This window comes from Bubalus kerabau, chromosome 1 (assembly GCF_029407905.1).
Source record: "Bubalus kerabau isolate K-KA32 ecotype Philippines breed swamp buffalo chromosome 1, PCC_UOA_SB_1v2, whole genome shotgun sequence".
In the NCBI taxonomy this organism is placed as follows: Eukaryota; Metazoa; Chordata; class Mammalia; order Artiodactyla; family Bovidae; genus Bubalus; species Bubalus kerabau.
This window is the reverse complement of record NC_073624.1, coordinates 182,040,991-182,113,079: the sequence shown is the minus strand read 5'-3', so window position 1 is coordinate 182,113,079 and position 72,089 is coordinate 182,040,991. Positions and strand designations below refer to the sequence as shown.

General features: G+C 39.5%; 6 protein-coding genes and 1 pseudogene across 6 annotated transcripts; all 7 read left to right on the top strand.

The window, feature by feature from the left end:
* Positions 1 to 10,684: 10,684 nt before the first annotated feature.
* LOC129622999 (olfactory receptor 7G2-like) lies at positions 10,685 to 11,610 on the top strand (annotated as a pseudogene).
* An 11,773-nt stretch (positions 11,611 to 23,383) lies between these two features.
* Positions 23,384 to 24,322, top strand: LOC129642013 (olfactory receptor 7G1-like). The gene has a single exon (XM_055566577.1). It carries the CDS (start codon positions 23,384 to 23,386, stop codon positions 24,320 to 24,322), a length of 939 nt encoding a protein of 312 aa, XP_055422552.1.
* An 8,834-nt stretch (positions 24,323 to 33,156) lies between these two features.
* LOC129622952 (olfactory receptor 7G1-like) lies at positions 33,157 to 34,757 on the top strand. Its single transcript, XM_055539910.1, has 2 exons — positions 33,157 to 34,068; positions 34,620 to 34,757. The coding sequence occupies exons 1-2, from the start codon at positions 33,157 to 33,159 to the stop codon at positions 34,755 to 34,757; spliced, it is 1,050 nt and encodes a 349-aa protein (XP_055395885.1).
* Positions 34,758 to 39,261: 4,504 nt separating this feature from the next.
* On the top strand, positions 39,262 to 40,200 carry LOC129642012 (olfactory receptor 7G2-like). The gene has a single exon (XM_055566576.1). The coding sequence runs from the start codon at positions 39,262 to 39,264 to the stop codon at positions 40,198 to 40,200; it is 939 nt and encodes a 312-aa protein (XP_055422551.1).
* Positions 40,201 to 46,496: 6,296 nt separating this feature from the next.
* LOC129642010 (olfactory receptor 7G1-like) lies at positions 46,497 to 47,435 on the top strand. The gene has a single exon (XM_055566575.1). It carries the CDS (start codon positions 46,497 to 46,499, stop codon positions 47,433 to 47,435), a length of 939 nt encoding a protein of 312 aa, XP_055422550.1.
* Positions 47,436 to 57,170: 9,735 nt separating this feature from the next.
* LOC129642009 (olfactory receptor 7G1-like) lies at positions 57,171 to 58,109 on the top strand. Its single transcript, XM_055566574.1, has one exon. It carries the CDS (start codon positions 57,171 to 57,173, stop codon positions 58,107 to 58,109), a length of 939 nt encoding a protein of 312 aa, XP_055422549.1.
* An 8,569-nt stretch (positions 58,110 to 66,678) lies between these two features.
* LOC129642008 (olfactory receptor 7G1-like) lies at positions 66,679 to 67,632 on the top strand. The gene has a single exon (XM_055566573.1). The coding sequence runs from the start codon at positions 66,679 to 66,681 to the stop codon at positions 67,630 to 67,632; it is 954 nt and encodes a 317-aa protein (XP_055422548.1).
* The last annotated feature ends 4,457 nt before the right edge of the window (positions 67,633 to 72,089 follow it).

Sequence of the window (72,089 nt, the reverse complement as noted above, 5' to 3'; positions counted from 1 at the left end):
TAAGGAAGAAAAGGCTCTGAGGAACGGAAAATAGATAAGTCTCAGTTGTTTTCCTATAGGCAGTCAAAATCCACTAACAAAAAAAACAAAAAAGTAAAATGTTTCTCTGGCTTCCCTGGTGGCTCACTGGGAAAGAATCTGCTGCAACACTGGAGACATTTGATCCCTGAGTCGGGAAGATCCCCTGGAGGATGAAATGGCAACCCATTCCAGTATTCTTGCCTGGAGAATTCCATGGACCATGGAGCCTGGTGGCTACAATCCATAGGGTTGGAAAAGTCAGACAAGACTGAGCAACTAAACAACAAAATGTTCTCTCAGGATCTAGGGAAAGCTAAACCTCAGATCACCGGTTATTTTAGTTAAGTAACTGGTACTTAGCCTTAAGGATAATATTAATGATAAAACTACCTAAAATTTACTTTGCTTTAACCGTAATGCCTCCATCACACATCTAGGTACATGTTAGAATACATTTTCTTTCATTCTGTGTCAGCACTGTTTTATCAACTGGATATCAACTTAGATGGCAGCATTGAGGATCAGAGATGTTAAGGACTTGCTCAGTGTCATTCAGATAATAGACAAGATTCAAACTCAGATTGTGGGTCTCTTAGGTCCACGCACTGAACTTGTTTACTGTTTCCCCACACTTCAGAGAGTTTAAGCAGAGGATCAGAAGTCTCTTCCAAGCTTTCTAAAGTACACATTTCTTGTTTCCTGCCTCAGAATACAAACCAACACCTTGACGTCATACTCCCTTAGAGATCAAGAAGGTATACATTACAAGAATAAAAGAGCAAGTGGACAGGGAAGCAAAATCCAAGAACAGGGATGAGAGAGAGAACTGCCTTGAACTGCATGAGCTCATTCTTCCTGGAATCCCCACCTCCACCTTCCTTCCGGTAGTTGTTAAGCAAGTACCACCACTGCCTTCCACTGTGTCTGCCATGAACGCCTAAAGGGAAGAGCCCAGTGAGCAGGACGTCTCTGCCTGGGATGAAAAGGAAGAGAGTTTGCTTTTTGTTCTTTTTGTTTACAGTGGCTAGGGAAAGCATCTTAAAGATGTCTCAAATCCTAAAACATTTTAAAAAATTGATTTCTCATCAAATCCAACCCTCTTAAGAACAACTGATAAAATTTAGGACCAAAGTCAGGTATCAAACTCTAAGCTGGTCTTCTTATGCCAGCTTAGGAGTTTTTCAAGTCTGTATTTCTTTATAGAGAGTTTGCATTTCTCCTACATTTAGTCCTGGAATGCAAGCTGTATTAGCAGAGGAGGATATTTTCTAGGTGCCTTATGTATAAAGTTTCACTGTCCTCATTCAAATCTGACTTTACCCCCTTTTCCACTCCATGGCCTGATAAAAATTCCATAAAAATATTGTGTTCCTATCCTCAACTGTAAAGTGATGCTCATGCATGTTGTAGGAGAGGTAATGCAGATAAAAGGAAACAAGCAATAGAAAAATTTAGCTTGGCTCCTGGCAGTTGGAATCCAAAGTAAAGGTTTGTGATACTATGGTTCCTTATATCATTTTCTTCACTATCATCTGCATGATCATCTGGAGTGCTTAAGCACAGTTTGCTGCTGCTGCTGCTGCTGCTAAGTGGCTTCATTCATGTCCGACTCTGTGCAACCCATAGACAGCAGCCCACCATGCTTCCCATCCCTAGGATTCTCCAGGCAATAACACTGAAGTGGGTTGCCATTTCCTTCTCCAATGCATGAAAGTGAAAAGTGAAAGTGAAGTTGCTCTGTCTTCACTTAAGCACAGTTTAGAGGGACCTATTTATTTGTCACTTAGAAAAGATGGGAATGGAAGGACAGTAAGTGTGGGATGAAATAGAATTTTAAATAAACAATATTGTAGAGCGATTGTCCTTCAATTAAAAAAATAGACATTAAAAAAAAGAATTTTAAATAAGAGTTCTATGATCCCCAACACTCACAACAAATCAACTTCATAAGCCTTTAACCTTATCTATGTATTTTGGTTCCCTCCCACTGGCCATCTCAACTGTCCCACTGCCTTGATGGTGATCAAATATGGCTCCCCCATCCTTCCTGCATTCAGTGTCTCCCACTGCACTTGGCACTCTCTGGGCTGTGCTATGTCTCTGCTGGACCAGGACTGAGGATTACATATTGGCTGCCCCTCTCCTACCTGCTGTTGGATGAGGGCTGAAGCTGTGTTCTCAGGCCTGGCAGCAAGGCAGACTCAGGAATGGAACTCCTGGGGGCAGACCACAACTCTGGGAAGCTGAAATACACAGGTATGGGACTCACTGGAATAGAGCTGGCTATTTGAAGGGCTGGGAAGCACAGGCTAATTATTTACAGTGGAGCAGCCTCGAGGTCTCCATGCACATAGCAGATAATTAGACAAATTGGTCCATGGTCTCTCAAACTCTAAGGATTTGCTAATTTAATGGAAGATGAAAATTTCAAAAGTAGGTATTAGTAAGGATCTAGGTCCTTCCTCTTTTCACAAGGAGACTGACCTCTCTCCTTGTCTCTGATGTCCAAGCTGTTTATCTAAAATTTCAACATTTCCCTTTATTTCAGATTCTTTTTCATTATAGATTTTTATAAGACATTGAATATAGCTCCTATGCTATACAGTAGGTTCTTGTTTATTTTACATACAATAGTGTGTATATGTTAATCCCAAACTTCCAATGTATCTCCCCTCTTCCTTACCCGTTTAGTAACCATCACTTTGTTTTCTGTGTCTGTGAGTCTGTTTCAGTTTAGTAAGTAAATTCATTTGCATAATTTTTTTTTTAAGCTTTTAATGCTTTATTTCTTTTTTTTTTTTTTTGCATAATTTTTTTTAGATGCTGCATATAAGTGATGTCATATGATACTTGTCTTTCTCTAAGTAGCATACTTCACTTAACACAATAACCTCTAGGTTCATCCATGTTACTGTGAATGGCATTATCGCATCCTTTTCTTCGACTGAGTAATATTCCATTGTACATATGTACACGTGTTCTTTATCCATTCATCTATTGATCAATATTTAGATTGTTTCCATGTTTTGGCTAATGTAAATAGTGCTGCAATGAATATTGAAGTGGATGTATCTTTGGAACTATGATTTTCTCTGAATATAGGCCCAGAAGTAGAATAGCTGAATCACACATTAGCTCTATTTTTAGATTTTCTAAAAGAAACTTTTGGAGTATAATTGATTTATAATATTGTGTTCATTTCTGCTGTATAGCAAAGTGAATCAGTTATACATATGCATATATCCACTTTTGAAAAGATTTTTACCTATTTCCAAAGCAGGAATAGAGAAGCAAGTGGACACAGAGGGGGAGGGGAGGGAGGGTCAAACTGGGAGGTTGGGATTGACATATATACACTATCACGTGTAAAATAGATAGCAAGTGGGAACCTGCTATAAAGCACAGGAAGCTCAGCTCGGTGTGATGACCTAGATGGGTGGGATGGGGGTGTTTGGGAGGGAGATCCAAGAGGGAGGTGATATATGTGTATATATGTGGCTGATTTACTTCATTGCACCGCAGAAACACAACATTGTAAAGCAATTACACCTCAATAAACATAAAATTGATTCCAAAATTTTATGGATATTTTCTTATACCATATGAAAAACAACTTTTAAACATATTTATTTTGGGCTGTGCTGGATCTTCATTGCTGTGTGGGCTTTTCTCCTGCTGCAGCAAGCAGGAGCTACTCTCTAGTTGTGGTGCACAGGCTTCCATTTCTGTGGCTTCTCTCACTGCAGAGCACAGGCTCAGTGCGCCTCCACTTCAGTAGAAGTTGCAGCCCTCAGGCTCAGTAGTTGCGGTATGTGGGCTCTAGGGTCTGCTATGGAGAAGGCAATGGCACCCCACTCCAGTACTCTTGCCTGGAGAATCCCATGGACGGAGGAGCCTGGTGGGCTGCAGTCCATGGGGTCGCTAAGAGTCGGATATGACTGAGCGACTTCACTTTCACTTTTCACTTTCATGCATTGGAGGAGGAAATGACAACCCACTCCAGTGTTCTTGCCTGGAGAATCCCAGGGACGGGGGAGCCTGGTGGGCTGCCGTCTATGGGGTCACACAGAGTCAGACACGACTGAAGCGACTTAGCAGCAGCAGCAGCAGCAGGGTCTGCTAGCTTCAATAATTGTGGCACACAGGCTTAATAATTGTGGTTCATGGCCCCTAGAGCACGCGGGCTTCAATAGTTGCAGTTCACAGGCTCTAGCTCATGGGCTCAGTAGTTGTGGCTCATGGTCTTTGTTGTTCTGAAGCACATGGAATCTTCCCAGAGCAGGGATCGAACCTGTGTCCCTTGCATTGGCATGTGGATTCTCATCCACTGTGCCACTAGGGAAGTCCTCTACTTCTGTTTTGTAAATAAGTTCACTTGTACCCTTTTTTGTTTTTAGATTCCACCTATAAGAGTTATCGCGTGATATTTGTCTTTCTGTGTCTGACTTACTTCACTCAGTATGACAAACTCTAGATCTATCCATGTTATTGCAAATGGCTTTATATTGTTCTTTTTTATGGCTGAGTAACATTCCAATGTATATACGTTCCACATCTTTATCCATTCCTCTGTTGATGGACAGTTAGGTTACTTCCATGTCCTGTAAGTTGTGTTTCCCTGGTAGCTCAGTCGGTAAAGAATCTGCCTGCAGTTCAGGAGACCTGGGTTTGATCCCTGGGTTGGGAAGGTCCCCTGGAGAAGGAAATGGCAACCCACTCCAGAATTCTTATCTGGAAAATTCTATGGACAGAGGAGCCTGGTGGGCTACAGTCCATGGGGTCGCAAGAGGCAGACACAACTTAGCAACTAAACCACCACCACCATATCCTGGCTATTGTAAATAGTGCTGCAATGAATATTGGGGTGTTTATATCTTTTTGAATTATGGTTTATCAGGGAATATGCCCAGAAGTGAGATTGCTGGGTCATATGGTAGTTCTATTTTTTTGTGTTTAAAGGACTCTTTATACTCTTCTTCATAGTGGCTGTATCAATTTACATTCCCACAAATAGTGCATGAGGGTTCCTTTATCTCCACACCCTCTATGGCATTTATTGTTCATAGATTTTGTTGATGATGGCCATTCTGACCTGTGTGAAGTGATAACTCATTGTAGTTTTGACTTGCTTCCTCTAATAATTAGTGATGATAAGCATCTTTTCATGTGTGTTTCAATCATTGAGCTGTTGTTATATTTTGGAAATTAATCCCTTGTCTGTTGCTTCATTTGCAAATATTTTCTCCCATTCTGAGAGTTGTCTTATTGTTTTGTTTATGACTTCCTTTGATATGAAAAATCTTTTGAATTTAATTATATCCCACTTATTTACTTTTTTTATTTGCATTACTCTAGGAGGTGGATGAAAAAATATCTTGCTGCAATTTCTGTCAAAGGACATTCTGCCTATATTTTCCCCTAAAGAATTTTATTCCTGCCTTACATTTAGGTCTTCAATCCGTTTTAGTTTATTCTTGTGTATGATGTTAGAAAGTATCCTAATTTCATTCTTTTGCATGTAGCTGTCCAGTTTTCCCAGAACCACTCATTGAAGATACTCTCCTCCATTGTATATTCTTGCCTCTTTTGTCATAGATTAGGTGACCACAGAGGGTGCGGGTTTATCTCTGGGCTTTCTATCTTGTTCCCTTGCTTTATAGTTCAATTTTTGTGCCAGTAACATACTGTCTTGATTACTGTAGCTTTATAGTATAGTCTGAAGTCAGAGATCCCAATTCTTCCAGCTCCATTTTTCTTGCAGATTGCTTTAGCTATTTGGGGTCATTTGTGTTTCCATAAAAATTGCAAAATTATTTGTTCTATTTCTATGAAAATACCATTGATAATTTTATAAGAATTGCATTGAAACTATAGATTGCTTTGAGTAGTATAGTCATTTTCACAATATGGATTCAAGCCACACAACACAGCCAAAAAGAAAGAGCAAAAAAAGATGTGGGGAGGGGACACAAACAGACAAACAACACCTAAGATTAACAGCAGACAAAAACAAATAAGCAGCAGCAAAAGAGTTTTAAAAAAGAAAAAGAAAACAAATGGGCAAGCAAAGCCCAAGACAAATGGTAAAAGCAAAACTAAATAAACAAAAACAAAACCAGATGACCCAGCAATGCCACTACAATGCATATACCCTGCTGCTGCTGCTACTAAATCGCTTCAGTCCTGTCCGACTCTGTGAGACTCCATGGACTGCAGCCTGCCAAGCTCCTCTGTCCGTGGGATTTTCCAGGCAAGAGTACTGGAGTGGGTTGCCATTTCCTTCTCCAGCATATACCCTTAGGAAACCAGAATTGAAAAAGACACATATACCCCAGTGTTCACTGCAACACTATTTACAACAGCTAGGACATGGAAGTAACCTAGAAGTCCATCAGCAGGTGAATGAATAAGGAAGTTGTGGTACATATACACAATTGAATATTACTCAGCTATAAAAAAAGAATGCATTTGAGTCAGTTCTAACAAGGTGGGTGAACCTAGGGCCTATTTTACAGAGTGAAGTAAGTCATAAAGAGAAAGACAAATATTATATATTAACACATATATATGGACTCTAGAAGGATGGTACCAAAGATCTTACATGCAAGGCAGCAAAGGAGATACAGACATAAAGAACAAACTTTTGGACTCAGTGGGAGAAAGAGAGAGTAGGATGATTTAAGAGAATAGCATTGAAACATATAAATTGCCATACGTAAAATGGTCAGTGGGAGTTTGGTGTATGATGCAGGGCATCCCAAGCTAGTGCTCTGTGACAACCTGGAGGGATGGGGTGGGGAGGGAGGTGGGAGAGAGCTTCAGGATGGAAGGGACACATGTATGCCTATGGCCAATTCATATTGATGTATGGCAAAAACCATCTCAATATTGTAAAGTAATTATTCTTCTGTTAAAATAAATAAATTTATTTTAAAAACAAGCAAAGAATATATTGATTAATTAATAAAATTAAATAATAAAAGCAAAGAAAATGAAAAAAAAGAGAACACCAAAAGAACCCCAAACGAAAACAAGGGAAAAAACAACAAAGAAAAGAAAAATAGAAAAAATTAAAAATATTTTTTAATTTTTTGCATTAAACAAATAAAAATAAAACAATAAGAGAAACAACAGAACAAAGCAAAATAAGAATATTTTCCTGGCATCTCAGCTGTCAGTGTCTTTGCCCACACCAGGAGCCACAGCTAACCTCTGTCTCCCCTGGAGACTTTCCAACACCTCTAAGTAGGTCTCTGGACCCACTGTGGGCACTGTGGGGCAGCTCAGACTCTGACCTGGGCCAGGTCCCACATGTACTTGCCCCCAGAGTCCACAGCTGCTACCGCTACACAAGTCTCAGTTGCGAGAACACTCACAGTCTATTCAGACTTTTCATAGATGATCATAGGAATCTAATCTGCAATTGCAAGGAAAGATTTTAGTTCCTCTTCCCTAGTTGCCACACCCCTGGGGCTCAGCTGTGGTTTTAGCCCCACTTCTGTGTATTTTCTCCTGAGGCTGCCCTGGAGCTCAAATCTGCCTATGAGGACAGGGCATGGTGGTGGCAGCCAGGGTTGTGGGATCCCCAGCTACAAGTGCGTGGGGAAGCCGGCAGCCACGGGCATGAAAGACCCAGCCCTAGTGGGAGCTTTACTAGCACCTGGTGGCCGGCACGATAGAGTCCCCCAGCCCTGGTCAGAAAACATACCTTTTAATTCAATTTTTAAAAGATCAAGCCTCAGGAAAATTAATCTATAATTTTTTCAAATTTAGACAGAGTAGAGAAATTAACAAGAAAAATCCATGAAATTCCACTTTAAAAATCAGAATACGAAATGTTTCTTGGGGGAGCAGCAGATCACTATTAAAATAGAATATTATTGCAGAATAATATTATCCTTATTAAGTCATAAAAATATTATTCTTATTAAAATAGAATAATGTGTTGGTATTATTATTTTTTCCCAACTAAATGGAGATACAATTGACCAATAATGGGCTTCCCTGGTGGCTCAGATGGTAAAGAATCTCCCTGCAATGCAGAAGACCTGGGTTCAATCCCCGGGTTGGGAAGATGCCCCGGAGAAGGAAATTGCAACCCACCCCACTATTCTTGATTCTTGTCTGGAGAATCCCATGGACAGAGGAGCCTGGTGGGCTATAGTCCATGGGGTCGCAAAAAGTCGTACACCACGAACACTTGCACCTATACTTTGACCAGTGACACTGTATAAGTTTAAGGTTCAGAATGTGATGATGTGATACAGTAAGAAACTTTCAGTTATAAAATACAGTACTGTTAACTAAAGTCATAATGCCGTACATTAGATCCCTGGAACTTACCATCTTATAACTGAAAGCTTGTATGCTTTGACCAGCATCTCTCTATTTCTCCAACCCTGTAGCCTCTGCTAGCCACCATTCTACTCTCTGTTTCTGTGAATTAAGTTTTTTAGATTTGTAATTTTTATTATAACTAGTGTTACCGCTCCAAAAATATGTTGTTTTTGAAAGCTTTCAAAATAAAAAACAACATATTTTTGGAGCAGTAACACTAGTTATAATAAAAATTGCTGAAAATTAATGTATATTATGTTCATACAGTGATTCCCTTGGGAAGGAAAATAAGATTGTGCCAACACATGATGTGAGTTATTCACATATATCTGCATTATTTCTTGCAATTAAAACACCTTGAATGAGGACCATTAAGTGGGTGAATTTGATACTATTGACTGGGTGGATACCAAGCCCTTCATATCCATATTTTTTTTTTTTGCTCTACAGGTTTATTTTTATTATAGATTATAACTTGTAACAATTCAATATATATATAAATATAAAATTTTCAAATGCCATAGTTTGTCATTCAAATTCTTTTTCTTATAGGTTTCCATTACTTGTATTGATTTATATATGCATTGGTCATTCATTTATCATTAATACATTTAATGATCATATATTTCATCATGTGTTCATGGCAAATGAATATGTATATCATGGACATTTCCTTCATTCCTTATCTACATGGTAAATGTTCCCAACTGGAGTTTCATCTCATAAACACTTCCCTGAAATTTGCAGCTGTCATGCTAGGGATATTCTCTCTTTCTATTGTTGTCTTTCTTTGACTTGCTCCATCCCACTGCTTCCTTCTGAGGAATGAAACTTGCCAGGTGCCATTGTTTATGACAGAAAAAGAAAACCATAATAGGAAATGTCAGTATGAGAGTCCCATGTGCTGAATAATATGTTAGCTGCTCTTTTTCTGTTCATTTCTATTCTATTCATTGCAATATCCAGATACAGGTTTCTGATAGTTTTCATTGTACAACAAGAACCTGGAAGCTTCTCATACAGTTGAATTACTTTGAGCATTCTCAAAAAAAGTACTGGTCTTGGATTAAATTCAAAGTGCTTGAGTCTAAGTAATACACTAAATAATAAAGGCTGTCTTGGCCACTTCTGTCTCCCCCAGGTAAGGGAAGACCGCTGCTTTACAGAAACAGTCCTGTTTGGATGCCTGATTATTTTGTATCATATTTTGTCTTATCTTCTAATCCTGTCTCTTCAAATGACCAAAAACTGTTGCTACTGTATATTCTCTTAGGTTCAAAATATACATAGAATTACTTCTTTTATTCATGCACTGTTTTTATTATTATTATTATTAATTTTATTTTATTTTTTAACTTTACAATATTGTATTGGTTTTGCCATATATCAACATGAATCCACCACGGGTATACACGTGTTCCCCATCCTGAACCCTCCTCCCTCCTCCCTCCCCATACCATCCCTCTGAGTCGTCCCAGTGCACCAGCCCCAAGGATCCAGTATCGTTCATCGAACCTGGACTGGTGACTCATTTCATATATGATATTATTCATGTTTCAATGCCATTCTCCCAAATCATCCCACCCTCTCCCTCTCCCACGGAGTCCATAAGACTGTTCTATACATCAGTGTCTCTTTTGCTGTCTCGTACACAGGGTTATTGTTACCATCTTTCTAAATTCCATATATATGTGTTAGCATACTGTATTGGTATTTTTCTTTCTGGCTTACTTCACTCTGTATAATAGGCTCCAGTTTCATCCACCTCATTAGAACTGATTCAAATGTATTCTTTTTAATGGCTGAGTAATACTCCATTGTGTATATGTACCACAGCTTTCTTATCCATTCATCTGCTGATGGACATCTAGGTTGCTTCCATGTCCTGGCTATTATAAACAGTGCTGCGATGAACACTGGGGTACACGTGTCTCTTTCCCTTCTGGTTTCCTCAGTGTGTATGCCCAGCAGTGGGATTGCTGGATCATAAGGCAGCTCTGTTTCCAGTTTTTTAAGGAATCTCCACACTGTTCTCCATAGTGGCTGTACTAGTTTGCATTCCCACCAACAGTGTAAGAGGGTTCCCTTTTCTCCACACCCTCTCCAGCACTGTTTTAAAAATTATGACATCGATCAAATTCATCTGGAGAGTCTGTTAAAACTTAGATTTCTGGATGTTACCGCCAATGTTTCTCAGCAGTACATCTGGATGACACCTACAGTTAGCATTTCTAACAAGTTCCCAATTGATGCTGGTGCTTCTCATCTGGAGACCATTCATTTTCATTTCTTTTCATGCCATTTTCCCTTCAGATTCATCAACAACATGGAGCCCAGAAATCAAACAGATATTTCAGAATTTTTTCTCCTGGGACTAACAGATAATCCAGAACTACAGCCCCTCCTCTTCTGTCTGTTCCTGTCCCTGTACCTGATCACTATCTTGAGAAACCTGCTCATCATCCTGGCTGTCATCTCTGACTCCCACCTCCCCCCCACCATGTACTTCTTTCTTTCCAACTTCTGCTTTATTGATGTCTGTATAAGCACTACCACAATCCCAGAGATGCTGGTCAACATCCAAGCACAGATACAGCACATCACTCATACAGGCTGCCTCACCCAGATTGGTTTTGCTCAGGTTTTTGGTGGTATGGAGAATGTTCTCCTTGCAGCAATGGCCTATGATCACTATGTGGCCATTTGTTACCCCTTGAGGTACACAGTTATCATGAACCCCCAACTCTATGTTCTGCTGATTCTACGTTCACTGTTCATTAGCACTATGGTTGACTTACTCCATTGTCTGATGTTATTGAGACTGTCCTTCTGCAAGGACCTCTCCTGTGAATTTGCTCAGGTCATCAAGCTGGCTTGTTCTGATACCCTCATCAATAACGTCCTGACATATTCTGTAGCTAGCCTGTTTGGTGGTATTCCTCTTTTAGGGATCATTTTCTCTTACATTTAAATTGTCTCCTCTGTTTTGAGAATGCCTTCAGCAGGAGCAAAGCTTAAAGCTTTTTCCACCTGTGGGGCTTACCTCTTAGTTGCATTCTTATTCTATGGGACAGTTTTGGAGTTTACGTTAGTTCTGTGGTTATGGACTCATCTAGGAAGACAGAAGCAGTGGGTTCAGTTATGTACATTGTGGTTCCTCAAATGATGAATCCTTTTATCTACAGCCTGAGAAATAGTGACATGAAGTGAGCCTTAAGAAAACTCATCGGTGATGTACCTTATTTTTTATGATTGTGCCATATATACTTTGGACTTGTGTTTCTGTGTTGAAGCAGAGGGATAGAAATCTTGGGTGAGCCATAGCACCTGATTCCTTCATCACCAAATTCTTCTGAAATAGCCAGACAACAGAATGGCCAGATTAATTTTAATTTAGGATTGAAACTTTCTGTCTTGCTTATTATATTTGACACATGATTTAAATTCTTTAAATTTAATTTTTTTTTGCTCAGGTTCTATAGAAGCAGAGCCCGAGACAAGGGTTCTAGTTTTAATGATATTTTGGGGGGAGGTCATTCTCATAAAAAGTCATATTCCAGAAGCTATGTAGGACAAGGGCATATTGAAGCAGGGCTGTGGTCACTTCTGAAGACCAGCTTCCATTTGATCAATGTTACAACCATATCAGTTGTACCCCAGACTCACGATAATTCAGTTCAGTTCAGTTCAGTTGCTCAGGCATGTCCAACTCTTTGTGACCCTATGAACCGCAACATGCTAGGCCTCCCTGTCCATCACCACCTCCCAGAATTTACCCAAACCCATGTCCATTGAGTCAGTGATGCCATCTAACCATCTCCTGTCATCCCCTTCTCCTCCTGCTCTCAATCTTTCCCAGCATCAGTGTCTTTTCAAATGAGTCAGCTCTTCACATCAGGTGGCCAAAGTATTGAAGTTTCAGCTTCAACATCAGTCCCTCCAATGAACACCCAGGTCTGATCTCCTTTAGGATAGACTGGTTGGATTTCCTTGCAGTCCAAGGGATTCTCAAGAGTCTTCTCCAACACCACAGTTCAAAAGCATCAATTCTTCGCTGCTCAGCTTTCTTTATAGTCCAACTCTCACATCCATACATGACTACTGGAAAAACCATAGCCTTGACTAGACGGACCTTTGTTGGCAAAGTAATGTCTCTGCTTTTTAAAAAATTTTTTGTATATTTTTAATTTAAATTTATTTATTTTAATTAGAGGCTAATTACTTCTGCTTTTTAATATGCTGTCTACGTTGGTCATAACTTTCCTTCCAAGGAGCAAGTGTCTTTCAATTTCATGGCTGCAGTCACCATCTGCAGTGATTTTGGAGCCCAGAAAAATAAAGTCAGCCACTGTTTCCCCATCCATTTGCCATGAAGTGATGGGACCAGATGCCATGATCTTAGTTTTCTGAACGTTGAGCTTTAAGCCAACTTTTTCACTCTCCTCTTTCACTTTCATCAGTGGAGTGAGAAATGTGACCTTTAAGTCACTGACTTCATAATGAATTAGATTGGTCACTGGTAAACCATAACTTTCTGAAGACATTAGGTATCTACCACACTCAATTTCATTACCTATGAAATTAGCAAAATTAAAGGATATCAGTAGTTTGAGATGACTGAGAGATATTTGAACTTCATTAGTGAGGAAACCTTCAGTTCCAATAAGGAAAAGAATCTCTAACTCTAATATACCCAAACAATAAAGAGAGTTATCTTTCACTTCAAGGACTTCAGAGGAAAGAAATATATAAAAAGAGGGAGCAGGGATTCATTCAATCATTCATGTTTTGTCTTGTCCTGGGACTAGTTCTCCGCAGTGGTGGCACCAGATGAAGATGTTATATATGGACATGATTTTCAAAGACAGACCCATAACTGTCCTTCTTTGAATCAGATGATTATAGCATTTTCCATGAAGCCAACTAGAAGACATTTCTATAACGGATTGAATAGTGATCCTCAAGACAATTTGGTCACATTCTAAATAAAAGCGTGAATGTTGCTAATTTGGAATTAGAATCTTTGTAGAGGAACTATTGTGCCAAATATTGTGGGCAGGTCCTAAATGTAATCACATGAATCCTTATAAGCTAGACAGAAATGGAAATGGCACAGAAAAGAAGGAGGAGGAAATGTAATCATTGCAACAGGAATTGAATTTTTGCAGCCAGTATTTGATTTTCAGTATTTGATCATTTTTATTCAGCTTTATAGAGATATAACTGACATGTAAAATTATATACTATTAAGGTGTATATCATGTTGATTTAATACAGGCTCTTGGTTCTGTAGTTTTGGTCAATGTGTGTTTTTATGCCAGTATAATTCTGGTTTGATTACTTTAACTTTGTAATACAGTTTGAAGTCAGGAATGAATGCCTCCCTGAAGCATTGTTCTCTCTCAAGAATGCTTTGGAAATTAACCAAATGAATTATTTTTTCCAAATGAATTCTTTTTTTTTTATTTTATTTTATTTTTAAACTTTACATAATTGTATTAGTTTTGCCAAATATCAAAATGAATCCGCCACAGGTATACATGTGTTCCCCATCCTGAACCCTCCTCCCTCCTCCCTCCCCATTCCATCCCTCTGGGTCGTCCCAGTGCACCAGCCCCAAGCATCCAGTATCATGCATCGAACCTGGACTGGCAACTCGTTTCATACATGGTATTTTACTTTTAAGTGCAGAGTTTGCTAGCATTAAGTACATTCACATTGTTGTATTTTCGTCACCACTATCCATCCATAGAACTGTTCATCTCACAAAACTGAAATGTGTACCTATTGACAATAACACACTATCCCTTCTTGTCCCCTGGCCCTGGCAACCTCATTCTAATTTGTGTGACTTTGAATTTGACTTCTCTAGGTACCTCATGTAAGTAGAATCATACATTATTTTTCCTTTTGTGACTGGCTTATTTCCCTTTAGTATAATGTCCTCAAAATTCATTCATGCTGTAGTATGCATTAGAATTTCCATTCTTTTTAAGACTGAATAATGTCCCTGGTGGTTCAGACAGTAAAGAATCCACCTGCAATGCAAGAGACCTGGGTCCTATTCCTGGGTTGGGAAGATCCCCTGGAGAAGAGCATGGCAATATACTCCAGTATTCTTGCCTGGAGAATCCCCATGGACAGAAGAGCCTGGTGGGCTACAGTCCATGGGGTCGCAAAGAGTTGGACACAACTGAGCAGTTAAGCACAGCACAGCACAATGTGCTTCTGTGATGTGCTTTCTTGATGATCCATAGCCTGGCTTGGAGAATTTTTAGCATTACTTTACTAGCGTGTGAGATGAGTACAATTGTGCGGCATTCTTTGGCATTGCCTTTCTTTGGGATTGGAATGAAAACTGACATTTTCCGGTCCTGTGGCCACTGCTGAGTTTTCCAAACTTGCTGGCATATTGAGTGCAGCACTTTCACTGCATCATCTTTCAGGATTTGAAACAGCTCAACTGGAATTCCATCACCTCCACTAGCTTTGTTCAGAGTGATGCTTCCTAAGGCCCACCTGACTTCGCATTCCAGGATGTCTGGTTCTAGTCCAGTGATCACACCACCGTGCTTATCTGGGTCATGAAGTTCTTCTTTGTACAGTTCTGTGTATTTTTGCCACCTTTTAATACTTCTGCTTCTGTTAGGTCCATACCATTTCTGTCCTTTATTGTGTTAATCTTTGCATGAAATATTCCCTTGGTATCTCTAATTTTCTGGAAGAGATCTCTAGTCTTTCCCATTCTATTGTTTTCCTCTATTTCTTTGCTTTGATCACTGAGGAAGGCTTTCTTATCTCTCCTTGCTATTCTTTGGAACTCTGCATTCAGATGCTAATCCTACTTTTAATATTGGAGGAAATGCCATACTGTCTTCAATAGTAGCCACACTGTTTTACATCACCAACATTCCACATGGGTTCAAATTTCTCTATATCATTGCCAACACTTGTTCTCTTCCTCTTCCTCTTTTTTTTTTTTTTTTTTTTTTTGCCAAGCAGCTTGTAAGATCTTAGCTGCCCAACCAGAGGTTGAACTCAGGCCCATGGCAGTGAAAACATGGAATCCTAACCACTGCACTGCCAGAGAATTCCTTTTTTCTTCTCCTTCTCTGCTTCTTCTTCCTCCCCTCCCCCTTCCTTCTCCTCATTCTTCTTTTTAGTAATAATGATAACTGCCTATCAGGTGGTATCTCGTTGTGGTTTTGTTTTGCACTTTCTTAACGACTGAGAGACTTCACTTTCACTTTTCACTTTCATGCATTGGAGAAGGAAATGGCAACCCACTCCAGTGTTCTTGCCTGGAGAATCCCAGGGACAGGGGAGCCTGGTGGGCTGCCATATATGGTGTCGCACAGAGTTGGACATGACTGAAGCAACTTAGCAGCAGCAATGACTAGTGATGTTGAACATCTTTTCATATGCTCATGGCCATTTGTATATCTTCTCTGGAGAAAGTCTGTTCAAGCCCTTTTCCCATTATTTAGTCATGTTTTTGTTTATATTTTTATTGTTGAGCTGTAGGTGTTCATTGTAATTGTAGGATATTAAGCCGTTATCATCTAATTACAAACTGGCTGAATTAATCACTTTTTTCATCATTGGACTGCATTTATTTTATTTAAGAGATATTGAGATTAAGAGATGATTATTTAATAGATGATTGACAATAATTTCTATTGTCATTTCTACTGTTATTGTATAGATACACTAATTTCTATTCTCAGCACTATTTATTGAAAGGTCAGATCCTTTCTCTGCAATGCCACATCGTTTTTAAGAAAGTGTCCAATGTCTCCCCTGTCCTCAGTAAAATTTTGATACAAGTAAGAATTTAATTGGTCCTCTTTTTCTATGTGTTCCAGAACCATGCCATTTTAGTTACTATTACTCCATATCTTGATATTTGGTAAGGCAAGTACTTCACTTTTTCCCCATATGCTAGTAAATCGAATATTCTTTCTCTTGTTTTTTCATATAAAATTTCATATAAGTTTTCATAAAATCAGCCTCTCCAATAAAAATAAAATTTCAGGATTTACTTTAAATCTATAAAGAAATTTGAGGAAAATTGATATGTCTATGTTGTGTATAGCTATCCAAAATTAGAATATTCTTTCCATTTTTAGGTTTACTTTAATATCCTTCTATAAAATGTTACAGACTTTTCTATAATATGCTTTCACATCTTTTCTTAGAATATTTCCATGTATTTATCTGATAATTTATCAAAGATATCTTTTAGAAATAATGCTTTCTAAATAAATTTTACTTTGTAAAACATGTGATTAATATTTGTATAGTTATTTTGATTCCAGCAAACTTTCTACATTCTGTTGTTCTTTCTAATAAATTACCTATAGGTTTTTTTTACATTCTCTACTTAGATGTTAATATTATTTGCTAATGGTTATATGTTTGTTTGTCCTCAATAACTCAAACCTACACTATGTTTTTTTTTTTTTATTAAAGTGGCATTTTTTGGCACCTGTTCTTGATTTTCAAGGAAATGTTTTGGCAGAAATAGATTCATCGATACAGAGAACAAACTGGTGGTTTTCAGAAAGGAAGGGATATGGGATTGGGCAAAAAAGATGAAAGGGATTAAGCAGTACAAACTTCCAGTTATAAAATATGTCACAGGGATGTCATATACAGCATGGAGAAAACAGTCAATAATATTGTAATAACTTGTGACAGATAATAACTAAGACTTATCATGGTGATCATTTCATAAGGTACAAAAATATTGAATCACTAAGTTTTGGAAACTAATGCTGCATTGTATGTCAGTTATAATCAAATAAAACAATAGTAAAGGAAAAGTTTTGAATATTTGACCATAAAGTATTTCATTTACTGCTGATTATCTGAAATACCCTTTTTTGAGTTAAGGCCGTTTCTTCTATATTTGTTTCACTATTTTTTTATCCTCATGGAGGGAAATTTCATTTGAATGCTTTTTCTCCATTTATAGAAATTAATTCTATGTCTTTCTCTTTATAAGTGTGTCAAATCATATTCAAGAATTCTAATACACATATTTTTCACTTATTCATTCATTCCTTCATCAAATGTTAATTTAGAACACACTGTTGCCAGACCACTTGTCATGCTGATGTAGAACAGTGCACAAACAGGTGGAAGTCCCAGTGCTCAGAGAGTGTTCATCCATGAGGGGAGGTGAAATTAATAAAAGGAAGCCTCACTAAAACATAATCAGGAGTCCAGAAAGGGGAGCTCTCACGCAATACCACTCATGGGCCATTACCCAAAGGTCTGTCAATTACAGACCCTAGCACAATAATCATCAGCAGTGAAGAATCAGCAATCACTGACCCCCAAAGAAGAGATGTACCTTGGATCTCCCACAAGGAACTGTCCACCCCATCAACTCAGCCAATGAGATGCTGTCATCACCCGGAAATTTTGCTTTTCTCCAGTGGACTTTTCATTCAAAACAACTGCTCCCAATGTCTTCCTTTTTGTCTGTAAAACAAACTTTTTTCCTTTGTTTGTTGGTCTTGCCTGTTGCTTTAACGTACTTGCCATAATTGCAATGCTCTGCTATTCTCAAACTACTTTTTGCTAGCAAATAACTCTTTTAAGCTCAAAGGAGGAAACAGGTGACATACGAGTGATATTGTGGAAGACAATATGATGTATTGATCTTATCTTTTAGGAAGGAAGTAATCATTGCTGCAGTGGCAGAGTGTGCTGCTGGCAAACAGCCCTTCACTGTCAACTCCCTTTGGGGCAAACTTCAGAAGGAAGCCACTGCACCCAAAGTCATTCCCTTTTCCAAGGTTGCATCTAATAGTTGACTGCTGCTGCTGCTGCTGCTGCTGCTGCTGCTGCTAAGTCACTTCAGTCGTGTCCGACTCTGTGCAACTCCACAGATGGCAGCCCACCAGGCTCCCCTGTCCCTGGGATTCTCCAGGCAAGAACACTGGAGTGGGTTGCCATTTCCTTCTCCAATTCATGAAAGTGAAAAGTGAAAGTGAAGTTGCTCAGTCGTGTCCGACTCTTCGCTACCCCATGGACGGCAGCCTACCAGGCTCCTCCATCCATAGGATTTTCCAGGCAAGAGTACTGGAGTGGGGTGCCATTGCCTTCTCCGAATAGCTGACTAGTACAGTTATTAAAGGTGTTTAAAGTCCTTGGTCTCTTGCATCAACTTGGAATAGCTCTGAAGGGACAGTCCAGGCTTAAACTTCCTATAGGGTCTCTAGAGCCTGACTCTTGGACTCCATTGCACCTCACTCACTTTCTCTGCCCACTCTTATTTTCTTCTCTTCTCTTCCACAAGGGTTGTATCTAGGAGCACTCCCCCCAAACTCCTGCATGCTAATCCCTTCTCTGTATCTACCTCTCAGTAACCTAATTCAAAGCCTTAAGAAAAATATCAACTGACAGATGGTGAAAGGTGCTATGGAGAATAGACACTTGGAAGGAAAGTTATGACAAACCTAGGCAGCATACTAAAAAGTAGAGACATCATTTTGCTGACAAAGGAGCATATAGTCAAAGCTATGGTCTTCCCAGTAGTCTTGTATGGATGTGAGAATTGGACCATAAAGAAGGTTGAGTGCCGAAGAATTGATGCTTTCAAACTGTGGAGTTGGAGAAGACTCTGGAGAGTCCCTTGGACTGCAAGGAGATCAAACCCATCAATCCTAAAGGAAATCAATGCTAAATATCCATTGGAAGGACTGATGCTGAACCTGAAGCTCCAATACTTTGGGCACGTGATGGAAAGAGCCGACTCATTGGAAAAGACCCTGGTGCTGGGAAAGACTAAAGGCAAAAGGAAAAGGGTGGTGGGACAGAGGATGAGATGGTTAGATAGCATCACTGATTGGACATGAATTTGAGCAAACTCCAGGAGGTGGTGAAGGACAGGCAAGCCTGGTGTGCTGCAATCCATGGGGTTGCAAAGAGTCGGACACAACTTAGTGACTGCACAACAACAGATAATGGTAAAAAGACAAGAATAAGTAAATGTGTGCAATTTTACACAGAAGGGCAAGAAGACTTGCTGAGAAATTGGCATTTTAATAAAGGCTTGAAAGAGGCATGGGAGAAAACAACATGTCTTTGTAGAGCAAAAAGCAATCTGTATTCCTGGAGGAAAATTGGATTTTTCAGAATGCACTACCCATTTTTATTCTTTGTTAGATTTAATTTTTTAAAAAAAAGTGTTAGTAATTTTGCCTTGTGATTTTCCATTCTTCTAAACTTGTGTGCGTCAGGTATCCAGGTTGTTTTGGCCTTATGAAATGAGATAGAGGATATCCTTTTCTATATTTTCTAAAATCATACCTTTATTCTACTTTATTTTCTTTTTTGTTGTGTGCAGTCCTTCTCAAGTTGCAGTGAGCAGGGGCTAGTTTTGTCGCAGTGCATGGGCTGTTCATTGCCGTAGCTTCTCTCATTGCAGAGCGCAAGCTCGAGGTGCACAGGCTTTGGTAGTTGCAGCACGTAGGCTCAGGAGTTGTGGCTCATGGGCTCAGTTCTCTGTGACATGTGCAATCTTTCCGGACCAGGGATCGAATTCTATGTTCTCTGCATTGGCAAGGGGGATTCTTATCCAATGGACCACCAGGAAAGTCCTTACCTTTATTCTTAATATTACCTCTTCCTTGATTGCTTAGAAGAACTTGCCTCAATTCTGTTTACTTAAGGTTGTATTTCATTAGTTACGCTATTGCACAATTTAATTTGCACAGTGCTTCCTCATAATCAGTTTCCATTTTTATTCTCATAATTGATGTCTAGTTTCATACGTGGTTGGAAAAGATGCTTGGTATAGTTTCTACCTTCTTAAATTTGTTGAGACATCTTTTGTGACCTGGCTGGTGATATATACTGGAGAATGTTCTATGTGCCCTTGAAATGAATGTGCATCATATCACTGTGTATAAAATAGACAAACAATATAGACCCACTATATAGCACAAGGAACTCCACTCAATAGTCTATAATAACTTGTATGGGAAAAGATCTGATAAAGAATGGATATATATGTATATGTATAAATAAATCAGTTTACAATATGCCTGAAACTAACACATTGTAAAACAACTATATCCCAATATAAAATTAAAAAAAATTTTTTAAGAATGTGTATTCTCTTGTTTTGGGATAGAATATCTTATAGATACATATAGATTACCACTAGTCTAATATGTCATTTAAGGCCATTATTTCCTTATTGATTTTTCTGTGTGGATAATCTGTCCACTGATGTATGTGAAGTGTTAAAGTCATCTACTATTATTGTTTTATTGTGAAATTCTGCCTTTATCTGTTATTGTTTGCTTTATATATTTAGATTCTTAAGTATTAGGTGCATATATGTTAGTGAGTATTAAATCCTCTTTATTGATTTTTTGTATTTATAATGTCCTTATTTGTCTTTTATTATAGACTTACTTTAATCTACTTTGTCTGATATGAATATTGCTATACTAGCTTTCTTTTTAATTCTATTTTTATGGATATCTTTTCCATTCCCTCACGTTCAGTCTGTGTTCTTTAGCTCTGAAGTGAGTCTCTTGTAAGCAACATATAGGTGGATCTTGTTATTTTATCCAATAAGCAACCCTATGTCTTTTATTGGTGTATTTAGTTCATTGGCATTTAAAGCTATTGATAGGTATGTTGCTGTTGTTTAGTAGCTAAGTCATGTCTGAGTCTTTTATAACCCCAAGGACAGTAGCCTGCCAGGCTCCTCCATTCAAGGGATTTCCCAGGCAAGAAAACTGGAGTGGGTTGCCATTCCTTCTCCAGGAGATGTTCCTAAGCTACTTGGGAACCTCTTTGATAGGTATGTACTTATTGCCATTTTGTTACTTGCTTTCTGGTTGTTTTTGTAGTTCTCTGTTCTTTTCATATTCTCTAAGTTTCTTCCCTTTTGGTGTGATGTTTTCATTTATGCTTGTGTTCCTGTCTCTCTATTTTTTTGGCATCAATAATCCAGCCACCAAGCCATCACATAGCTTGGTTCAGTTCTGTCTGGGAGGCTTCTTTTGAAACTTGCTGTTGCTCTAAGCTCACAGTCATGGTTTCAAACACTGTCCATAATTCTTATGTTCATTCTCATTTCTCAATAACAAATCTCCACTTCTGCTTTAGCTTTTAAAATTTTATATCTCATTTGTTTTTCTGTTATTTTATGTGTTTGAAGGAAGTGAGGTTAAAGTAGTAAGGGATGAAGTTACAACAATATCTTGTTTCCTGTTGGTTTTACTATATCCAGAAAATTGTAGGTTAACACATCTCATACAGTAGCAGTGAACAATAGAGGAAATAAATTGATGTGTGCATGTTAAGTTGCTTCACTCGTGTCTGATTCTTTTTGACCCTATGGACTGTAGTTTGCAGGTTCCTCTGGCCATGGGATTCCCCAAGCACGAATACTGGAGTGGGTTGCCATGCCCTCCTCCAGGGGATCTTTATGACCCAGGGATTGAACCCGTGTCTCTTATGTCTCCTGCATTGGCAGGCAGGTTCACAAGCACATGAAAATATTAAATTCTTTAAAGACAAAAGATAGTTTAATTAATATGAATATGGGATACCAACCCCACTTATTAGATAATGGGTAAAATCTAACTAAATGAACTGAGAGTATGCTTGCACACTAGTGTTTTGCCTTGATCCTGTAACCTTTTACAATTCTATGAAAAACTTAGAAATGGACACGAGCAGAAAAGTAGACAGTGTACACTTGGGCTCACAGAGTCAGGAAAGCAGCCATCCTGAATTTTCCCATGTAGAATCTTCTTAAGTATTTGCACTCTCCTGGGATCACAGCAACATTAAATTGCTTGGTTAACAAGGAGCTTTGGAAATTGAATCTCTAGGGTTCAAGACTGCAATCTATCTGCTACCACTTCTATCCACAGTCCTTTCCTTGGATATAAGCAGCACATAGAGTCCTACCATAGATGACCCTTCCTGCCCAGAAGCTGGTGACTCACTCAGACCCTTTTCTTCCTAAGGACAGATCTTTGGTTTGGTATATCACAGATGTCAGACATCATTTCACTGCGATGCCAGCCAGGTAACCTAATGATCCTTAGTGAATGTTTGGAAATGAGGACAGGTATTTGGGTACAACTTTATCCTGAAAAAGCTATAAAAAGAGTACATACCCCAGATTTCCCTGGTGGCACTGACAGTAAAGCGTCTGTCTACAATGCCGGAGACCCGGGTTCGATTCCTGGGTTGGTAAGATCCCCTGGAGAAGGAAATGGAAGCCTACTCCAGTACTATTGCCTGGAAAATCCCATGGACAGAGGAGCCTGGTAGGCTACAGTCCATGGGGTCGCAGAGAGTCGAACACGACTGAGCAACTCCACTTTCCACTTTCCACCCCAGATGATTAGACCAAGTCACTTTTCATAACTTATGTCATCTTCATACTTCTTTTTTATTTTGCATCAATAATTAAGCATCTCTGATTTATGAATACCAATAAATATTTTTAAAAACCAACCAAGGGGTAGGTAACCTTTTCTAGAACTGTTTATGCTCTGCTGGGTATTTTTATTGTTACTCAGTCACTTAGTCATGTCTGACTCTGCAACCCCATGGAATGCATCATGACAGTTTCCTCTGTCCTCCACTATCTCCTGAAGCTTGCTCAAATTCATGTCCACTGAGTCAGTGATGCTACCTAACCATCTCATCCTCTGCCACCCCCTTCTCCTTTAGCCTTCAATCTTTCCAGCATCAAGTTCTTTTCCAATGGGTCAGCTCTTTGCATCACACGGCCAAAGCATTGGAGCTTCAGCATCAGTCCTTCCAATGAATATTCAGGATTGATTTCCTTTAGGATTTTTTTTTAACATAACACATAAGTATGCATGCAGAAGGCTTTCCTTCCCCTCCCCACTCCTTTAGTCTCTTTCCATTCCCAAGATGGTTTATGCTTCTTGTAACACTACTGCTGTTTCCCTAGTGACTACACATTTTATTATCTTGTTACCACATCTTATTCACCAGATTCATCAACATCATGGAACCCAAAAACCAAACAGCTGTTTCTGAATTTCTTCTCATGAGACTGACAGAGAATGAAAAACTGAAGACCATCTTATTCAACCTGTTCCTGTCCATGTACCTGGTCACTGTCCTGGGAAACCTGCTCATCATCCTGGCTGTCATCTCTGACTCCCACCTCCACACCCCCATGTACTTCTTTCTCTCCCATCTGTCCTTTACAGACATTGGTTTAAGCACAACCCTGATCCCAAAGATCCTGGTGAACATGCAAGCACAGAGTCAAAGCATCACTTACACAGGTTGCCTCACTCAGATCTCTTTTGTCCTGACTTTGGTTTGTTGGGAAAGTTTTCTCCTTGGAGCAATGGCCTATGACCGCTATGTGGCTATTTGTCACCCACTGAGGTACACAGTCATCATGAACCCCCACCTCTGTGTTATGCTGACCCTACTCTCCTTGTTCATTAGCGTTGGGAATGCCCTGCTCCACACTCTGATGGTGCTGCCACTATCCTTCTACAAGGAACTGGAAATCTCCCTCTTCTTCTGTGAAGTTGTTCAGGTCATCAAGCTTGCCTGCTCTGATACTCTCATTAATAATACTCTTCTTTATTTTGCAATTAGCCTATTAGGTGGCATTCCTGTTTTTGGAATCATTTTCTCTTATACTCAAATAGTCTTCTCTATTTTGAGACAATCATCAGCGGGTGGAAAGTATAAAACTTTTTCTACCTGTGGGTCTCACCTCTCAGTTGTGTCCTTATTCTATGGGACAGGTTTTGGAGTGTACATTTGTTCTGCAATTCCTGACTCTCCCAGGAAGACTGCAGTGGCTTCATTGATGTACACCGTGGTCACTCCCACGATGAACCCCTTCATCTACAGCCTGAGGAACAGAGACATGAAGGGAGCTTTGAGGAAACTCTTCAGTAGAGTACCTACTACTCTATGATTGTGTCATTTTCTAGCTCTCTGATGTTTGACATAAACTTTCCATTCTCTAATACAAGGTTTTGGTTAGAGCCAATAGAAGCTGAATCTGAGGCAGAGGTTCATGGTATAGTAATTTTGTGGGGAATGTTCCCAGCACGAGGGAAGTGGGAAAAGGTGGGTATGTCTAGGACAGAATTTAAACAAGTCTGTGGTCATGCAGAAATAGATTCTGCCTGATTCCTTGGATGACACCATGTAAATTGTACCCCAGAGTAAAGCATATTTACAAGACATTGTGGTTGATCTTTCACACCTCAGTTCAGGAATCTTTAAGACCAGTCACTGGTAAATTGGACATATGTTAGGCAACATTAGCATCCATAACACTTGACTTCATTATCCATAAAATTTTGTGATTAGATTATCTCAGTAGTTTGAAATGATTGTAGAATATTTGAAGTTGATCAGTGAGGAAATTTTTCTTTCTAATAAAACAAAGAAATCCTGACTCTTAATATGCTCAAACAATAAAGATAATTATCTTTCATCACAAGGATTTCAGAGTCAGGAAATGTGCAGGAGCAGGAAATTAGAGATTCATTCATTCCTCCATGAAGAGGCTTCATATTAGGCTGATTCCCCTCATGGACTCAGATTGCTGAAATAGATGCAGGCATATCTAGACATGATTACTGGAGACAAACAAAACTGACTGTCCTTCAATGAGTCTGTTGTTAATTGAAGTTCTATTTATAATAGATATTTCCATCGCATCACCCATAAGGTATTACCTTCAATCTTATCACTGAGAAATGGATCATATGCCACCTACTTAATCCAATTCCTGATATTTGAAATTGATTATTCTTGAGCCTTATGCTTGCCATTTGTAGTTTAATTACTGCTGGAAAGTTAATCTCTATAAGAACAATAAACACTAGTGTTATTGTGTTTCATAAGTTTCCTATACCCTTGAGTCCTTGTATTTTTTCCATTGTTTCAGCAATTTGATTTTTAAAAATTTTTACCTTTTATTGTGGACCACTTTTAAAGTCTTTACTGAATTCATTACAATATTGCTTCTGTTTTATGTTTTGGTTTTTTCAGCCACGACGCATTTGGGATCTTATCCCCCCAAGCAAGTATTAAATCCCCATCACCTGCATAAGTCTTCTTTGATTTGTTTTCTTTTATTCTTATATTTATCAGGTTTTCCCTGATAAATATTTGAGTAATATAATAAAATAAATCATTGTTTTGTAGGCAGGGAAAATGTTTTTAATCTTCCTCTGGCATCTTATTTGCTATGAAATTTTTCATTGGCTTATGCCTAAGAATGTATCTGTTTTCACTTTTCTTTTAGTCATCTTTTTCATTTTTAGTTTTTTTATTTTAATTAATTAATTTTTTTTAATTGAAGGATAATTGCTTTATAGAATTTTGTTGTTTTCTGTCAAACATCAATAAGAATCAGTCATAGGTATATATATGTCCCCTCCCTCTCAAACCTCCCTCCCATCTCCCTCCCCATCCCACACCTCTAAATTATTACAGAGCCCCTGTTTGAGTTATTGCTGTGTTTCTTACACATTTTGGTAGAGTCAACACAGAGGAACATCATTGAATAAATTTAACTGTGTCATGGATGTCTTAGTGTATTGGGTTTAGTCTTAGGGCTCTCATGGAAAACTTGATGTGTCTCTATGAGGAAAGTTATTCTATGAAAAACTACTTTCCTTTGACAAAGAGATGTTGAGAGTAAGACAAGAGAGGACAAAAGGGAAGTAGAGAAGATCAGTGAGATCACCTTCCCAGAAGGACGAAAATTTGAGGCCATCAGTCAGAACCACATGTGGGTGAGGCGGTAGAAACAGTGGAACTGTCAAGGGAGAGTCCAGGCAGTGGTGAAGAACTTTAAAAAGGCGAAGAACCTTGTTCATTGTAGATTGTGGTTAGTTGCATCTGATTCTTTGTAACTCTTTGGATTGTAGTGCGCCAGTCTCCTCTGTCCTTGGGATTTTTCATGCAAGAATACTGGAGTGCGTTGCCATTCCTCCTCCAGAGGAATCTTCCCGACCCAGGGATCAAGCCTGTGTTTCCTCAGTCTCCTGCATTGCAGACAGATATCTTTACCCACTGAGCCACTGGAAAAGCCAGAGGGGTCGTTTTACTTTCAGCACCACATCTGGAAAACAGCTCCCTGCTTGGCCCTCTTGTTAACTCCAGAGCTTCCTTCATTGAGGTTCACAAAACAGCTGCCGATTTGAATAACGTTAGACCCTAGTTCATACTGAGAGTTCCCTGATCTTTAGCAAGAACTGTGGATTTCGAGCCTCAGGGGAATGGGGCATGTGAAGGATGAGAGAATTTTTAATAAACATTTTGTGAGACTATGATGACCTAAGATGCATAACTTTCATATGAGGACATGGGGAAATATATTATCATTACATTTATAATTGGGAATACAGAAGGATCTTTCCTCGGTTTTACTTATTAAAGTAGCATATGCAAAGTGATGCTTAAAGTCTATGTGTAGTTCTGCGAGAATGGTAATATAATAGCCATGCATGTACCTATCCTATCCTGAAGTTAAATAAGTAAAACAATCCCTTAATTATAGAATGCAATTTTTCTCCCACCTACATCACACTCTCCCCTCCCAGTGACAAACAAAATCGTGACTTTTTAATTCTTTTTTCTTTCATTTGATCTTCTGTTAGGTTGACTCCTGTGAATTTGCCATTATTTGATCATGTTTGCACCATAAAACTGACAATAGGATGAAATATCACTGTCTTATCACCTCTGTATGTATTCCTTTGCAATTTATAACTTGATGACTCATTAAAATTTAATTGTTATGCTTTAACCTTTTATCTTGATTTTTTCTCATTATTGCACTTGGGAGATTTCAATGTTATCTTGGAGTGTATCAGTAAATAATTACTTTGCAATATTCTGTATATTTACATTGTGTTTGGAGACTTCAAAACAGATATTTTTTATCATATTGATGGTAATTTTGTTTGTAGCTAATTTTATGCTGTTATGAGTAAATCTGAGTATTCTTTTCTATTTCTCATGGTAGCATGAGGGGATCCATATCGTCATCAACACCTTTTCATTTATAGTAACAATGTAAAAATTACTTCATCAACAGACATACCTCTTATTATTACATAACTGAGAGGATTTTGATGCATTTATTTTCTTTCAAATACCTAAATGTGATAGATCTACTGAGTTGTTCATAATTTTCTCATTAATTCATATGAGCTTTTTTTTTTTACATAATCAAGATATTAGTGTTAGTTATACAAAATCAACCCTGACTATTCATTGGAAGGACTGATTCTAAAGCTGAAGCTCCAATGCTTTGGCCACCTGATGCAAAGAGCCAACTCATTGGAAAAGATCTCTGATGCTGGTAAAGATTGAAAGCAAAAGGAGAAAAGTGAGGCAGAGGATGAGATTGTTAGATAGCATCACCAACTCAATGGACGTGAATTTGGGCAAACTCCAGGAGATAGTGGAAGACAGAGGAGCCTGGCGTGCTGCAGTTCTTGGGGTCACAAAGGGTTGAACACAACTTAGCAGCTGAACAACAAAAACCATACCAACTGCAAAATTATTTCTTAAGTGTATGACCTCTTTTTGGATATCCTGTACAGTTTTATTTTGTATGAACACAAGTGCATCATTTTAGTTGCATAGTTAATAGCTGCTAATACTTTACATAATGGCATCACTTAACAGGTCTTATTTATGAAAACAACAGGGTTTCCCTGGTAGTTCAGCTGGTAAAGAATCTGCCTGCAAAGCAGGAGACCCCTGTTTGATTCATGGGTCAGTAAGATCCCCTGGAGAAGGGATAGGCTACCCATTCCAGTGTTCTTAGGCTTCCCTGATGGCTCAGCTGGTAAAGAATCCACCTGCAATGCAGGAGACCTGGGTTTGAATGAAAAAAATAGTACTTCAGTCTGAAGAATTCCCAGTCTTGGCTTTTACATTTGAAATATGAATTTAGTTTTCCCTTTGATGTTAAGCAGGATCCAAATTCATTTTTATGTACCTGTATAAACTTCCCATTTATGTATAGATTTCTTTATGGATTCTATCTTCTGGTCAATAGGTCTTCTATTTATCCCTGAGCCAATATAAAACATTTTAATTATTCTAGCTCACTAGACTAATAAAAATAAATTTATTGTGGTAACAGAGAAGCTTCGGACTCTGTTGATTACAATCACAAGGTACATTGTGTCATAACTTGAGTGCTTCTCTGATAACTTATGATGCAGTGTAAAAGCATTGGTAATCAAGGGCCAGAATTTCAATGAATTGCCCATTATAATGAGGTCAGAATATTCAATCTACTACTTTGGGGAAATTGATACTGAAATTCTATAAAGGGAATGGAAGATGCCTATCACATGCTCAGTCTATTTTTAAAATTTTAGTAAAACATATAACATGAAATTTCCAATCTTAATGATTTTTAAGTGGGCAGTTTTGTGGCATAATTGCATTCACCATGTTACGCTGTCATCACCAAGATTTGTTTCCACCTGTTTTTCATCACCTCAAACTCTCCCCCGACCTCAGTTCCTGGCAAACTGTAGTCTAATTTCTGTTTCTATAAATGTTTCTACTCTAGCCATTGCATATAAATGGAATGATACAATAAATGTCTTTTTTTCTTTTTCAATTTCTTCTTGTTAAGAAACTATTTTTTTTAAGTCTTTATTGGATTTGTTACAATATTGCTTCTCTTTTTTTAATGTTTTGGTTTTTTGGCTGCGAGGCATGTAGTATCTTAGCTTCCCAACCAGGGGTCGAACCCACACCCCTTATGCTGATGGACAAAGTCATAACCACTGAACCATCAGGGAAGTCTGTCTTTTTCAATTTCTTTCTGTGAAGTTTTTCAAACATACAGAAAAGTTGAAAGAATGATATAGTGAACACCCATTTGCCTGCCACCTACATTGAATAGTTAACTTTTTGCGACAATTTGCTTTATTGATCTATGTACACTATTTTTTCTTTTTTGTTGTGTTAAAATACACATAACATAAAACTTACCGCCTGAATCATTTCTGCGTTCACAGTTTAGTAGTGTTAGGCATAAGAACATTTTAGTCTTGCAAATCAGAAACTCTATTCTCTTAAAACAAGAATTCTCCTTTTCTGCCTCTTCACAGACCTAGATAACTATTGTTCTATTTTCTACTTCTATGAATTTCAGTACTTTAGATGGTTCATATAAATGAAATCTGTCTTTTTGTGACTGACTTGTTCCACTTAGCCTAATGTTCTCAATTCTCATCCATATTGTGGTATATGGCAAAATTTCTTTCCTTTCCAAGACTGAATAATATTCCATTGTCTGTAAATAGCACATTTTGTTTATCCATTCATCCATTGGGTCACTCCCACTTCCTGATTATTATAAATTGTGCGACTATGAACGCTCAGCTGGTAAAGAATCTGATTGCAATGCGGGAGACCCTGGGTTTCGATTCCTGGGTTGGAAAAATCCGCTGGAGAATGGACAGGCTATCCATTCCAGTATTCTTGGGCTTCCCTGATGGTTAAGCTGGTATAGCTGGTAAAGCTGCAAAAGAATCTTCCTGCAATGTGGGAGACCTGAGTTCAATCCCTGGGTTGGGAAGATCCCCTGGAGAAGGAAACAGCTACCCATTCCAGTATCCTGGCCTGGAGAATTCCACGGACTGTACAGTACAGGGGGTCGCAAAGAGTTGGACACAACTAAGCCACTTTCACTTTCATGAACAAGTTCGGTTCAGTTCAGTCACTCAGTCCTGTCTGACTCTTTTTGGGTGTATGTGTGAGTTAAGGTTTATTTGGGACAAAATGAGAAGTATAGCCCCAAAGATAGCATTTCAGATAGCTGAGAAACTGCTCCAAAGAGGTAGAGGGGAAGGTCAGTGTTACATATGATTTTAGTGAAGAGGGTACATGCAGTCAAGCACACATTTTGGCAGAGGCTTGCTGCTAGTCTCATGTCTGACTTTACAACCCCAGGGACTGAAGCACTCCAGGCTTCCCTCTCCACCACCAACTGCCAGAGCTTGCTCAAACTCGTGTGCAAAGTTGTGGAAATGTCTCTTAGAATCTTAATTTAAAATTTTTAAAGAATCATTATTTTTTAAGTCTTTATTGAATTTGTTACAGTATTGCTTCTGTTTTATGTTTTAGCTTTTTTTGGCCATGAGGCATGTTGCATCTCTATGAGAGATGGAGACCATGAGGTCTATCGAGGAGATAAGGGTTTGATCCCTGTGGTAAGATCCCTGGTCAGGGAGCAAAGATTTCCACCCCCACCATGCCTCGCAGCCAAAAAAAACAAAAACATAAAAATAGAAGCAATATTGTATCAATAGCAAATTTCCACCTGGGCCCTTGACAGCTAAAATTTTAAATCTTTATATCATGTGTATTTTTCTGTTATTTTATGTGTTTGGAGCAAATGATGTTAAGAAGGTAAGGGGTGACATTACCAATGCCATCTTTTCTCTTGTTAGTTTTAATATATCAAGAAAATTGTAGGTTAATATAGGCCATATTGTAGCAGTGATAAATCCATAGATATATGAAAATATTGAATTCCTTAAAGATGAAAAATAGTTTAATCAATATTAATGTGGAGTACCACCTCCACCTATTAGATAATGGATAAATCTAAATAAATGTTCTCAGATTATACTTGCCCACTATTGTTTTACCATGACTTTTTAACTGCTTATGAGTCTATGAAAAATTAAGGAATGGACATGAGCAGGTACAGATGTTGAAAAGTGGGTAGTCTGTACTTAGCCTGAATTCCTACAGTGTAGAGTCCTCTTATTTACTTGTTTATTTGCTTATGATTTCACTGTGTCTTCATTGCTGCACACAGTCTTTCTCTAGTTGTGGCGAGCAGGAGCTCTTCTTCGTTGCACAGGCTTCTCATTGCGGTGGCTTCTCTTGTTGCAGACACAGTCTCTGGGTGCATGGGCTTCAGTAGTTGTGGCTCATGGGCTCTAGAGCACAGGCTCAGTAGTTATGGTACATGGACTTAGTTGCTCAGTGGCATGTGGGACTGTACCAGATCAGAGATCTAACCCGAGTCCCCTGCGTTGGCAGACAGATTATCCATCGTACACCAGGGAAGTCCCAGTGTAGAGCGTTGACCTACAGGTTTGCACTGTCCTGGGATCACAACGACAATAAATTGACTGGTTAATGAGGAGCTTTGGAAATTGAATCTCCGGAGTTCCAGACTGCATGAGTTCCATCTGCCTGTGACCATCTCAATCAACAGTTCTTTCTCAGAAAAGAAACAGCACACCTGAGACTCCTCATAACAGATCCCTCCTGTCCAGGAGCTGGTGACTCACTCAGACCTTCTGTTCTTTCTAAGGACAGCTCTTCCAAACCAGACACGTGAAGCATCATTCCACTGTGATGTCAGCCAGGTAACCTAACCTCCCTCTGTCAATGTTTGGAAATTATAGCAAGTATTTTGCAATAGGTACATCCAGGGGAAGCTGTGAAGAGTGTACATATATTAGATGATCACAGCTAGGTCATCCATGGGTCTCCTGCCAAACTGTCTATCATCTTCTTCAATATTTCCTTGTACTTTGCACCAGTACTCAAAAACCTTTCATTTATTAATATTTTACTGACTCTCTGCTATGACAAGGACCACTTCTTCCTGAGTAGAAAGTTGCCCATTCTTAGTCAGGGTGATTTTGAAGAACTGTCTGACATTTCTTTGTGTTTCTTTAATATAGGAGGTGTGCAAAAAAAGTTGATAAATTTCACCTTATCAGCCCATTCCTGGTCCTTGACACACCTAGGAATTATCTCTGTTGTTTGAGTCCGAGGTCAGTGGGGATTCAGACAGAATCTTCAACTGCCTCCCTAGTCTGTTTCTTCTTATAAAATTACCAAATGTTTTAAATAATCAGAGCAGCATAGATATCAATAGAATGTTGTTGCTCAGTTACTCAGAGAAGGCAATGGCAACACCACTCCAGTACTCTTGCCTGGAAAATTCCATGGGCGGAGGAGCCTGGTAGGCTGCAAACCATGGGGTCGCTAAGAGTCGGACATGACTGAGTGACTTCACTTTCACTTTTCACTTTCATGCACTGGAGAAGGAATGGCAACCCACTCCAGTGTTCTTGCCTGGAGAATCCCAGGGACGGGGGAGCCTGGTGGGCTGCCATCTACAGGGTCTTACAGAGTCGGACACGACCTAAGCGACTTAGCAGCAGCAGCTCAGTTGCTACCTTATGTAACTCTTTTGCAACCCCATGGACTATAGCCCACCAGACTCTTCTGTCCATGTGATTTCCAAGGCAAGAATACTGGAGTGGGTTGCCATTTCCTTCTCCAGGGGATCTTCCCAAAGCAGGGATGGAACTTGTGTCTCCTGCATTGCAGGTGGGTTCTTTACCAGTGAGCCACCACGAAAATCCTATAGATAGACTATTACAAGTTACCCGTGTCAGATTCATGTTGATGTATGGCAAAACTAATACAATATTGCAAAGTAATTAGCCTCTAATTAAAATAAATAAATTTAAATTTAAAAAAAAAAAGTCACCTCTTAACCATTTCCAGGTTTAATTTTGATTATTGACTGTTATATCAGCTTTAGGTTCTTTTTACAGTATCAGAAAATTATGCATCAGAAGATTTTCCTTTCTCACCACCCTCCATTAGCCCCCTTCCCTTCCCAGGGTGCTTTCTTCCTCTTGTGATAGACCTGCTGCTTGTCTAGGGATGATATATTTTATTTTCTATTTCATCTTTTTCATCAGATTTATCAATAACATGGAGCTCAGAAACAAAACGGGTGTTTCACAATTTCTTCTCATGGAAGTGACAGAGGATCCAAAGCTGCAGTCCCTTGTCTTCAGCCTGTTCCTGTCCATGTACTTGGTCACTGTGCTGGGAAACCTGCTCATCATCCTGGCCATCAACTATGACCCCCACCTCCACACCCCCATGTACTTCTTCCTCTCCAACCTATCCTTTACTGACATCTGTTTAAGTACAACCACAATCCCAAAGATGCTGATGAACATCCACACACGGAACCAAAGCATCTCTTACGCAGGCTGCCTCACGCAGGTCTGCTTTGTCCTGGTGTTTGCAAGTCTGGATAGTTGTATTCTTTCAGCAATGGCCTACGATCGCTATGTGGCCATTTGTCATCCACTGAGGTACACTGTCGTCATGAACTCTTATCTCTGTTGCTTGTTGATTCTTCTTTCTCTGTTTACTAGCATTGTGGATGCCCTGCTCCACAGTCTGATGCTCTTGCAGCTGTCCTTCTGTACAGATCTTGAAATCCCCCTCTTCTTCTGTGAAGTCGTTCAGGTCATCAAGCTTGCATGCTCTGATACCCTCATCAACAATATCCTGATATATTTTGCATCTAGCATATTAGGTGGTATTCCTGTATGTGGAATCATTTTCTCTTATATTCAGATAGTGTCCTCTGTGTTGAGAATAGCATCAGTAAGTGGAAAGTATAAAGCTTTTTCCACCTGTGTGTCTCACCTCTCAATTGTGTCCTTATTTTATGGGACAGCTTTTGGTGTGTACGTTAGCTCTGCTTTTAGTAATGCTTCCAGAAACACTGCAGTGCTTTCAATGATGTACAGTGTGGTCCCTCAAATGATGAACCCCTTCATCTATAGCCTGAGAAACAGGGATGTGAAGGGTGCCTTGAGGAAACTTGTCAGTATCTAGGACATCTTTTCTTCTGGGATATCTCATTTGCTTTGCACTGGGGTTTCTGGAACGAGTCAAAGTGATAGAAAAACTGGGCAAGCCAGAATGTTTGCCTGGTTCTTTCACCACCAAATTCTTTGAAAATAACTATGTAACATAATGAAAAGTTCATTTTAACTTTGGGTTTTGATTGCTATGAGAGCCTTAGCTTGACTATACGGAGTACGGCTGCTTCTAAGAAGTTCACCCTTATAAGCGCTACTTAGGACAATGCCTGGTGCCTAGTAAGTACACAATAAAGTTAACTAGTATCACCGTGTTCCATACTTGCCTATATTCATCAGTTTTGTAAACTTAATGTTCTCACATATTTTTATCACTTGCCTCAGCAACAAGATTAGTTTTCTTTCATGTTATGTTTATCAGCTGCTTTTTCTAGTCTGCATAATGAAATAAAATAAGTTGTGTTCAGGTAGTCAGGGTAATTACTGATAATCTTCTAGCATTTTATTTGCTTTCAGCTTTCTCATTGGCCTATTTATAAGAATGTGTCTGAGTTTTCAGTTCTCTCCTCAATCATCTTATATTGCTGTATTTCTTACATGTCACTGGTGGAGTCTGAAAAAAAAAACAACATTAAAATGAATTGTATCATTGATGTCATAGAGGACTGGTTGCAGTCTTGGGGATCTTAATGCAAAACTTTTTTTTCTATTTTAATTATATTTGTTTATTTTTTACTGCACAGGGTCTTCTTTGCTTTGCACAGGCTTGCTCTAGCTGCAGCCAGCGGGGGCTGCTCTTCATTATGATGCTAGGACTTCTCATTGTGGTGGTTTCTTTTGCTGAGGAGCACAGGCTCTAGGCTTCAAGAGTTGCAGCATATGGGCTCAGTAGTTTTGGCTTTCTGGCCCTAGAGCACTGGCTCATTAGTTGTGGTACATGGGCTCAGTAGTTGTGGTACACAGGCTTAGTAGTTCCATGGCACATGGAACCTTCCTGGACCAGAGATCGAACCCATGTCCTCTGCATTGGCAAGAGGACTCTTTTTTTAATTAATTTATTTTTAACTGAAGGATAATTGCTTTACAGAATTTTGTTGTTTTCTGTCAAACCTCAACATGAGTCAGCCATAGGTATACATATGTCCCGCCCTCTTGAACTTCCCTCTCATCTCCCTCCCCATCCCACCCCTCTAGGTTGATACAGAGCCCAGCAGGAGGATTCTTATCCACTGTACCACCAGGGAAGTCCAATGCAAAGCGCTTTAATGTGTCTTTATGAGGAAATTTATTCTATGGTGAACTATATTCTTTTGAAATGGAGATGTTGAGTAAAAGACAAGAAAGGAAAAAAAAGGGGGAATTTGATAAGGACAGTGACATTACTTTTCCTACGAGCATAAAAAAGCAGGGCCATAAGTTAGAAATATCTCTGTGAGGATGCAGGTGAAACAATGGAGATCTCAAAGGAGAGCTGAAGGAGTGACTGCGGAAACCTGTTCTCCTCATTGGTGGTTGAAGGGTTGTTTTATTTTCAGCACCAAAACTGGAGAACAGCTCCCTGGCTGCCACGTAAGCAGAGCTTCCCCCACAGAACAGATGCAGAAGTAGTTCACCTGGGACTTCCCCGGTGGTCCAACAGTTAAGAATCCACCTGACAATGCAGGAGACATGGGTTCAATCTCAGGAAAATCCCACATGCTTAGAGGTAACTAAGCCGCTGCACCACACTTACTGAGCCCATGCCCTAGAACCCACGCTCCACAACAGAATCGGCTGCAATAAGAAGCCAGTGCACCGCAACTAGAGGGTAGTCCCCGCTCGCTGCAACTCGAAAAAGTCCATGCACAACAACGAAGATCCAGCACAGCCGAAAATAAATGAATGAAAGTGTGAAAATGTTAGTTGCTCAGTCATGTCCAACTCTTTGTGACCCCATGGACTATATAGGCCGCCAGGCTCCTCCATCCTTGGGATTTTTCCAGGCAAGAATACTGAAGTGGGTTGCCATTTCCTTCTCCTGAGCATCTTCCAGACCCAGGGATCGAACCTGGGTCTTCCCATTGCAGGCAGACTGTTTACCATCTTTTAATATAAAAAGAAACAGATCATCTGAGACCTTTGTACTAAGATTTCTCTGACCTCCAGCAAGAACTACTGACTTTGAACCTCTGGGGGAGACTTGTGGAGAACCTGCGTTCATTTTTACACCCATAACTCTGTTTGATATTTTTCAAAAAGTATGACCCATTTTTATTTAAAAATTGAAAGAATTTTTAAAACTTTTACATTGAATGAAAAATTTTAATAGGCACTATGAGATTCTGAAGACCTCTGAAATCTGAGACGCTTGACTTCAATAGTAAACAACATGGGAGAATGTGTTTAGAATTATGAAGATAGCAGGCCTTTCCCCAACTTCTTAAATATAGTATATGCTAAATAGTGCATAAGATTTATCTGTAGTTTTGAAAGAATAGATAAGAACATGATATGAACCTATATGTAAGGGTGAAAAATACAGCAATGTCATTACCACAGAATCCACCGGAAGTGTTTCACAGTCACAACACCCTCTCCTCTTCCATTGAAATTATTCTTTTGGGTTGAATCCTATGAAATTGCCAAGATTTTATCATATTTGTCCTATGAAACTGGCAATAGAATTAAATTTCATTGTATTATCTCCCCAATATATGTTCCTGCCCAATTTATAAATTGACTTCTTTTCAAACTTATTGAAAGTTTAATATAATGTATGAGTTTTTTAATCTCGATTGCTTCTCTCATTATGGCACTTTGAGATTTAATCAAGTTGTTGGGCATATCAGTAACGAATTTACTTCTAATCCTTTGTATTTCAACATTATGTATGGTGACTTTTCAAAGTAAGCATCCTGCCCAATGTTGATGAAAATTTTGTTTGTAATTGGTTTTTTTTTTTTTCACTATGAAAAATAAACCTGAGTATTCTTGTATATATTTCTTGGTGGAAATGAGACAAGTTTTATGTTTGCAATGAAATTACTGAGTGTAAGTGGGTATGAATGTTCCTTTGAGTTGTACCAAAGAGTTCTCCTAAGTGACGGAAACAAGTACACACACTTTCTGATGAAAGGCTTGGTGATCTGTATCACAACTGATACACTTTCAAGTAAACTGATAACCGAATGTAAAAATCATTTCATTAATTGACATATCTCTTTTTATTATTTGGTTGAGAGTTTTTTCCACATATTAATTTCTCTTTCTTTTAAATATATGTTTGTGATATCTCAAAAGAGTTCTCTTTTTTATTATTTTTTAATTTTTATTTATTTATTTGGCTGCACTTGGTCTTAGTTGTGGCATTTGGGATCTTTAGTTGCAGCATTTGGGATCCAGTTCCCTGACCAGGGATCGAACACAAGCGACCTGCATTGGGAGCTTGGAGTCTTAGCCACTGGACCACCAGAAGTCCTTCTTTTTCTTTTTAATTCACATGAGTTCTTTATATAATTTCAACCCACACTCCCCTAAAATACACCAAAATGTACAATGAAACTATCATGAAAAGATTAGAAAAGATGGTTGTGAAAGCTAAAAAAAAAAAAAAAAGAGTATCAGAGTTTTATGTATTGACCACAGACAATTGTCAGGAAATAAATTATTATCTGCTATAGAAATATACACAGTGAAAATTAAGTTTGAGGAGACATTAGTGACTGTTGAAGAGAAAAACTCCTGAGAGTTTCCAATTTTATAATAACATTTAAAGATATACTAAATATAAGCACATATATAACTATATTTTCACATATAAACTTGGTATTAGACTTTGTGATGTTACTAATTAGGTAAAGATTCCTTTGCTCATATTGCAAAAAAGAAGACTGGAATCCAATTAGAGAAAGATGATGTGCTCATATTTAAAGAATTAGAAAAGGAGGTGAGCAGACTCAGATGGAAAAAACTACAAGGTATACAACTGGTCTCATAGGATCAGGAAAGCAGCTACTCTGATTCCTCCTTTCCAGAGTCTTGGCCTTTACAGATTTGCACTGCCCTGGGATCACAGTGACAATCAAACTGTTTGGCTAATGAGGAGCTTTGGAAATTGAACCTCTAGGGATACAGAGACAGTATACTGCCTGTGACCACCTCATTCAACAATGCTTTCCGTGAAAAGTTACAGCACACCTAAGCCTACTCCCATCCGTGATCCCTCTTGCCCAGGAGCTCTGGTCTCATTCAATCCTTCTGCCATTCCCGAGGACACATCTCCTATGCGGCAAGTCAAAGAAGACATCGAGCATCATTCCACTGTGATGCCAGCCAGGTATCCTAACGTCTCTCAGTGAGTGTTTGGACGTGAAGTCAGGTATTATGCAACAGGCTCATCCAAGGGAAGCTGTGAAGAGAGTACCTACATCAGACGGTTTAGAACTAAGCCACCCACGGTCCTCCTGTCTGTCAGTCATCTTCTTCACGTGTTTCTTTGTACTTGGCACCAATGCTAAAGCATCTCTCATTTACTCATATTGTACTCACTCTACTATGACCAGGAGCATCTCTTTCTGAGTAGAAATCTGTCTCTTTTAAATCAGGTGGACTGTTATAATTCTCTAACATTCACTTGCAATCTTGTGGTAAGAAAATTGGTAAAGCTCACCTTATCATGCTATTGCTGGTTCATGACATACCCGTGTATTACCTCAATTGCCTGCCTCTGAGGTCTCAGGGGATCCAGATAAAATGTTCTCCCTGTTTCTTGTCATAAAATGGCCAGGTTTTAAATAGCTAAAACAATATACACAGTGTAAATTTTTAATGACACCTGTTAACCCTTTCCAGAATTAACATTTGTTGATGCTGCTGTATCAGCTTAAGGTTTTTTTAACTGAAAAAAAGTTCTTAAAGAAACAGAATAATTCACATACACAAGATGCACTTTTTTTTTTTGCCACACCACACAGCATGGGGGATCTTAGCTCCCTTAACAGGGATGGAACCCATGCCCCCTGCACTGGAAGGGCAGAGTCTCAACCACTGGACTGCCAGAGAAGTCCCAGGCACATCTTTTTAATTGCCCTCTTTCAATCTGCTTCCCTTATTCTTTAGATGGTTTTTGCTTCTGGTGACACTCTTCCTTCTAGTTTAGAAAACACACGTTTGATTGTCTTATCATTCCACCTTTTCCATCAGATTTATCAACAGTATGGAACAGAGAAATAAAACACATGCTTCAGATTTTCTTCTCATGGAAGTGACAGAGGATCCAAAGCTGCAGTCCTTCCTTTTCAGCCTCTTCTTGTCCATGTATCTGGTCACAGTCCTGGGAAATCTGCTCATCATCCTAGCCGTCAGCTCTGACTCCCACCTCCACACCCCCATGTACTTCTTTCTCTCCAATCTGTCTGTTAACGACATCTGTTTAAGCACTACCACAATCCCAAAGATGCTAGTGAACATCCAAACACAGAATCAGAGCATCACTTATACAGGCTGCCTCACGCAGATCTGCTTTATCCTGGTGTTCGCTAGTTTGGAAAGTTCTCTCCTTGCAGTGATGGCCTATGACCGCTATGTCGCCATTTGTCACCCACTGAAGTATACTGTCATCATGAGCCCCCGCCTCTGTGGGCTGTTGATCGTACTCCCCCTGTTTATTATTATTATGGATGCCCTGCTCCACACTCTGATGCTGTTACAGCTGACCTTCTGCACAGATCTGGAAATCCCCCTCTTCTTCTGTGAAGTTGTTCAGGTCATCAAGCTTGCATGTTCTGATACCCTCACTAACAATATCCTGATATATTTGGCAACTAGCATATTTGGGGGTATTCCTGTGTGTGGAATCATTTTCTCTTATATTCAGATAGTGTCCTCTGTCTTGAGAATGCCATCAGCAAGTGGAAAGTATAAAGCGTTTTCCACCTGTGGGTCTCACCTCTCAGTTGTGTCCTTATTCTATGGGACAGGTTTTGGGGTGTACATTAGTTCTGCTCTTACTAACTCTTCCAGAAACACTGCCGTGCTTTCAATGATGTACACTGTTGTTCCTCAAATGATGAACCCCTTCATTTATAGCCTGAGGAACAGGGACATGAAAGGAGCTCTGAGGAAACTCATCGTTAGGACTCCTTCTTTTCTGTGATTGTCTCTTCTGCTTTGTACTGGCATTTCTAGAATGAACCAGAGTCACAGAATGTCAGGTGAACCAGAAAGCCTGACTCTTGTCCCACCAACTTATTCTAAAATGACTAGGTAACATAGTGGCTAAGGGAATTTTAACTTGAGGTTGAAACCCAACTTCCTGTTTGCTTGGCTCAGTGATGTTTCACAAATGAGTCCCATTTCCTAATCTTGGTTTCCTCCATGCACTCCTTAAGAAGCTAATGAAGGCAAAAGATATACTGATATCGTTGGAACATCAAAAGAAGAAATGTGGAAAATTTGGATATGTCAGGAAGAGGATCTAATAAATTTGTGGACATAAGAACCTTGATTTTGCCTGATCTTGTGGTTGGGGCCAACAAAGGTCCATATAGTGAAAACTATGGTTTTCCAGTAGTCATGTATAGATGTGAGAATTGGACCATAAGGAAAGCTGAAATCCAACGAATTGATGCTTTCGAACTCTGGTGTTGGAGAAGACTCTTGAGAATCTCTTGAATTGCAAGGAAATCCAACCAATCAATCCTAAAGGAAATAAACCCTGAATATTCATTGGAAGGGCTGATACTGAAGCTGAAGCTCCAATACTTTGGCCACCTGATGGGAAGAACTGACTTACTGGAGCTAGGATGTTGAGAAATATTGAAGGAAAAAGAAGGGGTCGGCAGAGGATGAAATGGTTAGATAGCATCACTGACTCAATGGACACAAATTTGAGCAAACTTCAGGAGACAGTAAAGGACAGAGGAGCCTGGTATGTGTCCTGCCATTCATGGGATCGCAAAGAGTCAGACACGACTTAGTGGCTGCACAACAACAGAACTGCATCCCAGGCTCAAGCCTACTGTGAGACATGTGGAGATTTGTATGCACTGCATATTTCTTTTTACATGTGATATTGCTTTTGAATATCTTTTGTAGTTTTTTTTTTTTTTTATGGGGGCAAGGTATGAACACAAGTGCTTAATTTTAATGCAGTGCATTTGTCAGTACTCTCCATAATGGTTTGTACTCCCTAAGAGTAAAAATGCAAATCACCTTGGAAAATTAACTAGTATTGTTGTGTTCCATAATGTGCTTATATTCTAATTTATAAATTTACTGGTCTCGCATAATTTTACCACTTGCTTCAGCAATTAGGTTAGTTTTGTTTTCTTTGATGTTATATTTATCAGCTTGCTTTTCTGATGGGTCACATAATAAAATAAATATTATTTATGCAGCAAAACTGAACTCATTTCCAATACTCTGGACTTGTACATGTATGCTGTATCTTTTCCAAAATATATGTTCTTTCTGATGCTGGAAGTTTCATTTCTTTGTAACTAGTTTTCTGGTGTTATAGATAAATCATTTTGAATAGTGTCTTATATGTGTCTGGTATTAATGAGAGTGTTTTGTAATTGGGATGGAAATATTGGGTATTAGAGATATCAAGTCTCCTTTGGGTAGTTCCAATAAGTTTTTCTTTGAACAAATAGGTATACACTGGAAAGTACTAGTGATCTATTTCATCACCAATGTTTTCAAGAATACTGACAGTCTCATGGGTATAGTGATTATGTGATCACTGACCTGTGATCCAGACATCCTGGAATGTGAAGTCCAGTGGGCCTTAGAAAGCATCACTATGAACAAAGCTAGTGGAGGTGATGGAATTCCAGTTGAGCTCTTTCAAATCCTGAAAGATGATGCTGTGAATGTGCTGCACTCAACATGCCAGCAAAGTTGGAAAACTCAGCAGTGGCCACAGGACTGGAAAAGGTCAGTTTTCATTCCAATCCCAAAGAAAGGCAATTGCCAAAGAATGCCCAAACTACCGCAGAATTGCACTCATCTCACACGCTAGTAAAGTAATGCTCAAAATTCTCCAATCCAGGCTACAGCAGTATGTGAACCGTGAATTTCCAGATGTTCAAGCTGGTTTTAGAAAAGGCAGAGGAACCAGAGATCAAATTGCCAACATCCGCTGGATCATGGAAAAAGCAAGAGAGTTCCAGAAAAATATCTATTTCTGCTTTATTGACTATGCCAAAGCCTTTGACTCTGTGGATCACAGTAAACTGTGGAAAATTCTGAAAGAGATGGGAATACCAGACCACCTGATCTGCCCCTTGAGAAATCTGTATGCAGGTCAGGAAGCAACAGTTAGAACTGGAAATGGAACAACAGACTGGTTCCAAATAGGAAAAAGAGTACATCAAGGCTGTATATTGTCACCCTGCCTATTTAACTTATATGCAGAGTACATCATGAGAAACGCTGGGCTGGAAGAAACACAAGCTGGAATCAAGATTGCCAGGAGAAATATCAATAACCTCAGATATGCAGATGATACCACTCTTATGGCAGAAAGTGAAGAGGAACTCAAAAGCCTCTTGATGAAAGTGAAAGAGAAGAGTGAAAATTTGGCATAAAGCTCAACATTCAGAAAACAAAGATCATGGCATCCAGTCCCATCCCTTCATGGGAAATAGATGGGGAAACAGTGGAAACAGTGTCAGACTTTATTTTGGGGGGCTCCAAAATCACTGCAGATGGTGACTGCAGCCATGAAATTAAAAGATGCTTACTCCTTGGAAGGAAAGTTATGACCAACCTAGATAGCATATTGAAAAGCAGAGACATTACTTTGCCAACAAAGGTCCATCTAGTCAAGGCTATGGTTTTTCCTGTGGTCATGTATGGATGTGAGAGTTGGACTGTGAAGAAGGCTGAGCGCCGAAGAATTGATGCTTTTGAACTATGGTGTTGGAGAAGACTCTTGAGAGTCCTTTGGACTGCAAGGAGATCCAACCAGTCCATTCTTAAGGAGATCAGTCCTGGGTGTTCTTTGGAAGGAATGATGCTAAAGCTGAAACTCCAGTACTTTGGCCCCCTCATGCGAAGAGTTGACTCATTGGAAAAGACTCTGATGCTGGGAGGGATTGGGGGCAGGAGGAGAAGGGGACGACACAGGATGAGATGGTTGGATGGCATCACCAACTCAATGGACGTGAGTTTGAGTGAACTCTGGGAGTTGGTGATGGACAGGGAGGCTTGGCATGCTGCGATTCATGGGGTCGCAAAGAGTCGGGCACGACTGAGCAACTGAATTGAACTGAACTGAACTGAATGGGTATAAAGGTGATTTCATTAATTCATGTGTGTCTTATTATTAAATGGTTGATATTATCTTCATATACTTCTTTCCTATCTGTTAAATTTCTGCTTGTGGTACTTCTCCTGAGTTCCTTCCCTGTTTCTAATTGATTCATGTGACTTTGTATCACCAGGTTATTATTTTCACCTGAATGCACTGCAATTTTTTTCACATGTGTTTTTGCTTTTGGTTTTTTTTTTTTAGGTTTTTTTGGGGGAACAGGGTATGAACGCAAGTGCTTAATTTTAATGGAGTGCATTTGTCAATACCTTCCATAATGGTTTGTGCTCCCAGATGTTTTTTATAAATCCCAGGGTTACTTCAATCTGAGGGAGTTATTGTTTTGGCTTTTATATTTGAAACAAACCCTTCCTGGAATTTAGTTTTGCCCTGATGTGAGGCAGAGACCCAAATTCATTTTTCTATCCCTGAATAAACTGTCCATTTATGTGTGGTCTTAGGCTGGACTCTACGTTATCATCAGCAAGTCATATTTACTCCTGTACCAGTTTTATAGGTCTTAATTATTGTAGCAAACCATTCAGCTAAAGAGCTTCCTCGATGGCTCAGATGTTGAAATCTGCTTCTCCCTTTTTTGAACTTTTTATTTTACATGGGAGTAGAGCCGATTAATGGGCTTCCCAGGTGGCACAGTTGTAAAGAATCTGCCTGCAATGCAGGAGACCCAAGTTCAATCTGTGGGTCAGGAAGATCCCCTGGACGAGGAAATGGCAACCCACTCCAGTATTCTTGCCTTAATCCCATGGACAGAGGAGCCTGGCAGGCTACAGTCCATGGGATCACAAAGAGTTGAACATGACTGAACACACACAGAGACAGAAAGTGAAGAAAACTATTAATACATATTGAAGCTATTTTGATAAATTAGAAAAGATGGCTGTGATATACTAATTGATCAGAGATGGTATTGTCACAGAGAATATATTGCAATGAATAAAATTTGTGTGAAAACCACATGGTCAAGATTAAGATTCAGGAAACATGAAACCCTGAAATTTTTGTGAGTTTTTTTTTTACATTAACAGGTATGTTTTTAAAATGTTACTTGTGTAACACATAGTATATATTTTATAAGTAATTATAATATATGAAATATAATATATAGCTTATTATATTAAAGGATTATATATAGTATAGATTAGTATATTATACTAAGCATTATAGAATTATATCCTTGGTCTTTAAGGATTGGCACAGTCCAGGGATCACAATGATAATAAAACTGCTTGACTAATGAGGAGCTTTGGAAATTGAACCTCTAGGGAGTACAGAGATTGTGATCTGCCTGTGACCGCCCCATTCAACAGTGCTTTCCCTGAAAAGCAGTAACACACCTGAGCCTCCTTCCATAGATGACCCTTCTTGCCTTGGAGCCTGGTGGCTCACTCAGTTCCTCTGCCCCTCCTGAACACAGATCTGTATGGAACACTCGGCAGAAATGTCAACCATCATTCCACTGTGATGCCACTCAGGTAACCTAATGTCCCTCAGTAAGATTTGGAAATGAGGACAGGTGTCTTGCTATACTTTTCCAGAGGAAGCTATGAGGAAAGAATATACATCAGATGATTAGAAATAAGCTACTCCAGGGCCCTGCCTGTTTTTCATCTTCTTCTCAAGTTTCCTTGTACTTTGCACCAGTATTCAAATGCCTCTCATTGGCTAATGTTGTAGTCACTCTCTACTATAACCAAAACCATTTCCTCTTGAGTTGAAATCTGCATCTCCCTTTTTTGAACTTTTTACTTTACACTGGAGTAGAGCCGGTTAATGGGCTTCCCAGGTGGCACAGTGGTAAAGAATCCACCTGCAACGCAGCAGACGCAAGAGACATGGCTTCCATCTCTGAGTCGGGAAGATATTCAGGAGAACTAAACGGCGACCCACTCCAGTATTCTTGCCTGGAAAATCCCATGGAGAGAGGAGCCTGGCAGGCTAGAGTCCATGGAGTCACAAGAGAGTTGGACACAACTGAGCATGGCCACATGCACACACACACAATGTTGTCACTGTTTAAGGTGGACGGCAAAGGGACTCAGTCATATATATACATATATCCATTCTTCCCACGACTCCCTTCCCATCTAGGCTGCACATAATACTGAGCAGAGTTCCCTATGGTACACAGTAGGACCTTATGGTTATTTACAAAACAGAAACAGATTCACAGACTTAGAGAACACACTTATGGTTGCTAAGGCAGAAGAATGAGAGGAAGGGACCGTTAGGGAGTTTGGAATCAATGTGTACACACACTCTACTTCAAATCTGCATTTCTTAAAACAGGATAACTATAAAATTTTTCCAACATTCATTTGCAATCTTGTTGGGGTATGGGGAGGGTGGACAAAAGTTTAGTATCTTATCTTCTCATTCTATTCTTGACATTTGTTATTGTTGTTCAGTTGCTAAGTCATGTCCAACTCTTTGCTACACTATGGACTGCGGCAGGCCAGGCTTCCCTGTCCTTCACTGTCTCCTGAGCTTTGCTCAAATTCATGTCCATTGAGTCAGTGATAGTATCCAACCAACTTATCCTCTGTTGCCCCCTTCTCCTCCCGTCCTCAATCTCCCAGCATCAGAGTCTTTTCCAAGGAGTTGGCTCTTCACATCAGGTGGCTAAAATGTTGGACCTTCAGCTTCAGCATCAGTCCTTCCAGTGAATATTCAGGGTTGATTCCCTTTAGGATTGACTGGTTTGATCTCCTTGCTGTCCAAAGGAGATCAAGGTTATTGACATACCTATGTATTATTTCAGTTTCCTGGCTCTGAGGTCTCTGGGAATCTGACAGAATATTCACCTTCCTCCCTAGTCTCTCTTTAGAAAATTACCAAATGTCTCAAATAATCTAAATAGTATAGTTAGTGTATTATAAAAAGTGACTACCCCTTAAGCCCCTATGAGAATTAACAATGGATGATATCTGCTGTATCAGGTTCTTTTTTTTTTAAGTAACAGAATAATATGTGTACAGAAGGCATGTTTCTTATTCTTCTCTGTCTCCATCTCATCCCAAGATAGTGTCTGCCTTTTGTGATTCTCCTGCTAGTGCTGAAAACACACATTTGATATGTTGTCAGTTTCCATCCTTCTCAGCAGATTTTTCCACAACATGGGACCCAGAAACAAAACAGGAATTTTAGAATTCCTTCTTATGGAAGTGACAGAAGATGCGGAACTCCAGCCACTCCACTTCATTCTGTTTCTGTTCATATACCTGATTACCATTCTGGGAAACCTGCTCATCATCATGGCTGTCATCTCCGACTCCCACCTCCACACCCCCATGTACTTCTTTCTCTACAACCTGTCCTTTACTGACATCTGTTTAAGCACAACCACGATCCCAAAGATGCTGGTGAACATCCAAACACAGAATCAGAGCGTCACTTACACAGGCTGCCTCACCCAGCTCTGCTTCATCCTAGTCTTTGTTGGTTTGGAAAATAGTCTTCTTGCAGTAATGGCCTATGACCGGTATGTGGCCATTCGTCACCCACTGAGGTACATGGCCATCATGAACTTCCCCCTCTGTGGCCAGCTGATTCTATCCTCCTTGTTTATTAGCATCGTGGATGCCCTGCTCCACAGCCTGATGGTGTTGCAGCTGACCTTCTGCACAGATCTGGAAATCCCCCTCTTCTTCTGTGAAGTTGTTCAGGTCATCAAGCTTGCATGTTCTGATACCCTCACTAACAATATCCTGATATATTTGGCAACTAGCATATTTGGGGGTATTCCTGTGTGTGGAATCATTTTCTCTTATATTCAGATAGTGTCCTCTGTCTTGAGAATGCCATCAGCAAGTGGAAAGTATAAAGCGTTTTCCACCTGTGGGTCTCACCTCTCAGTTGTGTCCTTATTCTATGGGACAGGTTTTGGGGTGTACATTAGTTCTGCTCTTACTAACTCTTCCAGAAACACTGCCGTGCTTTCAATGATGTACACTGTTGTTCCTCAAATGATGAACCCCTTCATTTATAGCCTGAGGAACAGGGACATGAAAGGAGCTCTGAGGAAACTCATCGTTAGGACTTCTTCTTTTCTGTGATTGTCTCTTCTGCTTTGTACTGGCATTTCTAGAATGAACCAGAGTCACAGAATGTCAGGTGAACCAGAAAGCCTGACTCTTGTCCCACCAACTTATTCTAAAATGACTAGGTAACATAGTGGCTAAGGGAATTTTAACTTGAGGTTGAAACCCAACTTCCTGTTTGCTTGGCTCAGTGATGTTTCACAAATGAGTCCCATTTCCTAATCTTGGTTTCCTCCATGCACTCCTTAAGAAGCTAATGGAGGCAAGAGATATACTGATATCGTTGGAACATCAAAAGAAGAAATGTGGAAAATTTGGATATGTCAGGAAGAGGATCTAATAAATTTGTGGACATAAGAACCTTGATTTTGCCTGATCTTGTGGTTGGGGCCAACAAAGGTCCATATAGTGAAAACTATGGTTTTCCAGTAGTCATGTACAGATGTGAGAATTGGACCATAAGGAAGGCTGAATGCCAAAGAATTGATGCTTTCGAACTCTGATGTTGGAGAAGACTCTTGAGAATCGCTTGAATTGCATGGAGATCCAACCAATCAATCCTTTTTTTTTTTTTTTTTTTTTGTAGTTCACTTTTATTGTCTTTTTTTTTTTAAACTTTACATAGTTGTATTAGTTTTGCCAAATATCAAAATGAATCCACCACAGGTATACATGTGTTCCCCATCCTGAACCCTCCTCCCTCCTCCCTCCCCATTCCATCCCTCTGGGTTGTCCCAGTGCACCAGCCCCAAGCATCCAGTATCGTGCATCGAACCTGGACTGGCAGCTCGTTTCATACATGATATTTTACATGTTTCAATGCCATTCTCCCAAATCTTCCCACCCCCTCCCTCCCTCTCTCTCAGAGTCCATAAGACTGTTCTATACATCAGTGTCTCTTTTGCTGTCTCGTATACAGGGTTATTGTTACCATCTTTCTAAATTCCATATATATGTGTTAGTATACTGTATTGGTGTTTTTCTTTCTGGCTTACTTCACTCTGTATAATAGGCTCCAGTTTCATCCACCTCATTAGAACGGATTCAAATGTATTCTTTTTAATGGCTGAGTAATACTCCATTGTGTATATGTACCACAGCTTTCTTATCCATTCATCTGCTGATGGACATCTAGGTTGCTTCCATGTCCTGGCTATTATAAACAGTGCTGCGATGAACATTGGGGTACACGTGTCTCTTTCCCTTCTGGTTTCCTCAGTGTGTATGCCCAGCAGTGGGATTGCTGGATCATAAGGCAGGTCTATTTCCAGTTTTTTAAGGAATCTCCACACTGTTCTCCATAGTGGCTGTACTAGTTTGCATTCCCACCAACAGTGTAAGAGGGTTCCCTTTCTCCACACCCTCTCCAGCATTTATTACTTGTAGACTTTTGGATCGCAGCCATTCTGACTGGTGTGAAATGGTACCTCATAGTGGTTTTGATTTGCATTTCTCTGATAATGAGTGATGTTGAGCATCTTTTCATGTGTTTGTTAGCCATCTGTATGTCTTCTTTGGAGAAATGTCTATTTAGTTCTTTGGCCCATTTTTTGATTGGGTCATTTATTTTTCTGGAGTTGAGCTGTAGGAGTTGCTTGTATATTCTCGAGATTAGTTGTTTGTCAGTTGCTTCATTTGCTATTATTCTCTCCCATTCTGAAGGCTGTCTTTTCACCTTGCTAATAGTTTCCTTTGATGTGCAGAAGTTTTAAGGTTAATTAGGTCCCATTTGTTTATTTTTGCTTTTAGTTCCAATATTCTGGGAGGTGGGTCATAGAGGATCCTGCTGTGATGTATGTCAGAGAGTGTTTTGCCTATGTTCTCCTCTAGGAGTTTTATAGTTTCTGGTCTTACGTTTAGATCTTTAATCCATTTTGAGTTTATTTTTGTGTATGGTGTTAGAAAGTGTTCTAGTTTCATTCTTTTACAAGTGGTTGACCAGATTTCCCAGCACCACTTGTTAAAGAGATTGTCTTTAATCCATTGTATATTCTTGCCTCCTTTGTCAAAGATAAGGTATCCATAGGTGTGTGGATTTATCTCTGGGCTTTCTATTTTGTTCCATTGATCTATATTTCTGTCTTTGTGCCAGTACCATACTGTCTTGATAACTGTGGCTTTGTAGTAGAGCCTGAAGTCAGGTAGGTTGATCCTCCAGTTCCATTCTTCTTTCTCAAAATCGCTTTGGCTATTCGAGGTTTTTTGTATTTCCATACAAATTGTGAAATTATTTGTTCTAGCTCTGTGAAGAATACTGTTGATAGCTTGATAGGGATTGCATTGAATCTATAGATTGCTTTGGGTAGTATACTCATTTTCACTATATTGATTCTTCCAATCCATGAACATGGTATATTTCTCCATCTGTTAGTGTCCTCTTTGATTTCTTTCACCAGTGTTTTATAGTTTTCTATATATAGGTCTTTAGTTTCTTTAGGTAGATATATTCCTAAGTATTTTATTCTTTCCGTTGCAATGGTGAATGGCATTGTTTCCTTAATTTCTCTTTCTGTTTTCTCATTATTAGTGTATAGGAATGCAAGGGATTTCTGGGTGTTGATTTTATATCCTGCAACTTTACTATAGTCATTGATTAGTCCTAGTAATTTTCTGGTGGAGTCTTTAGGGTTTTCTATGTAGAGGATCATGTCATCTGCAAACAGTGAGAGTTTTACTTCTTCTTTTCCAATTTGGATTCCTTTTATTTCTTTTTCTGCTCTGATTGCTGTGGCCAAAACTTCCAACACTATGTGGAGTAGTAATGGTGAAAGTGGGCACCCTTGTCTTGTTCCTGACTTTAGAGGAAATGCTTTCAATTTTTCACCATTGAGGATAATGTTTGCTGTGGGTTTGTCATATATAGCTTTGATTATGTTGAGGTATGTTCCTTCTATTCCTGCTTTCTGGAGAGTTTTTATCATAAATGGATGTTGAATTTTGTCAAAGGCTTTCTCTGCATCTATTGAGATAATCATATGGTTTTTATTTTTCAATTTGTTAATGTGGTGTATTACATTGATTGATTTGCGGATATTGAAGAATCCTTGCATCCCTGGGATAAAGCCCACTTGGTCATGGTGTATGATCTTTTTAATGTGTCGTTGGATTCTGATTGCTAGAATTTTGTTAAGGATTTTTGCATCTATGTTCATCAGTGATATTGGCCTGTAGTTTTCTTTTTTTGTGGGATCTTTGTCAGGTTTTGGTATTAGGGTGATGGTGGCCTCATAGAATGAGTTTGGAAGTTTACCATCCTCTGCAATTTTCTGGAAGAGTTTGAGCAGGATAGGTGTTAGCTTTTCTCTAAATTTTTGGTAGAATTCAGCTGTGAAGCCGTCTGGACCTGGGCTTTTGTTTGCTGGAAGATTTTTGATTACAGTTTCAATTTCCGTGCTTGTGATGGGTCTGTTAAGATTTTCTATTTCTTCCTGGTCCAGTTTTGGAAAGTTGTACTTTACTAAGAATTTGTCCATTTCTTCCACGTTGTCCATTTTATTGGCATATAATTGTTGATAGTACTCTCTTATGATCCTTTGTATTTCTGTGTTGTCTGTTGTGATCTCTCCATTTTCATTTCTAATTTTATTGATTTGATTTTTCTCCCTTTGTTTCTTGATGAGTCTGGATAATGGCTTGTCAATTTTATTTATCCTTTCAAAAAACCAGCTTTTGGTTTTGTTGATTTTTGCTATGATCTCTTTTGTTTCTTTTGCATTTATTTCTGCTCTAAGTTTTAAGATTTCTTTCCTTCTACTAACCCTGGGGTTCTTCATTTCTTCCTTTTCTAGTTGCTTTAGGTGTAGAGTTAGGTTATTTATTTGACTTTTTTCTTGTTTCTTGAGGTGTGCCTGTATTGCTATGAACTTTCCCCTTAGGACTGCTTTTACCGTGTCCCACAGGTTTTGGGTTGTTGTGTTTTCATTTTCATTCGTTTCTATGCAAATTTTGATTTCTTTTTTGATTTCTTCTGTGATTTGTTGGTTATTCAGCAGCGTGTTGTTCAGCCTCCATATGTTGGAATTTTTAATAGTTTTTCTCTTGTAATTGAGATCTAATCTTACTGCATTGTGGTCAGAAAAGATGCTTGGAATGATTTCAATTTTTTTGAATTTACCAAGGCTAGCTTTATGGCCCAGGATGTGATCTATCCTGGAGAAGGTTCCATGTGGGCTTGAGAAAAAGGTGAAATTCATTGTTTTGGGATGAAATGTCCTATAGATATCAATTAGGTCTAACTGGTCTATTGTATCATTTAAAGTTTGTGTTTCCTTGTTAATTTTCTGTTTAGTTGATCTATCCATAGGTGTGAGTGGGGTATTAAAGTCTCCCACTATTCCTAAAGGAAATAAACCCTGAATATTCATTGGAATGGCTGATACTGAAGCTGAAGCTCCAATACATTGGCCACCTGATGGGAAGAACTGACTTACTGGAGCTAGGATGTTGAGAAATATTGAAGGAAAAAGGAGAAGGGGTCAGCAGAGGATGAAATGGTTGGATAGCATCACTGACTCAATGGACACAAATTTGAGCAAACTTCAGGAGACAGTAAAGGACAGAGGAGCCTGGCGTGTGTGTTGCCATTCATGGGATTGCAAAGAGTCAGACACGACTTAGTGGCTGAACAACAACAGAACTGCATCCCAGGCTCAAGCCTACTGTGAGACATGTGGAGATTTGTATGCATTGCATATTTCATTTTACATGTGATATTGCTTTTGAATATCTTTTGTAGTTTTTGTTTTTTTTAATGCGGGCAAGGTATGAATACAAGTGCTTAATTTTAATGCAGTACATTTGTCAATACTTTCCATAATGATTTGTACTCCCTAGAGTAAAAATACAAATCACCTTGGAAAATTAACTAGTAGTGTTGTGTTTCATAATATGCTGATATTCTAATTTGTAAATTTACTGGTCTCACATATTTTTACCACTTGCTTCAGCAATTAGGTTAGTTTTGTTTTCTTTCATGTTGTATATTTCAGCTTGCTTTTCTGATGTGTCACATAATAAAATAAATATTATTTATGCAGCAAAAACGAACTCATTTCCAATACTCTGGACTTGTACATGTATGCTGTATCTTTTCAAAATATATGTTCTTCCTGATGCTGGAAGTTTCATTTCTTTGTAGCTAGATTTCTGGTGTTATAGAAAAATCATTTTGAATAGTGTCTTATATGTGTCTGGTGTTAATGAGAGTGTTTTGTAATTGGGATGGAAATATTGGGTATTAGAGATATCAAGTCTCCTTTGGGTAGTTCCAATAAGCTTTTCTTTGAACAAATAGGCATACACTGGAAAGTACTAGTGATCTATTTCATCACAAATGTTTTCAAAAATACTGACAGTCTAATGGGTATAAAAGTGATTTCATTAATTTATGTGTGTCTTATTATTAAATGGTTGATATTATCTTCATATACTTCTTTCCTATCTGTTACATTTTTGCTTGTGGTACTTCTCCTGAGCGCCTTTCCTTTTTCTAATTGATTCATGTGACTTTGTATCACCAGGTTATTATTTTCACCTGAATGCACTGCAATGTTTTTCACATGTGTTTTTGCTTTTGGATATCATTTTTTAGGTTTTTTTGGGGGGGAGAACAGGGTATGAATGCAAGGGCTTAATTTTAATAGAGTGCATTTGTCAATACCTTCCATAATGGTTTGTGCTCCCAGATGTTTTTTATAAATCCCAGGGTTACTTCAATCTGAGGGAGTCATCGTTTTGGCTTTTATATTTGAAACAAACCCTTCCTGGAATTTAGTTTTGCCTTGATGTGAGGCAGAGATCCAAATTCATTTTTCTATCCCTGAATAAACTGTCCATTTATGTGTGGTCTTAGGCTGGACTCTACATTATCATCAGCAAGTCATATTTACTCCTGTATCAATTTTATAGGTCTTAATTATTGTAGCAAACCATTCAGCTAAAGAGCTTCCTCGATGGCTCAGATGTTGAAATCTGCTTCTTCCTTTTTTGAACTATTTATTTTACACCAGAGTAGAGGCGGTTAATGGGCTTCCCAGGTAGCACAGTTATAAAGAATCTGCCTGCAATGCAGGAGACCCAAGTTCAATCTGTGGGTCAGGAAGATCCCCTGGACGAGGAAATGGCAACCCACTCCACTATTTTTGCCTTAATCCCATGGACAGAGGAGCCTGGCAGGCTACAGTCCATGGGATCACAAAGAGTTGAACATGACTGAGCACACACAGAGACAGAAAGTGAAGAAAACTATTAATACATATTGAAGCTATTTTGATAAATTAGAAAAGTTGGCTATGATATACTAATTGATCAGAGATGGTATTGTCACAGAGAATATATTGCAATGAATAAAGTTTGTGTGAAAAAATACATGGTCAAGATTAAGATTCAGGAAACATGAAATCCTGAAATTTCTGTGGGGTTTATTTTGGAGAAGGCAGTGGCACCCCCTCCAGTACTCTTGCCTGGAAAATCCCATGGATGGAAGAGCCTGGTGGGCTGTAGTCCATGGGGTCACTAAGAGTTGGAGACGGCTGAGCAACTTCACTTTCACTTCACTTTTTTACATGACCCAATCAAAAAATGGGCCAAAGAACTAAATAGACATTTCTCCAAAGAAGACATACAGATGGCTAACAAACACATGAAAAGATGCTCAACATCACTCATTATCAGAGAAATGCAAATCAAAACCACTATGAGGTACCATTTCACACCAGTCAGAATGGCTGTGATCCAAAAGTCTACAAGCAATAAATGCTGGAGAGGGTGTGGAGAAAAGGGAACCCTCTTACACTGTTGGTGGGAATGCAAACTAGTACAGCCACTATGGAGAACAGTGTGGAGATTCCTTAAAAAACTGGAAATAGACCTGCTTTATGACCCAGCAATCCCACTGCTGGGCATACACACTGAGGAAACCAGAAGAGAAAGAGACACGTGTACCCCAATGTTCATCGCAGCACTGTTTATAATAGCCAGGACATGGAAGCAACCTAGATGTCCATCAGCAGATGAATGGATAAGAAAGCTGTGGTACATATACACAATGGAGTATTACTCAGCCATTAAAAAGAATACATTTGAATCAGTTCTAATGAGGTGGATGAAACTGGAGCCTATTATACAGAGTGAAGTAAGCCAGAAAGAAAAACACCAATACAGTATACTAACGCATATATATGGAATTTAGAAAGATGGTAACAATAACCCTGTATACGAGACAGCAAAAGAAACACTGATGTATAGAACAGTCTTTTGGACTCTGTGGGAGTGGAAGAGGGTGGGATGATCTGGGAGAATGGCATTGAAACATGTTTAATATCATATATGAAACGAGTCACCAGTCCAGGTTTGATGCACGATACTGGATGCTTGGGGCTGGTGCACTGGGACAACCCAGAGGGATGGTCCGGGGATGGAAGAGGGAGGAGGGTTCAGGATGGGGAACACATGTATACCTGTGGCGGATTCATGTTGATATATGGCAAAACCAATACAATATTGTAAAGTTAAAAAATAAAAATATATATATATATATATAAACAAGTATGTTTTTAAAATGTTACTTGTGCAATACATAGTATATATTTTAAAAGTAATTATAATATACAAAACATAATATTATAGCTTATTATATTATAGGATTATATATAGTATAGATTAGTATAATATACTAAGCATTATAGAATTATATCCTTGGTCTTTAAGGATTGGCACAGTCTTGGGATCACAGTGATAATAAAATTACTTGACTAATAAGGAGCTTTGGAAATTGAACCTCTAGGGAGTACAGAGATTATGATCTGCCTGTGACTGCCCCTTTCATTCAACAGTCCTTTCCCTGAAAAGCAGTAACACACCTGAGCCTCCTTCCATAGATGACCCCTCTTGCCTTGGAGCCTGGTGGCTCACTCAGTTCCTCTGCCCCTCCTGAATACAGATCTGTATGGAACACTCGGCAGAAATGTCAACCATCATTCCACTGTGATGCCACTCAGGTAACCTTATGTCCCTCAGTAAGATTTGGAAATGAGGACAGATGTCTCGCTATACTTATCCAGAGGAAGCTATGAGGAAAGAATATACATCAGATGATTAGAAATAAGCTACTCCAGGCCTCCTGCCTGTTTTTCATCTTCTTCTCAAGTTTCCTTGTACTTTGCACCAGTACTCAAATGCCTTTCATTGGCTAATGTAGTCACTCTCTACTATAACCAAAACCATTTCCTCTTGAGTTGAAATCTACATCTCCCTTTTTTGAACTTTGTACTTTACACTGGAGTAGAGCCAGTTAATGGGCTTCCCAGGTGGCACAGTGGTAAAGAATCCACCTGCAACGCAGCAGACGCAAGAGATATGGTTTCCATCTCTGGGTCGGGAAGATATCCGGGAGAACGAAACGGCGACCCACTCCAGTATTCTTGCCTGGAAAATCCCATGGAGAGAGGAGCCTGGCAGTCTAGAGGCTAGAGTCCATGGAGTCACAAGAGAGTTGGACACAACTGAGCATGGCCACACGCACACACACACAATGTTGTCACTGTTTAAGGTGGACGGCAAAGGGACTCAGTCATATATATACATATATCCATTCTTCCCACAACTCCCTTCCCATCTAGGCTGCCACATAACATTGAGCAGAGTTCCCTATGGTACACAGTAGGACCTTATGGTTATTTACAAAATGGAAACAGATTCACAGACTTAGAGAACACACTTATGGTTGCTAAGGCAGAAGAATGAGAGGAAGGGACCGTTAGGGAGTTTGGAATCAATATGTACACACACTGTACTTCAAACCTGCATTTCTTAAAACAGGATAACTATTAAAATTTTTCCAACATTCATTTGCAATCTTGTTGGGGTATGGGGTGGGTGGACAACAAGTTTAGTAAAGTTTATCTTATCTTCTCATTCTATTCTTGACATTTCTTATTGTTGTTCAGTCGCTAAGTCATGTCCAACTCTGGCTACACTATGGACTGCGGCAGGCCAGGCTTCCCTGTCCTTCACTGTCTCCTGAGGTTTGCTCAAATTCATGTCCATTGAGTCAGTGATAGTATCCAACCAACTTATCCTCTGTTGCCCACTTCTCCTCCCGTCCTCAATCTTTCCCAGCATCAGAGTCTTTTCCAAGGAGTCAGCTCTCCACATCAGGTGGCTAAAATGTTGGACCTTCAGCTTCAGCATCAGTCCTTCCAGTGAATATTCATGGTTGATTCCCTTTATTGACTGGTTTGATCTCCTTGCTGTCCAAAGGAGATCAAGGTTATTGACATACCTATGTATTATTTCAGTTTCCTGGATCTGAGGTCTCTGGGAATCTAGACAGAATATTCACCTGCCTCCCTAGTCTCTCTTTAGAAAATTACCAAATGTCTCAAATAATCTAAATAGTATAGTTAGTGTATTATAAAAAGTGACTACCCTTTAAGCCCCTATGGGAATCAACAATGGATGATATCCGCTGTATCAGGTTCAGTTTTTTAAAAAAGTAACACATGTATACCTGTGGCGGATTCATTTTGATATTTGGCAAAACTAATACAGTTATGTAAAGTTTAAAAATAAAATAAAATTTTAAAAAAAAGTAACAGAATAATATGTGTACAGAAGGAATGTTTCTAATTCTTCTCTGTCTCCATCTCATCCCAAGATAGTGTCTGCCTTTTGTGATTCTCCTGCTAGTGCTGAAAACACACATTTAATATGTTGTCAGTTTCCATCCTTCTCAGCAGATTTTTCCACAACATGGGACCCAGAAACAAAACAGGAATTTTAGAATTCCTTCTTATGGAAGTGACAGAAGATGCGGAACTGCAGCCACTCCACTTCATTCTGTTCCTGTTCATATACCTGGTTACCATTCTGGGAAACCTGCTCATCATCATGGCTGTCATCTCTGACTCCCATCTCCACACCCCCATGTACTTCTTTCTCTACAACTTGTCCTTTACTGACATCTGTTTAAGCACAACCATGATCCCAAAGATGCTAGTGAACATCCAAACACAGAATCAGAGCATCACGTATACAGGCTGCCTCACCCAGCTCTGCTTCATCCTAGTCTTTGTTGGTTTGGAAAATAGTCTTCTTGCAGTAATGGCCTATGACCGGTATGTGGCCATTTGTCACCCACTGAGGTACATGGCCATCATGAACTTCCCCCTCTGTGGCCAGCTGATTCTATCCTCCTTGTTTATTAGCATCGTGGATGCCCTGCTCCACAGCCTGATGGTGTTGCAGCTGACCTTCTGCACAGATCTGGAAATCCCCCTCTTCTTCTGTGAAGTTGTTCAGGTCATCAAGCTTGCATGTTCTGATACCCTCACTAACAATATCCTGATATATTTGGCAACTAGCATATTTGGGGGTATTCCTGTGTGTGGAATCATTTTCTCTTATATTCAGATAGTGTCCTCTGTCTTGAGAATGCCATCAGCAAGTGGAAAGTATAAAGCGTTTTCCACCTGTGGGTCTCACCTCTCAGTTGTGTCCTTATTCTATGGGACAGGTTTTGGGGTGTACATTAGTTCTGCTCTTACTAACTCTTCCAGAAACACTGCCGTGCTTTCAATGATGTACACTGTTGTTCCTCAAATGATGAACCCCTTCATTTATAGCCTGAGGAACAGGGACATGAAAGGAGCTCTGAGGAAACTCATCGTTAGGACTTCTTCTTTTCTGTGATTGTCTCTTCTGCTTTGTACTGGCATTTCTAGAATGAACCAACATCACAAGAATGTCAGGTGAACCAGAAAGCCTGACTCTTGTCCCACCAACTTATTCTAAAATGATTAGATAACATAGTGGCTAAGGGAATTTTAACTTGAGGTTGAAACCCAACTTTCTGTTTTCTTGGCTCAGTGATGTTTCACAAATGAGTCCCATTTCCTAATCTTGTTTTCCTCCATGCATTCCTTAAGAAGCTAATGGAGACAAGAGATATACTGATATCATTGGAACATCAAAAGAAGAAATGTGGAAAATTTGGATATGTCAGGGAGGGGATCTAATAAATTTGTGGACATAGAGCCTTGAATTTGCCTGATCTCTTGGTTGGTTCTGAGAAAGATCTATATAGTCAAAGCTATGCTTTTTCACCAACTCAGTGGACATGAGTTTGAGCAAACTTTAGGAGATATGAAAGACAGGGAAGCCTGGCATGCTGAAGTCCATGGTGTCTCAAAGAGTCAGACAAGATTTAATGACTGAACGATAACAAATGGTCTTTCCAACAGTCACGTACAGATATGAGACTTGACCCATACAGAAGGCTGAATACCGCAGAATTGATGCTTTCAAACTGTGGTGCTGGAGAAGACTCTTGAGAGTTCCTTGGACTGCAAGGAGATCAAAGCAGTCAATCCCAAAGGAAATCAATCCTGAATATTCATTGGAAGGACTGATGCTGAAGTTGAAGCTCCTATGCTTTGGCTACCAGATGGGAAGAGCTGACTCACTGGAGTTGGGATGCTGGGAAAGATTGAAGGCAAAAGGAGAAGGGGGTCAGCAGAGGATGAAATGGTTAGATAGGATCACTGACTCAATGGACACAAATTTGAACAAACTTTGGGAGACAGTAAAGGCCAGAGGAGCCTGGTGTGCTTCAGTTCATGGGGTCACAAAGAGTCGGACACAACTTAGTGACTGAACAACAACAGAACTGCATCCCACGGTCAAGCCTGCTGTGAAACATGTGGAGAGCTGTTCTTGCAAATTCTAACTCACTCATTCCTGATACCCACCACAGATAAACTGTATGTGTGCATGGCAACACCAACATCCACCACAACTCAGTTTTCTGACCTCTGTAGTTGCTATATTGTTGCTGTCTCAGTGGTTAGGGACGATTACAAGACATTCAATTTTGATCAGTGAGGAAGCTTTCATCTTTACTGAGATAAAGTAACCCTGATTCGAATGTGCCAAAACAATGCTGTCTTACAACACAAAGGCTTCAGAACTGGGGAATATAGAGAAAAGTCATTTGCTCCTCCAGGTGGTGTCTTTAACCTGGGAGCAGTTGTTTCCCTTGTGAGCCAAGACGGCTGCAACACATGCAGGCATCATATCACAAAATGTTTACCAGAAACAGAAAACTGGCTCAATCCTATGTGTCTTAATATTTAATAATGCACTGAGTCATCTGCAACATACACCCTTCATTCTCTTCACCATGAATAGGATCAAATGTCCCATCTGAAGCTCATCCTCAAGGTGGAGAAAATGCTTATTTTGAGAGAGCCTAAGCCTGACTATATGCAGTGCAATTCCCCTTTGAATTCCACCCCCACAAGCATTAAAAACACCTCGGCAGGATCCTCTATGACCCACCTCCCAGAATATTGGAAATAAAAGCAAAAATAAACAAATGGGACCTAATTAACCTTAAAAGCTTCTGCACATCAAAGGAAACTATTAGCAAGGTGAAAAGACAGCCTTCAGAATGGGAGAAGATAATAGCAAATGAAGCAACTGACAAACAACTAATCTCGAGAATATACAAGCAACTCCTACAGCTCAACTCCAGAAAAATAAATGACCCAATCAAAAAATGGGCCAAAGAACTAAATAGACATTTCTCCAAAGAAGACATAAAGATGGCTAACAAACACATGAAAAGATGCTCAACATCACTCATTATCAGAGAAATGCAAATCAAAACCACTATGAGGTACCATTTCACACCAGTCAGAATGGCTGCGATCCAAAAGTCTACAAGTAATAAATGCTGGAGAGGGTGTGGAGAAAAGGGAACCCTCTTACACTGTTGGTGGGAATGCAAACTAGTGCAGCCACTATGGAGAACAGTGTGGAGATTCCTTAAAAAACTGGAAATAGACATGCCTTATGATCCAGCAATCCCACTGCTGGGCATACACACTGAGAAAACCAGAAGGGAAAGAGACACGAGTACCCCAATGTTCATCGCAGCACTGTTTATAATAGCCAGGACATGGAAGCAACCTAGATGTCCATCAGCAGATGAATGGATAAGAAAGCTGTGGTACATATACACAATGGAGTATTATTCAGCCATTAAAAAGAATACATTTGAATCAGTTCTAATGAGGTGGATGAAACTGGAGCCTATTATACAGAGTGAAGTAAGCCAGAAAGAAAAACACCAATACAGTATACTAACGCATATATATGGAATTTAGAAAGATGGTAACAATAACCCTGTGTACGAGACAGCAAAAGAGACACTGATGTATAGAACAGTCTTATGGACTCTGTGGGAGAGGGAGAGGGTGGGAAGATTTGGGAGAATGGCATTGAAACATGTGTAACATCATGTATGAAATGAGTTGCCAGTCCAGGTTCGATGCACGATACTGGATGCTTGGGGCTGGTGCACTGGGACGACCCAGAGGGATGGAATGGGGAGGGAGGAGGGAGGAGGGTTCAGGATGGGGAACACATGTATACCTGTGGCGGATTCATTTTGATATTTGGCAAATCTAATACAGTTATGTAAAGTTTAAAAATAAAATAAAATTAAAAAAAAAAAAAAAAAAAACACCTCGGACAACTTTTGACATGTAGTAAAGGACTCAATAAAATTAATTGATATCGTCGGGTTCCATGATGTGCTTTTATTCATAATTTGTAAACTTACTATTCTCACATATTTTTACTACTTTCTTTAGCAATTAGGTTAGTTTTCCTTCATGTTGTATTATCAGCTTGTTTTTCTAATCTGTGTCATTTAATAAAATAAATAGTATTTATGCAGCAGAAATGAACTCATTTCCAATACTCTGCACTTGTAAGTCATATGTAGTATCTTTTCAAAACACATGTTTTTTCTGATACTGCTGGAAATTTTGTTTCTTTGTAACTAGTTTTCTGGTGTTATAAATAAATCATTTTGAATAGTGCTTTATATGTGTCTGGTGTAAATGAGAGTGTTGTGTAATTGGGATGGAAATATTGGGTATTAGAGATACCGAGTCTCCTTTGTGTGGTTACAATAAGTCTTCGTTTGAACAAATTTATACATATACTGGAAATCTGTCAGAGATGACAGAGGCAGACACAACTGAGCAACTGAACTGGACTGAACTGGAAAGTTGCTGTTCAGCCTCCCAGTCATGTCCGACTCTTCATGACCCCAAAGACTGCAGTATGACAGGCCTCCCTGTCCCTCATCATCTCCCAGAGTTTGCCCGAGTTCATTATATCAGTGATGCCATCCAGTCATCTCATCTCTACACCACCTTCTCATTCTGCCTTCAGTCTTCCCCAGCATCTGGATCTTTTCCAGTGAGTTGGCTGTTTGCATCAGGTGACCAAAATATTGGAGCTTCAGCTTCAGCAACAGTCCTCTCAATGAATATTCAGGGTTGATTTCCTTTAAGATTGACATTGGAAACTACTGATGATCTATATCATCATCAACACATTTTCAAGAATACTGACAGTCTAATGGGTATGAAAATGATTTAATAATTCATGTATATCTTATTATTAAATGATTGATAGAATTTTCGGATATTTATTTCCTTTCTGTTAAGTTTCTGTTTGTGGTGTTTCTCCTGAGTGGCTTATCTTTTTCTAATTGATTCACATGACTTTGTATCACCAGGTTATTATTTTCAGTTGTATGCACTGAAAATTTCTTTTTGCATGTGTTTATTACTTTTGGGTTTTTGTAAGCTTTTGGGGAGTGATGGGATGAACACAAGTGCTTAGTTTTAATGCAGTGCATTTGTCAATACTTTCCACAATGGTTTGTGCTTCCTAGATATTTTTTAATAAAACCCAAGGTTACTTCAATCTGAGAGATTCACCATTTTAGCTTTTACATTTGAAACAATACTCTTTCTAGAATTTAGTTTTGCCTTGATGGGAGGTAAGGATCCAAATTCATTTTTATGTCCCTGAATAAACTGTCCATTTATGTTCTGGTCTTTTTCTGGGCTCTATATTATCATCAACATGTCTTAAATTTACACCTGTACCAATTTAATAGGTCTTAATTATTGTAGCACACCATTCAGCTAAAGGCTTCCTCCATAGCTCAGCAGTAAAGATTCCACATGCTATGCAGGAGACATAGGAGAGGAAGGTACAGTCTCAGGGTCAGGAAGATCCCCTGGAGGAGGAAATGACAACCCACTCTAGTATTCTTGCCTTGATAATCCCATGGACAGAGGAGCATGGCCAGCTACAGTCCTTGGGGTCGCAGAGAGTTGGACATGACTGAGAACACATAGAGACAGAAAGTGAAGAAAACTATTAATATATATTGAAGCCATTTTGATAAATTAGAAAAGGTGGTTGTGATATAGTAATTGATCAGAGACAGGATTGTCACAGAGAATATATTGCAATTCAATTGTGTAAAATATACACAGTTAAGATTATGATCAGGAAACATTTAATGACTCTTGGAGAGATAAACTCTGAAATTTTTGTGTTGTTTTTTACACTAACAACTATGCTTTAAAATATGCTATTTGTATAATATATAGCATATATTTTATAATTAATTGTATAAAATATAATAAAATGACTTATTATAAGATTATGTATATAGTATAGTATAGCATTATAGAATTGTATCCTTGGTTTCTAAGGGTTTGCACGGTCCTGGGATCACAGTGATAATAAAACTGCTTGACTAATGAGGAGCTTTGGAAATTGAACCTCTAGGGAGTACAGAGATTGTGATCTGCCTGTGACCGCCCCATTCAACAGTGCTTTCCCTGAAAAGCAGTAACACACCTGAGCCTCCTTCCATAGATGACCCTTCTTGCCTTGGAGCCTGGTGGCTCACTCAGTTCCTCTGCCCCTCCTGAATACAGATGGAACACTCAGCAGAAATGTCAACCACCATTCCACTGTGATGCCACTCAGGTAACCTAATGTCCCTCAGTAAGGTTTGGCAATGAGGACAGGTGTCTCACTATGGTTTATCTGTGATGAAAGAACATGCATCAGATGATTAGAACAAGGCTATCCAGAAGCTTCCTGCCTGACTGTCCGTCATCTTTGTCTCATGTTTCCTTATACTTTGCACCAGTATTCAAACACCTCTCATTTACTAGTATTGTATTCATGCTCTCCCATAATCAAGACCGTTTCCTCTTGAGTTGAAGTCTGCAACTCTTATTTTACCTTTTTATTTTATATTGAAGTATAGCTGATTAACACTGTTGTGATAGTTTCAGGTGGACAGCAAATGGACTCAACCATACATATACATGTTTCCATTCTCCACCCCAAACTCCCCTCCCATCCAGGCTGCCACATAACATTGAGCAGAGTTCCCTTTGCTGTACAGTAGGATCTCGTTCTTGTTCAGTCACTCAGTCATGTCCGACTCTGTGCAATCCATGGACTGAGCACGCCAGGCTTTCCTGTCCTTCACCATCTCCTGGAGCTTTCTCAAACCCATGTCCATTGAGTCAGTGATGCCATCCAACCATCTCGTCCTCTGTCATCCCCTCCTCCTCCTGCCTTCAATCTTTCCCAGCAGCAGGGTCTTTTCCAATGAGTCACTTCGCATCAGGTGGCCAAAGTATTGGAGTTTCAGCTTCAGCATCAGTTCTTCCAATGAATATTCAGGACTGATTTCCTTTAGGATGGACTGTTTTGATCTCCTTGCAGTCCCAGGGACTCTCAAGAGTCTTCTCCAACACCACAGTTCAAAAGCATCAATTCTTCGGTGCTCAGCTTTCTTTATAATCCAGCTCTCGTATCCATACATGACTACTGGAAAAACCATAGCTTTGACTGGATGGACCTTTGTTGGCAAAGTAATGTCTCTACTTTTTAATATGCTGTTTAGGTTTGGCATAGCTTTTCTTCCAAGGAGCGTGTCTTTTAATTTCATGGCTGCAATCACCATCTGCAGTAATTTTGGAGCCCAAGAAATTAAAGTCTGTCCTGTTTCCATGGTTTCCCCATCTATTTGCCATGAAGTGATGGGACCAGATGCCATGATCTTCGTTTTCTGAATGTTGAGTTTTAAGCCAGCTTTTTCATTCTCCTCTTTACCTTCATCAAGAGGCTCTTTAGTTCCTCTTTGCTTTCTGCCATAAAGGTGGTGTCATCTGCATATCTGAGGTTATTGATATTACTCCTGGTAATCTTGATTCCAGCCTGTGCTTCATCCAGCCTGGCATTTCACATGAAGTACTCTGCACATAAGTTAAATAAGCAAGGTAATGATATACAGCCTTGATATATTCCTTTGCCAATTTGGAACCAGTCTGTTGTTCCATGTCTGATTCTAAGTGCAGCTTCTTGACATGCATACAGGTTTCACAGGAGGCAGATAAAGTGGTCTAGAATTCCCATCTCTTTAAGAATTTTCCACAGTTTGTTGTGTTCCACACGGTCAGAGGCTTTAGCGTAGTCAATGAAGCAAAAGTAGATGCTTTTCTGGAATTCTCTTGCTTTTTCTATGATCCAAAAGATATTGGCAATTTGATCTCTGGTTCCTCTGCCTTTTCTAAATCCAGCTTCAACATCTGGAAGTTCTTGCAGTAGTTTGAACATTCTTTAGCAATGCCCTTCTTTGGGATTGGAATGAAAACTGACCTTTTCCAGTCCTGTGGCCACTGCTGAGTTTTCCAAATTTGCTGGCATATTGAGTGCAGCACTTTAACAGCATCATCTTCTAGGATTTGAAATAGTCCAGCTGGAATTCCATCACCTCCACTAGCTTTGTTCATAGTGATGCTTCCTAAGGCCCACTTGACTTCACACTCCAGGATGTCTGGCTCTAGGTGAGTGATCATGCCATCGAGGTTATCTTGGTAAATTAAGATTTTTTTTTTTTTTTTTTTGCATAGCTCTTCTCTCTATTCTTGCCACCTCTTCTTTTTTTTTTTTTTTTTTTTTTTTTTTGCTCTTCACAGTTAATGTAATATTGACCATTAAAGTCATAAAAGAATAAAATCCCAGGATGCTCTTGCCATGGGGAGTTGTCTAATAGGGCCACAAAAAGTAACTTCAGTTCAGTTCAGTTCAGTCACTCACTCAGTCATGTCCATCTCTTTGCAATCCCATGGACTGCAGCATGCCAGGCTTCCCTGTCCATCACCAACTCCCGGAGTTTACTCAAACTCATGTCCATTGAGTTGGGGGTGCCATCCAACCATCTCATCCTCTGTCATCCCCTTCTTCTCTCACGCCACCTCTTCTTAATATCCTCGGATGGGTTGCAGTGGAGAGTTCTGACAAAATGTGGTGCCATAGAGAAGGGAATGGCAAACTACTTCAGCATTCTTGCCTTGAGAACCCCATGAACAGTATGAAAAGGACGTTGTTGGTTATTTACAAAACAGAAATAGACTCACAGACTTAGACAACGATCTTCTGGTTGCCAGTGGGGAAGAATGGAAGGAAGAATCCCATTTTGGGATTGATATGTACACATTGCTATATTTGAAATCTGCGTCTCTTAAATCAGGATGACCGTTATAAAATTGTCTGACGTTTGCTTGCGATCTTGTGGTGGTGGGTAGTGGGTGGACAGGAAGTCTGGTGAAGTTCACCTTATTTTCCCATTCCTGATTCCTGACATGTGTGCTTAGCCACTCGCCTATGTATTATTCCAGTTGCTTGGCTCTGGGGTCTCTGGGGATCAAGACACAATGTTCAGTTGCCTCCTTAGTCTGCTTCTCTATATAAAATTACCAAGTAGTGTGGCATAAATAATATAGTTGCTTTCTTGGTGCTTCAATGGTAAAGAATCCTTCTCCCTACTCAGGAGACAGGGGTTTGATCCCTGATCCAGGAAGATCCCACATACTGTGGAGCTACTAAGCTCCATGCGCCACAGCTATCGAGTCTGTGCTCCAGAGCCCTGGAGCCGTAGCTGCTGAGCCCACACACCATAGAGCCCATGCTCTGAAACAAGATAAGCCACTATGGTGAGAAGCCTGTGCACCACAACTGGAGAGTAGACCCCTCCTGCTGCAACTAGAGAAAAGCCCATGCAGCAAGGAAGACCCAGCACAGCCAAAAATAAACAGAAATAAAATTATTTCTAAAATACAGTATGAATAGTGACTACCCATTAAACCCTTATGGGAATTAACAATGGATGAAATTCTGCTATATCATCCTCAGTTTTTTAAGAAAGTATCGAAATAACATGCATACAGAAGACACGTTTCTTATTCTTCTGTTTATCTCCATCTCATCCCATGATAATGTTTTGCATCCTGATGGTGCATAAAACCCACATTTGATTGTGTTGTCAGTTTCCATCTTTCTTACCAGATTTGTCCACAACATGGGACCCAGAAACAAAACAGGAGTTTCAGAATTCCTTCTTATGGAAGTGACAAAGGATCTGGAACTGCAGCCACTCTACTTCATTCTGTTCTTGTCCATTTACCTGGTTACCACTCTGGGAAACCTGCTCATCGTCATGGCTGTCATCTCTGACTCCCACCTCCACACCCCCATGTACTTCTTTCTCTACAACCTGTCCTTTACTGACATCTGTTTAAGCACAACCACGATCCCAAAGATGCTGATGAACATCCAAACACAGAATCAGAGCATCACTTACACAGGCTGCCTCACCCAGCTCTGCTTTGTCCTGGTGTTTGCTAGTTTGGAAAGTTTTCTCCTTGCAATAATGGCCTATGACCGCTATGTGGCCATTCGTCACCCACTGAAGTACATGGCCATCATGAACTTTCGCCTTTGTGGTTGGCTGAGTCTATTCTCCTTGTTTATTAGCATCGTGGATGCCCTGCTCCACAGCCTGATGGTGTTGCAACTGACGTTTTGCACAGACCTGGAAATCCCTCTCTTCTTCTGTGAAGTTGTTCAGGTCATCAAGCTTGCATGCTCTGATACCCTCATCAACAATATCCTGATATATTTGGCAACTAGCATATTTGGTGGTGTTCCTGTGTGTGGAATCATATTCTCCTATACTCAAATTGTCTCCTCAGTTTTGAGAATGCCATCAGTGGGTGGAAAGTATAAAGCTTTTTCCACCTGTGTTTCTCACCTCTCAGTTGTGTCCTTATTCTATGGCACAGGCTTGGGGGTGTACATTAGTTCTGCTCTTATCAATTCTTCCAGGCAGACTGCAGTGGCTTCAGTGATTTATACAGTTGTCCCTCAAATGATGAACCCCTTCATCTACAGTTTGAGGAACAGGGACATGAAGGAAGCTTTGAGAAAACTCATCACTAAGATACCACTGCCTTTTCAGGACTGTGTTATTTAATTGCCACACATTTGTGTGTTTTCTAGTTGTTATTCTCTTATATAGGGCTTCCCTGGTGGCTCAGACAGTAAAGAAGCTGCCTTCAATGCAGGAGATAGGATTCGATCCCTGGGTCGGGAAGATCCCCTGGAGAAGACCATGGCAACACACTCCAGTATTCTTGGCTGGAGAATCCCATGGTAGAGAAGACTGGTGGGCTATTGTCCATGGGGCCACAAAGAGTCAGATACAACTGAAGCAATTTAGCATGTACACACACATTCTCTTATTTATTTCAAGATTCATACCACTGTAGTCAGGAATTATACTGTATGATTTCAATATTTTCAAATTTATTGATACTTGCTTTGTGGCCTAAGATGTGAACTATCTAGAGAGTGTTCTATGTGCACTGGAGAAGATTGTTCTTTCTGCTTTTGTTGTGTGTAGTGTTTATATAGGGCTTTCCTGGTGTCTCAGACAGAAAAGAATCTGCCTGTGATGGAGGAGACCTGGGTTCAATCCCTGGGTTGGGAACATCCCCTGGAGAAGGGTGTGGCATCCCACTCCAGTATTCTTGCCTGGAGAATCCCCAAGGACAAAGGAGCCCAGCAGGCTACAGTCCATGTGTTTGCAAAGAGTCGGACACAACTGAGCAATAAGCACACAGCACAGTGTTTGTGTGTCTCTTGGGTTTTGTTAGTTTATAGTCATTTGTAAGCCCTCTGTGTCATTTTTTTGTTTATCCAGAGTTACTATCCTTTGCTGAAAATCTGCATTAGAATCTGTAAGTGTTAGTGTAGAAATTTGGATTTCTCACTTCACTTCTGTCAAGTTTGCCTCACATGTTTTGAGGCACTATTATTTGGTATATATATATATGTCTCTAATTATTCTATAATCTTGATTATTAACCATTTTATCTCTATCTGGCTGTCTACCTATTTCTATCTATCTTTCTTTGTCTACTTTAACAGTTTTGACTTGAAGTCTACATTATTACTATATTAACTCTCTTTTGGTAATGATTTACCTACGTTTTTCCATTCTTCCATTTGCAACCTATTTGTGTTTGTGGATCTACAGTGAGTCTCTTATAAATCACACATATTCACATCAGGTTTCTTTTATCTTTCTCCCAATCTCTGTCCTTCAGATTAGACAATTTAATTCACTTATTTAAAGTATCTACTGACAAGGAGATACTTAATTCTCTACCTAAAATTTATTTTCTGAATAAACCATATTTTTCTCCAAATATAGACCCAGGAGTGGGACTCCTGGATCATACAGTAATATAATGTGTGTGTGCATGTTTGCTGAGTAACTTCAGTCACGTCTGACTCTGAAACCCTATGGACTGTAGCCCACCAAGTTCCTCTGTCCATGGGGTTCTCGAGGCAAGAATACTGGAGCAGGTTTCCATTTCCTCCTCCAGGAGATCTTCCCCACCCAGGGTTTACACCCGCCTCTCCTGTGCCTCCTGCACCGGCAGGTGAATTCTTACTGCTGGCGCCACCTGGGAAGCCCCAGCTACAGCCCATGGCATCATGACTTAGCAACCAAACAACAAAACAAAGCCTCAAGGATTCCTTTCATTTTCTTTTTACCTGTGCATAAGAAAATAAAATCACCTCGAAATAAAATAAGCGGGTAAATTATCAGAAGACATAATCATCAAATGAGAATTTCCCTGGAGATCAAAAGGTTAAAAATGGATATGGCGACTGCAGAGGCGAAACAGTTCTCTTCTCAAAGTAACAAAACATTTTGCACAGACACAATATTCCATTTTTATTTTCCTCCATTCCTGCTCTTCCATTCTCGGAGGCAACTACAATCTTAACTTTATTATGTCTCTTGGCATTGTGTTAAGCTGTTTTAATACACATGTATGAGTATGTGTGTGCATCTGTGGTTATATGCATGTGTATGTGTGTGTCCCAATGCAAATGCCCCTTGCTTCTAGAAGAAATAAACTGTGATATTGTGAGACAGGAGAAAAAGTAGGGAAGTGACATTAGTGAATCAGAATGAAATGTACTAAAGTTTGTTTCCTCTTTCTGTTTCTATACATATGCAAGATATAGTGGTCATATCAGAACATGAATTCTTCCCTGAAATTAGAATTTATCATCTCACGATTGTTCTTTATATCTCTCCTCTTCTTGTTCCATCCCTCACTATCCTTCCTAAACTAAACCGTGTTATTTTGTCCAGTCATATTTATGCCATAAACAAATCACTACAAAACTCAGAAGTGGCCACAGGACTGGAAAAGGTCAGTTTTCATTCCAATCCCAAAGAAAGCTGATGCCAAAGAATGCTCAACTACTGCACAATTGCACTCATCTCACATGCTAGTAAAGTAATGCTCAAAATTCTCCAAGCCAGGCTTCAGCAATACGTGAACCGTGAACTTCCAGATGTTCAAGCTGGTTTTAGAAAAGGCAGAGGAACCAGAGATCAAATTGCCAACATCCACTGGAACATCAAAAAAGCAAGAAAGTTCTAGAAAAACATCTATTTCTGCTTTATTGACTATGCCAAAGCCTTTGACTGTGTGGATCACAATAAACTGTGGAAAACTCTGAAAGATATGGGAATACCAGACCACCTGACCTGCTCTTGAGAAACCTATATGCAGGTCAGGAAGCAACAGTTAGAACTGGACATGGAACAACACACTGGTTCCAAATAGGAAAAGGAGTACATGATGGCTGTATATTGTCACCCGCTTATTTAACTTATATGCAGAGTACATCATGAGAAACGCTGGGCTGGAAGAAGCACAAGCTGGAATCAAGATTGCCGGGAGAAATATCAATAAGCTCAGATATGCAGATGACACCACCCTTATGGCAGAAAGTGAAGAGGAACTAAAAAGCCTCTTGATGAAAGTGAAAGTGGAGAGTGAAAAAGTTGGCTTAAAGCTCAACATTCAGCAAATTAAAATCATGGCATCTGGTCCCATCACTTCATGGGAAATGGATGGGGAAATAGTGGAAACAGTGTCAGACTTTATGACGCTAAAGCTGAAACTCCAATCCTTTGGCCACCTCATGCGAAGAGTTGACTCATTGGAAAAGACTCTGATGCTGGGAGGGATTGAGGGCAGGAGGAGAAGGGGATGACAGAGGATGAGATGGCTGGATGGCATCACTGACTCGATGGACGTGAGTTTGAGTGAATTCCGGGAGTTGGTGATGGACAGGGAGGTCTGGCATGCTGCAATTCATGGGGTCACAAAGAGTCGGACATGACTGAGCGACTGAACTGAACTGAGTTGATAGCATGAGAAAATTTAAATGAGTGATTTTTATATTTTCCACACATTTTGAAGGTTAAGCACTATTTACAGTTGTTGTAAAATGCTGACTATAATCTGCATGTTGCCAAATACATCCCTGTAGTCTATATTATACCCAATAGTTTAGGCCACCAATCCCCCCCCACCTCTCTATTGCCCCTCCCTCCCAGCTGGTAACCACTAATTTGTTCTCTATATCTGAGAGTCTGCTTCTTTTTAGTTATATTAACTTGTCTGTTGTATTTTTTATATTACATACCAGTGATACCATACAGTATCTATCATTCTCTGCCTGACTTATTTCATTCAGTATGACAATCTCTGGGCTTTCCTAGTGGCTCAGTGGTAAAGAAACCGCCTACCAATGCCAAAGACCTGCGTTCGATGCCTGGGTTGGGAAGATCCCCTGGAGGAGGGCGTGGCAACCCACTCCAGTATTCTTGCCTGGAGAATCCCATGAACAGGGGAGCCTGATGGTCCATGGGGTCCCAAGATTCAGATATGACTTAGTGACTAAACAGCAACAACAATAATGACAATTCTAGGTAATGACAGTCTCTAGGTCCATCCATGTTGCTGTAAATGGCATTATTTCATTTCTCTTTTATTATTTTTTTTTTGTACTTTACAATATTGTATTGGTTTTGCTATACATCAACATGCATTCTCTTTTAAATTTTATTTTAAAATTTATTATTTTTTCTTTTGTTATATTTATTCATTTTCTAATTGAAGGATAATTTTTTACAGAATTGTGTTGGTTTCTGCCAAATATTAACATGAATCAGGCGTAGGTATACAATTAGGGAAATTGCTTTACAATGTTGTATTGGTTTTCTGCTGTACAACAATGCAAATCAGCCATAATTATACAAATGTCCCCTTCCTCCTGAGCTTCTCTCCCTTCCCACCAAACCACCTCTCTAGGTCATCACAGAGCACCAGGCCGGGCTCCGTGTTATATAGCAACTTCTCACTGGCTATCTGTTTTACACATGGTAGTGTATATATGTTGATGATGCTTTCTCCATTAGTCCCACTCTCTTCTTCCCCTACTGTGTCCACAAGTATTTATTCATTTATTTGGCTACATCAGGTCTCCGTTGTGGCACGTGGGATCTTCACCATGTCATACTTATTCACACGGCAAGTGCTGCAGTGCAATTAT

Excerpts from the sequence above, each read along its gene's own strand:
- LOC129642013 (XM_055566577.1), top strand. The coding sequence starts at position 23,384 with ATGGAACCCAAAAACCAAACAGCTGTTTCTGAATTTCTTCTCATGAGA.
- LOC129622952 (XM_055539910.1), top strand. The coding sequence starts at position 33,157 with ATGGAGCTCAGAAACAAAACGGGTGTTTCACAATTTCTTCTCATGGAA. Across the intron at positions 34,069-34,619 it reads AGGGTGCCTTGAGGAAACTT|TTTTCAGTTCTCTCCTCAAT; the intron begins GTCAGTATCTAG and ends AATGTGTCTGAG.
- LOC129642012 (XM_055566576.1), top strand. The coding sequence starts at position 39,262 with ATGGAACAGAGAAATAAAACACATGCTTCAGATTTTCTTCTCATGGAA.
- LOC129642010 (XM_055566575.1), top strand. The coding sequence starts at position 46,497 with ATGGGACCCAGAAACAAAACAGGAATTTTAGAATTCCTTCTTATGGAA.
- LOC129642009 (XM_055566574.1), top strand. The coding sequence starts at position 57,171 with ATGGGACCCAGAAACAAAACAGGAATTTTAGAATTCCTTCTTATGGAA.
- LOC129642008 (XM_055566573.1), top strand. The coding sequence starts at position 66,679 with ATGGGACCCAGAAACAAAACAGGAGTTTCAGAATTCCTTCTTATGGAA.